General features: G+C 45.3%; 1 long non-coding RNA gene and 2 pseudogenes across 1 annotated transcript; 2 read left to right on the top strand and 1 right to left on the bottom strand.

Moving 5' to 3' along the window:
* The first annotated feature begins 2,199 nt into the window (after positions 1-2,199).
* LOC134913767 (5S ribosomal RNA) lies at positions 2,200-2,319 on the top strand (annotated as a pseudogene).
* Positions 2,320-2,484: 165 nt separating this feature from the next.
* Positions 2,485-2,604, top strand: LOC134912226 (5S ribosomal RNA; annotated as a pseudogene).
* Positions 2,605-38,960: 36,356 nt separating this feature from the next.
* On the bottom strand, positions 38,961-40,494 carry LOC134911848 (uncharacterized). The gene is made up of 3 exons (XR_010176896.1): positions 39,750-40,494; positions 39,293-39,665; positions 38,961-38,983 (listed from the first exon to the last, which is right to left on the bottom strand). It is a non-coding gene; the product is annotated as an uncharacterized LOC134911848 (long non-coding RNA).
* Positions 40,495-72,089: the final 31,595 nt, after the last annotated feature.

The raw sequence follows: 72,089 nt of genomic DNA, 5'->3' as shown, positions 1-72,089 counted from the left end.
TATTCCAACATAACCAAGGGAGAAAGAGCTGCCATCAAATCTTTACAGAATGACAATCACCTGGTCATCAGGTCTGCAGATAAAGGTGGAGGCATAGTCCTGCTTGATTATGACTATTATGTACAAGAGGCTTATGGACAATTGTCTAATCCAACCTGTTATCAAAAACCCACTTATGACCCCACATGGACATATAAAAAGGAAATTGATTCGATAATCAATTTGGGAGTAAATAACAGGTACATCAATCAGACTACTGCTGACTTTCTGACTACGTCTCACCCCAAAACCCCAATCCTTTACACGCTACCCAAAATACATAAATCACTAACACAGCCCCCGGGGCGGCCGATCATTTCGGCACGTGGATCTCTATGTCAACCGCTTTCACAGCTTGTAGATTTTTATCTACAACCACTTGCAAAAAGTGCAGCCAGTTACATTGAGGACACAACTGACTTCTTAAGGAAATTGGAATGTACCAAGCATGTCCCTGATGATGCATTGTTGGTTACACTCGATGTTTCGAGTCTATACACAAACATTCCTCATGCACTTGGCATCGAATCATGCAGATGACTAATAACAGAAAGTGATGTGTATTTTGGACCTCCATCAGAATATATGGTGTTATTGATTGACCTAATTTTGAACAAAAATTATTTTTTGTTTGAGAACTGTTTCTTCTTACAAAAACAGGGCACCGCTATGGGGTCTAACATGGCCCCAGCTTATGCCAACATTTTCATGTCAACATACGAACAAGAACACATCACAGGTCACCCCCTTTTTGGCCGATTTTTGTCAACATATGTCCGATATATTGATGATCTATTTTTTATTTGGCACGGGGGAGAGAAGACACTTCTGACTTTCATTGACCATCTAAACTCACTTCCAGGCACCATTAGATTCAGCCTCACGTTTAGCAAAACAGAAATAAATTTTTTGGACGTGTCCGTTCTTCTGTCCAACAATACATTGACTACTCGGATCCACTGTAAACCTTCTGATAGGAACACACTTCTGCTCTCAACGAGTTTTCACCCGGCACCGCTCAAAAGAGGATTACCGTTCTCGCAGCTTCTAAGGGTGATACGTATCACCTCTGACCCTTTAGCAATACCATCTGCTCTACAGTCAATGAGTCAACGCTTCCTTGATCGTGGATATTCTAAGGAGGAGATTGATTTGGCACTCACAAAAATTGGCCAAATAAAGAGAAAGGAACTCCTATCTAATAAAGACGCCTCTTCCAATAAAGACAATGACAGGTTCAACTTTGTCAGCATGTATACTACTGCTTCTCGATTCATCCGCAACAAGATTCAGGAACATTGGCACCTTATTGGCACGGATCCAGGTTTATCAAAAGCCATCCCGCAACCACCTCGATTCGCATACAAACGAGGACCCAATCTGAAAGATTTGCTTGTTGTAACAGATTTCTCCAAGAGAAAAAAGAGTACACCCTCACACTGGTTGACCACTAAAACAGGGGTTCACAAATGTACGGGTTGTCCAAACTGTTCATTCCTGCTACTTGGCAATCGGTTTATTAACCCTCAGGATAAGAAGACTTATACCATCAAACAGAGACTTGACTGCAACAGTAAATTTGTAGTATATGTGCTGAAATGTACATGCAATTTGCTATATGTTGGAAAGACCAGCAGGATGCTAAAGGAGCGTCTAAGCCAGCATCGTTCAACAATTAAAAAGAGCATTACCCAGGGTGGAACTTCAAGTGACTTTTCAAACTTACCTGTGGCAAGACATTTTATGGAGGCAAAACACACTATCAATCAACTCAAGTGTTGTATCTTGGACCAAATCCCACCACTTCAAAGGGGTGGTGATCGCAATAAAATCCTACTACAAAGAGAACACCAATGGATTGATAGATTACAAACATTGGCCCCTAATGGGCTTAATGAGGAATTTCGTTTGGGATGCTTCCTTTGACACTGTATAACAACATACAGAGTCTAACTTTTTGGTTTATTTTTCTTAGACACCGCCGTGTGTCATGTTTATGTCTTGCCATAATTGATATGTTTCATATATGTCACCTGCCAATGCTCTACTGTTTTGTCTTTTTGAGCAACATATGTCTCTCACCTACAGGGCCTATTGGGCTCCTGTTAATTGCATATTGGGCATGCTTTACATCTCACCATTTCGGCACACCGTGGTGATTGATACTACCATACCACACTGGATCCCATCCGATCCCATCTGATCTTGGCAATTAAGCAGTGATGGGCCTAGCTAGTACCACGTTTGGAGACAAGGTGGGAATACTAGGTGTTGTATCAAAGGAGTCGGTGTATGTTTCTCCAGTTCTCCCTATGGCTTGGTTGTTGGCATCACTAATGGTGGTTGGTCTTGTACACCATTACACAGGATTATGATGTGATTTGGCTGAGATACGGGTGAAGATACTGGCACTATGGGAAGTACTTATATATGGACACATCTGTCTGATACAATCATACTACACTGGAAACCATCCAATCCCGTCTGATCTTGGCAATTAAGCAGTGTTGGGCCCGGTCAGTACCATGCTTGGAGACGGCATGGGAATACTGGGTATTGTACTAAGGGACATAAGTGTCCTATAGGTGATGAATCAGTATCCCCGTTCTATCCCTGATATTATATGGCATTCGCATTAGCCTTTTACGTTGCACCTGTTGGATACCTTAGATCCATGATGCCTTTAGCCATGACTATATTACACCAATGTGGTGGTGTGCTGTATTTAGATATTAATAATCCTTGAGTGGTATGATACCATTGCTGTGCATGATGTCACTGTTTGGTTCACTTGTTTTATATGTCACTTTTGTTTCATGATTTATATGTATTCGAGCTGTCAGTGTTTCCATGCTGCCGGCGCACTGTGGGGTTAAGCACTCTGCATATGTGCCTGTGACTGGGATCATAGACAGCAGCAACTTTACCTGTCTGCCGCTGCACTTAAAATACAGATCAGCCTGCACTACATGATTGTCGCGCTGCCGGAGCGGGTTGCTAAGGAGAGAGCCGGGTTTGTGTACCACAGCAACACAACCCACGTGCGGGAAAGAGCGAATCGGAAAGCAGCTATGACGCGCTGTTTCCGGTCGTCCCGTTCAGACATTCTGGTGCCCTCTCTGCTATTTAAGGCAACTCCGGACAGGGTGACAGCTGCCCCTGATGAAGACCATTGAGCGTTGAAACGGCTGTCGGGCGAATTGTAGCAGTGGGTTGCATCCAGATGGTTTATCAGGAATAAAACCCCTTTTTTTTCACCAACTAAACGTGAGTGCTGGTCTAATTCTTTTTTCAACTGTGGAAAAAGTGAGTGTTTATATTAATTACCAGGACCCTGCACCACCAATTTTTGATATAGGACATAGAGTGCTGTCATTTTGTTATATTATATATATATATATATATATATATATATACACACACACCATCCAGTGGGAGGCTCTGCCCTTTGGCTGCTGTGTTCCCAGAGCAGGATTAACAGTGGGGCTGATGGAGCTGCAGCTCCAGGTCCACACCCCAAAATAGGCCCACTGCATCTGCAGCAACATACCCTCCAACAATTTACACGTAAAAATCGCTATAAATTCGAAAAGGGCTTTTCCTAAACTTTCAATGGAAGTTTGAAGAGCCAAAAATCGGTACAGACCATTAAAGGTGCAGCTGGAGGGTATGCCACTGCATGTGCAGCAAGTCTCTGCACTGTAGATAGGGGGGGGGGGAATCCTTTTATTGCAGCGTCCTATGTCCTGCTGCCAGTCCACCTGCCCCCTCCAGCATCAACAATCCCCACTCCCTAGCCGCGGCGCAGGTGGAACAAAAACTGCTGCGGCCACCGGCATAGATGTGTATGATAGCGGCGCAGCGGAAGGCTTTCATAGCCCTCCCTACTCCGCATACTGTCTGAGCCCCGGAGCCTCGTCTGCGCTTGATGTCACAGAAGTGCCTCCCCGCCACAGCCGCGCCCAGATCCCCAGAGGCCCTGACTCCGCAACACAGCACCTGGGCTGCCGTCCTAAGAGCCCTGGGATGCCTAATGTAACGGATAGAGTGGTATCGCGGAGGGTAATGTCTGGACGCTGAATCAATGTAAAAGGTGACAGTGCTGTGCAGTGCAGTGGTGCACAGCACTCTCACGTTTTACATTGATCCAGTCAGTCAGTTCTGCTAGCCAGTCACTATTGTTAGCGCTGGTGCCCCAACGCGTCACCTTACAGGGAAGTAGACACACTAAATAAACTACAGCTCCCAGCAGCCCTTAGTGCAGAAGCATTCACGTGCTAAGGGCTGCTAGGAGCTGTAGTTTATTGAGTGCATCTTCTTCCCTGTAATGCAGCGCGTTAGGACACCGGCGCTAACAATAGTGACTGGCTGCTGTGCGAGTCTCCGGGAGAGCCACTGCCAAAGGGAGGACAGCAGCTTAGCTGCTTCCAGGAGGAGAAGCAAGAGAAACATTACCCGCCCCTCCCCCACTCGCAGCACCTCCGGCCCCATCTGCGGAACCCCCACACACCCCCTCCACCACCCACGGTGGGTCCGGCAAAGTCCACAGGTTATCCACAGGATAACAATGGGATATGATGAAGCAACAGCGGATTTGCACCAATCGTCAAAGCTTTCCGGCCTCCCAGCATGCAACGTGCCCTTCCATATATCCCCACCTACTAGCTCAGGCAAATCAGTTTTTTGTTTGGTGCGGCAGGAGCCGGACCATGGTCAGAGGGCTGCTGGTTTTTAGCAGCCATAAGCTTTCTTATTTTATTTTTATAGTCTTACTATTTTTTCTTGAGTGATCTTTCAAAAATGCATCTTATACATACCTTAGAAAGAGTCACTCCAACAACTCCCCGCCGGGCCGCGACAACGCTTACCCACGAGTACAGTGCTGTTTCGGCGGGAGTCTGTGGCGGATATACTAGCAGGTCCAGCAGACGTTACCAGGCTGTGGCCGGAGCACAGGGAGAAGGTAAGGCATCGGTTCCGCTTAGAAGGGTAATACGGACACAGCCGCACTGTTTTGGGAGACTACCAGTTTCTGACGCGGCTGCCACCTTGGGAGCACCAGCGCTAAGCCTTAGGGATCAGAGGCTCCAGGAATAGTATGAGATCGCGATCCCTAGGGATGATGTCAGCAGTGGGGAGTCAGACGCTCTCCTGGTCACCCCTCCCCCCGGTTCATGACCAGTTTCCTCCGAGTCTCCCACCATAAACTGTCTCCCGCTTCTATCTTAGATGCTGTACACAAAGGAGACCCAGTCGCAGCATAGGCGGCTGTGTGACTGGTGTGTCTGTGTTCACTGAGCGTCTGTGTTCACTATAGGTTCATGGAGCGGCAGTGTACACTAGTATCATCTGGATCCACTCAGCGTTCGCAAACGTATTGATCAGTCCTGGAAGCGCGGTGAGTCTCCCTGTATCCCACTCTACTGAGTACGGGTAATACAGCACTAAGTCTCTATCTACCTTTTTAAATATGAATAGTTAGATAAGTGCCTATTGCATATGAGTCTGCATACATTTACTGTTGTTTCTTTCGCAATGCGTCTGAATACGGTAGATCTGTTTAAACATGATTCAGTAATATGTTCTCCTACATACTTGAAATGTAGTTGTAGTTGATGATGTGCTCATATTGCTTATTATACTAATGTATAACATGTGACTGACTTCTAGTGTGATTGCTGACTTTATTCTGTCAGTTTTGTTCTATTCCAATCCTCAATGCTGGTGCATGGGTAGGGTCAAATTTGTATGTCACTTTAAAAAGCTTTAAGTGATTACAGTCACAAATTGTGTAGTACACTGTGGAAGTGTTGATTATTTATCATGTCGAAGAGCGGCAAAGGTGAGGAAGATACACTCACAGCAACACCAACACTCATATCATGTTTGTCTTGCAAAGGCAGATTCAGGTGCAGGTTGATCCACCTTGGGCTATGTTTACACAGGCTTTATCCAGTATAGCTGAAAAGATAATTCCTCCAACTCCTGTACCGGGGATAGGTTACACGATTAATCCTTACATGCAGCTTCCCACCTGTGGTGTATCACTTTCAGCAGTTGCCTCTCAAAAGAAACAGGCTGATAGGCTGGTGGTAAGTAAATCTTCATCCTCACAGGCTACCCATGCTTCAGATGAGGATTCATCGGAGGATAAAAGCTCAATTAATTTTACTTCGGCATTGCGAAGAGGAGGAGGAAGGTCTCAGCTCAGTGGATAGCTGAGTTCATTAAAGCAATGAAAGCCATTCTATCCTTAGAGGATTCAGCAGAACCTGTGTTATAAACCAAGGCACCTGTGTTTAAATGTCCCAAAACAGTTAAGACTGAGTTTCCAGGGTCAGATCAGCTGACGGAAATCATGGAAGAGGCTTGGGATACGCCTAATAAGAAGTTTAGAATTCCTAAGAAATGGGATTCCAATTATCCTATTCCAGCTGGGGATTGTTTAAAAAGGGAGGTGGCTCCTAAAGTGGATACGCATGTAATTCGGTTAGTGCGAAAATCTACATTACCTTTGTCTTCAACATCATTAAATTATGTCACGGATAGGAGAGTGGATGGTTTTCTAAAAAACATTTTTTTCCTGTCTGGGGCAGTCATAAGGCCAGCCATGGCATCAGCTTGGATGGCAAAGGCAGTGGCTGCCTGGGCTGATGCATTGGAGGGGCATTTTTCAATAGCATCTAGAGAGCAAAAATCCCATATAGCTCATATAAAACAGGCTGCAATGTTCTTGGAAGAAGCAGCATTGGATATGGGTACTATAGCCTCCAGGGCATCAGCTTCAACAATAGCTGCTCATAGAGCAGTTTGGCAACGTACATGGAAAGCTGATTCAGAATCTAAGAAGGTTTTGGAATCTTTGCCCTTTTCTGGAGATATTCTTTTTGGTAAAGAATTGACAAATATTGTCAGAAGCAGACTCCAAGAAAGTAAAGTTTCCTTTCACATACAATTTCAAACCTAAAGTTCTGGCTTTTCGGCCCTTTCGGTCTCAAGGAAAAGCTAAAGGTAAAAGTGATAGCAGGCAGTCCCAATATAACAAGTCTGATAAGACTAAAAAGCAGAGGACCGGTTGGTAAAACAGATAAGCCATCAGCCTGATGGTGCGGGCCTCCACCTGGGGACTCCAGGGTGGGGGGCCAACTTCTTCAGTTAGAACAGATCTGGCAGCAGTCTACAACAGATGCCTGGGTGCAGGAAGCGGTATCTCTAGGTTATGCTTTTGCCTTCAAGAAGCACACTCCTCAAAGTTTTTTTTGTACCAGCCCGTCTCAGGTAGAGACGAAGGCCAGGGCTTTGCAAGAGGCAGTTCAGAAATTGCTTTAGTCAGAAGTAGTCATTCCAGTTCCTCATACACAACGAGGACAGGGGTTTTACTCCAGCCTGTTTTTAGTTCAGAAGCCAAATGGGTCATTTCGGCCCATTCTCAATCTCAAAGTGCTGAACAAATACATTTGGGTACCTCGGTTTCACATGGAGACTTTACGTTCCATCATTTTGGCCATGGAGCCAGGGAATTATATGATATCCCTGGATATATACAGGATGCTTACCTACATGTTCCTATAGCACTGTCCCATCAGTGCTATCTCAGGTTCGCTATCCTCCAACAGCATTTTCAGTTCCAGGCCCTACCTTTTGGGTTAACCACAGCCCCCAGAGTATTTACCAAGAGTATGGTGGAAATGGCAGCTTATCTCCGCCAGCAGGGGATAAGAGTGTTTCCATACCTTGACGATCTTTTAATCCTGGCACAGTCGCAGGAATTGCTTCTATGTCATCTGCAACAGACAATAACGTGTCTGCAGAAGCACGGGTAGCTCATAAATTGGGCAAAGTCATCTCTGGTTCCGTCACAATGGATGACTCACTTGGGGGCTGTACTGGATTCAAGTCTTCAGAGAGTAATGTTACCTCTGAACAAGATATTCAAGGTTCAGTCAAGGATTCAGGACTTGCTACACAGTCAAAAGGTATCCAATCATGCATCAATGCGTGGGATGGGTTTGATGGTGTCAACATTCGACATGGTGGAGTATGCTCAGTTCCACTCGAGGCCTCTGCAGCGCCTGATTCTTGCCAAATGGAATGGGTTGCATCAGACGATAAAAACACAGACTATGGTTCTTACGATAGAAGTAAGAAGGTCATTAGCCTGGTGGCTACAGACATCCCATCTAGACAAGGGGAGACCCTTTTGGATTTCAGATTGGGAAATTCTGACAACAGATGCCAGTCTCCAGGGCTGTGGAGCAGTGACAGGAAGGTTGTGTTTCCAGGGGCAATGGACCAAGGAAGAAGGTTGCCTGGCAATAAATATATTGGAACTTCGGGCCATATATATGGCCCTGACTCAGGCAAAGGACATTCTTCGGGGAAAACCAGTCCAGATCTGCTCGGACAATGCGATGGCAGTAGCGTACCTCAACCATCAGGGAGGAACTCGCAGCCAACAAGCGATGAAGGAGGTAAGTCACATACTAAAGTGGGCAGAACTTCATCATCCAGCCTTGCCCATAGTGTTCGTTCCGGGAATCCTAAACTGGGAAGCGGACTTTCTCAATCGACACGCAGTTCAGGCAAGTGAATGGGCTCTACACCTGGAGGTCTTCCAGACTCTAGTAGACAAGTGGGGGTTGCCAGAGATAGATCTCATGGCATCCCGTCTGAACAACAAAGTTCTCGCATACAGGTCAAGAACAAGGATCCCAGAGCGATCTTTGTGGATGCCCTATCGGTGAGATGGAACTTTCATCTGGCTTATGTGTTTCCTCCAATCACCCTATTACCCAGGGTGGTAAGAAAGATAAAACAAGGGAAAGGTACTGTGATACTAATAGCTCCGGCTTGGCCCAGAAGGCATTGGTACACAGATCTGCAGAGAATGTCGATGGATGCCCCACTCCTGCTCCCTCAACGTCCAGATCTACTAATGCAGGGTCCTTGTTATCACAGACATCTGGATCGACTGTCTTTGACGCCGTGGCTCTTGAAACCTCTATCCTGAAATCAAGAGTATTCTCACAACAGGTAATTCAAACTATGCTCAGAGCAAGGAAACCTTCCTGAGCTCGCATTTATCATGGAATATGGCAAACCTATATTCATTGGTGCAGTGAATGGAAAATGGACCCTAAGTCTTTCAGAGTTTCCAAGGTCTTAGCATTCCTTCAGGCAGTAATGGATAAAGGTTTGAAGGTGGCTTCCTTGAGAGTGCAAGTGTCAGCACTGACTGTATGGTTCCAAAAGAAAATTGGCAACTTACAGGATGTGCATACTTTTTTCCAGGGAATGCTGCGCATTCAGGGCCGGTCTGAGCCTAATTCTTTTGATATGCAAATATATATTTTGTTGCCCCTTAGTGGGGCGTGGCTTCATGGGGAAGGGGTGTGACTACAGAATAGTATCAATTCACTTTTCAATAGCAGTCAATGTGATATGGTATATAACAGTAGTCAGCACCATTTGGATGATATGCCCCCAATGTACATTATAGCAGTCAGTGTCATATGTATAATATCCCCCCCAATGTCACCAGCACTCACCCCTGGCAGCACATAGTCACCGCTCCCCTCCCCTCCCCCGTACATGCACAGTGGTCCTTTCCCCTTCTCTCCCCTCCCGGGCAGCACATACAGTGACCTGCTCACCTCCTCTCTCCTCACCAGTGCTCACCCCTCACAGCACAGTCACAGCTCCCCTCCCCCGCACATACACAGTGACCCGCTCCCCTCCCGCACAGCACATACACAGTGCCACGTACCTGCCACCTGCTGACTGGATCCCCTCTGAGTGTAGCCGGGGCAAAAACAGCAGCAGTCTTATCCTAGGCTAGAGGTGACTACCGCTGCTGCTCATCGCGGGTGCACCACGGCGAAAGTGACAGGAGTGGAGTGGTCATGGGTGGCGACGGCTTTTAAAATGTGCGTACCAGCTATAGGGGGTTCCATGTCTCCCTTGTACATCGAGGAGACTGTTGGTGGGCGGCTCGCTGCAGCGTCAGTGACAGTGACTCACTGTCACTGAATGCAGCAGCGCCCTCAGCGGTCTGGCGCTCTACGCCGCTGCGTAGCTGGAGTATGCGTCGGGCCGGGCCTGTGTGCATTCAACCTCCTTTTGTTCCTCCTACAGTGCCTTTGGTCATAGGTCTAGTCCTGAAAGCCCTTCAAGTTATCCCATTTGAACCGCTTAATAAAAGGGATCTTAAATGGTTGACAGCTAAAGTTCTCTTTCTACTGGCTATGGCGTCAGCTAGAAAAGTTTCAGATTTAGGGGCATTATCATGTCGTTCCCCATTTCTGATTTTTTATCCAGATAAAGCAGTTCTCAGAACTAGATCTGGGTATCTTCCGAAGGTGGTGTCTAAATTCCACCTTAATGAAGAAATTGTAGTCCCGGCTTTCCAGGTACCGGGCCCTTCTGTGGGAGATGCATCGCTGGACGTGGTCTGTGCATTAAGGATCTACGTGGATCGTACCAGTGCCATCAGAAAGACGGCATTCATTCATTCTCTACGGATTTCACAAGAGAGGATGGCCTGCTGATAAGCAGACACTGGCAAGATGGCTTTGGATGACGATTTCAGAAGCATATTCTCAGGCTGATCCCCCTGTTCCGGCTAATGTCTCTGCTCACTTCACTCGTAAGGTAGGTCCATCATGGGCAGCACAACGTGGTGCTTCAGCAGAACAGGTATGTAAGGCAGCCACATGGTCTTCCATTAACACATTCATTAGACATTATGCCATGGATACCTTTGCCTCTCATGACGCTGAATTCGGGCGAAGGATTCTCCTGCCCAATCAGGAGCGTCCCCACCACTAAATTGCTTTGGGAAATACCATTGTTATCCTGTGGATAACCTGTGGATCCTGACGGAGAAATATACGTTATGGTAAGAACTTACTGTTGATAACGGTATTGGTATTTCTACTAAGTCCACAGGATCCACAGGGATCCCAATCTGACGCACCTGATTTGAGGATCCTTTTACTCACTAACTTCTTCCTTCTTGTACAGAACAGTGTGCATGTGTGTTCTTATCGCCTGATTAGGGCTATCTATGATGCTCCTGCCTTGAGCTTAGAATACAACTGATTTGCCTGAACCAGGAGGCGGGGATATATGGACGGGCCCGTTGCATGCTCGGAGGCTGGAAAGCTTTGACCGATTGGTGCAAATCCGCTGTCGCTTCATCATATCCCTTTGTTATCCTGTGGACTTAGGAGAAATACCATTATCAACGGTAAGTTCTTACCATAACGTATATATATATATATAGATATAGATATATATATATATAAAAAAAGAAAACATTGTTAGAAAACCATCGATGGTTAATCTCATCAGCTGAGTTCTGTGCAGATCGTTGCCATTGTGCCAGTGCTGCCGATGTTTTTTTAACATTGGGGGAGTGGGGAGACTTGTAATTAAATTAGGTTAGGTGGAATTAGCCATAGTAATACCAATAATTATATTTTATCCCCCTCCTTTCCACAAACAAAAGATTTCTCTAAAGGTATCATGGAGAAATTGGTAAGTGGCAATAATCAGGACGAATGCTGGAGGTCGTGGTCAGTGAGCACAATGACTCCCCCAATGCCACTCAGACCTTTCCTCAGAGCCGGCCCTAACCAATATGATGCCCTAGGGAAGATTTTGGCTGGTGCCCCCTAGCACCACCACTGGTTCCGCCTCTGACCTTGCACCTCTTTCCCAGCACCATCACCCCTCACCAATAGCAGTCCTTATTTTGGTGTTTGTACCCCCTATATTTTAAATAGGAACAGTTCGCACATTTGGCACTCAGCCCAAAAAGGGGTGTGTTTTTGCTGCAAAGGGGCATGGCCACACAATAGTAACCCCAATTCCAATTACGCAACACAGTACTGCAACTTTATTCACATTTGATCATGCGAAAGTGTCCATAATTCATATTACATCCCACAGTAGTATCACTTTACCTTATAAACGTTACTCCTCACAGTAGAGCCCCTTATTCACATTACATAACACTGTATTGCTCCTTATTCACATTACACCATACCCTATTGCTATTTATTCACATTAGATGACACAGTAGTGCCCTTTCTATATGCAACGCCACATAGTAGAGCACCTTAGACACATAATGCCACAGAGTAATGCCCTTTACACATATGAGACACATTATTAATGTCCTTATAAACATAATGCGCCTTACACATTATGACAACCTTTATTAATGCACTTTTACACATAATGACCCTTACACATATGCCGCACATTATTAATGCCCTTATACACATAATGACACACATAATGACCCTTACACATATGTCGCACATTATTAATGCCCTTATACACATAATGACACACATAGTGCCCCTTACACATATGTTGCACATTATTAATGCATTTTTACATGACACACATAATGCTCCTTACACATATTCCAAACACTACTGCACAACCAACCCACTCACATGCACACAGCACTCACACTGCCACTAACACTGTGACCTCTGCCTCTGCTTGGATACAGATGTGTCCTCATAAATCTTGCTTCAATGCTAACGTCTGGCACCTTTTTTATGAAAATGCATCTTATTTGCATTGCTATGTGGCTAGGATGCACAAGCAGCTTCTGCTGATTAAAGTGATATGCAGCATGCCTATATACTGTGTAAGACTGTGACTGTATCTGCACATGAAATGCTACACACAGAATATAGGCATGCCACATATCGTTTTAATCAGCAGAAGCTACTGATGCCCCTAGGCATATCAGATGCCCTAGGCAATTGCCTAGTTTGCCTATGCCTATGGCCGGCTCTGCCTTTCCTCATGCTACTCAGACCTCCTCATATGCTTCATATGCCATTAAGACCTTCAGATCTGCCACTCGGATCTCCCCAAATGCCACTCAGACCATCACGTCACTCCGACCTCCCACACATGCTTCATATGCCACTCAGATCTCCCTCCATGCCACTCGGACCATCACACATGCTCCATATGACACTCTGAACCATCTCTCATGCCATATATCCCCCTCAGCTTTCCATGGATTTCACTCATACCTTTCCACATGCTCCACACATATCCCTAAGTGCCATTTTGAATGCCACATAGAACTACACACTTGCTCACAGACCTTTACACATGCTCCATATTCAACTCAGAACCTCCTCAGATCCCCATGTTCCTCTAAGACATTCATGAAATTCACTCGCACAATTCCACTTGCCCGCACATTTCCCCAAGTGCCATTTTGACCCCTTCCAAATGCCACCTAAACATCTCCACACACTGATCACATACCTCCCGAAATTTCTAAAGGCAAACATCTGGAGAAAATAACACCCACCGCTTCGAGGTCAGAACACAGGGACAACACCCACTCCCCTTCGAGGTCAGAACTCTGAGCCTTTCTCACAGCGGAGGATTCAGCAGACCTCCTCACATGCTTAGGGCAGTTGGTTCTGCTGGTGGTCTTTTGGAGACATGGGGGGACAAGGACACTGGATCTCTCAGGAAAGGATCTGTACTTTGGCCAGTGCTATTTAATATCTTCCTTGCCTTTTTGCAGATGACACAAAAGTATGCAATAGGGTAGACACACCAGGAGGGGTGAAACAAATAATTGACGATCTAGGTAGACTAGAGGAATGGTCAAGAATGTGGCAACTACATTTTAATACCAAAATGCAAAATCATGCACTTGGGTCTCAAAATAGTATTAATGGCACTATGGGGCTAATTCAGACCTGGTCGCTGCTGTGCGTTTTCACACAGCGGGCGATCAGGTCTGAACTGCATATGCACCGCAATGCACAGGCGCGACGAACCACAGCAACGGGGATTGCCGGGCAGCGACGGGATGGTGCGAAAATTCCTAACGCATCGGCGATTGCAAGGAGATTGACAGGAAGAGGGAGTTTGTGGGTGGCAACGGACCGTTTTCTGGGAGTGTTTGGAAAAATGCAGGCGTGTCTAAGCGTTTGCAGGGCAGGTTCCTGACGTCAATTCCAATCCCGGACATGCTGAAGTGATCGCAGCGGCTGAGGAAGTCCTGGGCTACTCAGAGACTGCACAAGATCTGTTTGTACAGCTCTGCTACAGCGAAAATACACTCCCCCTGTAGGCGGCGACTATCTGATTGCAGGACTGCCAAAATCGCTGCCCCGCGATCAGGTCTGAATTACCCCCTTTACTGGAAACTACTGAGTAGGAAAAGGAATATAGGTGTCACTATTTCAGGGGACTTAAAAAAATGTAAAAAAAAGCAATGAGGAAGGAAAGCATACCTCCCAACTGTCCCGATTTTCGTGGGACAGTCCCGTTTTTTGGGGACCGTCCCGCTGTCCCACCCGCGGGCCGCAGTGTCCCGCGGTGGGGGGGGGGCAGTTGGGAGGCTCTGTCTGTCGCTGCCCTGCCTAGCAGAGCAGCGGTGAATAGACGCTGTGCGCATGCGCACAGCGTCTATTCACTGAAGTCAGAGGGAGAGGGGGCATGCCAGCGGCTCACAGAGCGCTGGGCATGCCCCCTCAGTGACAAAAACGGGGCGTGGCTCGCACCCCCCCCCCCCCCGCGAAGCCACGCCCCTTTTTCTTAGGCCACGTCCCTTTTTCGGGAGCGCGCGCTCGCCGCGCGTGTGTCCCGCTTTAGAAAGAAGAAATGTTGGGAGGTATGGGAAAGTCAGTTGCTTGATTGCACATGGGCCCTCATTCCGAGTTGTTCGCTCGCTAGCTGCTTTTAGCAGCATTGCTCACGCTAAGCCGCCGCCCTCTAGGAGTGTATCTTAGCATAGATTGCAAATAGAAATTTCTTTGCAGTTTCTGAGTAGCTCGGGACTTACTCTGCCACTGCGATCAGTTCAGTCAGTTTCGTTCCTGGTTTGACGTCACAAACACTCCCAGCGTTCGCCCAGACAGTCCAGACACTCCCCCGTTTCTCCAGCCACTCCCGCGTTTTCCCCAGAAACGGCAGCGTTTTTCCGCACACACCCATAAAACGGCCAGTTTCCGCCCAGAAACACCCACTTCCTGTCAATCACACTCCGATCACCAGAATGATGAAAAATCCTCGTTATGCCGTGAGTAAAATACCTAACTTTTGAGTAAAATAACTACCCGCATGCGCTCTGTGAACCTTGCGCATGCGCAGTAAGTGACTAATCGCAATAAAGCGAAACTCGGCAACAAGCGAACAACTCGGAATGAGGGCCATGGAGAGGAATCAGTAGCATAAATACTAATGTCACGGTATAAGTCATTGGTACGGCCTCATCTAGACTACTGTGCTCAGTTCTGGAGACCATGGGGGTCAATCTGACCCGATCCCACGCTGCAGTTTTTCGCAGTATAGCGATCGGGTCAGAACTGCGCATGTGCTATGATCGCCTCTACCTAATTGACAGGCAGAGGCAGTCGATGGGCGGGAGGGGGAGAAACGGCGGTGTTTGCACGCCGTTTCGTTGGCGCACTCCGACCAAAGAAGGCGTGGCCGGTCCATGAGGGGAGTGGCCCGCAGCGGCTGCGTGACATCACACGTAGCCACTGCGGGCCGGGGAGCGAAGAGTAGCTCCAGGCCAGCACGCTAAAGCTGCGCTGGCGGGAGCTACTCTTGAAGTGCAAAGACATCGCCGCTGTGCAATGCCTTTGCACTTCTGCGGGGGGAAGGGCGGTAGGGGGGCGGCACAGACATGCGGGGCGGAATAGCTCTGTGCTGGGCGTCCCCCCGCATGTCTAAGTTCATGATCGTAGCTGTGCTAAATTTAGCACAGCTACGATCAACTCAGAATTACCCCCCATATCTCCAGAAGGATATAAATACACTGGAGACTGTACAAAGAAGGGCAACTAAAATGGTGCATGGTCTAGAGTACAAAACATACCAGGAAATACTAAAAGATCTTAACATGTACAGCTTGGAGAAGGGAAAGGGGGACATAATAAAAACTTTCAAATATATCAAAAGATTTATTAAGGTACAGCAGGGAAACATTATTCAAAGGAAGAGAAGTATTAGAACACAAGGAAGGACGTACACTGAAACTGGAAGGTGGTAGGTTCAGCAAAAATGTGGAAAAATGACTTTACAGAAAGGATAGTGGATAGGTGGAATAGCCTCCCATCAGAGGTGGTAGAAGCTAAAACAACAAAGCAATTAAAATATGCTTGGAATAGATATCCTACAGATTGTAAGCTTGAGAGCAGGGCCTTCCTACCTCTATGACTGTTTGTTATTACCCAGTTTTTATTTATCATTGTGTCCAATTGTAAAGCGCAACGGAAGTTGCTGCGCTATATAAGAAACTGTTAATAAATAAATAAATAATCTAAGAATAGTTTTATAAAGGATAAAAAAGGGTTGAGGTTACCAAAAGGTAAAAATAGGATTTTAATTACCTACCGGTAAATCCTTTTCTCGTAGTCCATAGAGGATGCTGGGGTTCCATTTAGTACCATGGGGTATAGATGGGTCCCTTGGGAGCCATCGGCACTAAGAGTTTAATAGTGTGGGCTGGCTTCTCCCTCTATGCCCCTCCTACCAGACTCAGTCTAGAAACTGTGCCAGAGGAGACGGACATACTTCGAGAGAAGGAAATACACAGATAGTGGTGAGATTCACACCACCTCACACATAACAAAAGGAAAGCCAAGCTAACCAACTTGAAACGATTCAGCAATGGCTGAACAACAGTACTTAACCAAGTAACAATGCAGTACTTAACTAAGTAATAATGCAGGAATACGAAGCGTTGGGCGGGCGCCCAGCATCCTCTACAGACTACGAGAAAAGGATTTACCGGTAGGTAATTAAAATCATATTTTCTCTTATGTCCTAGAGGATGCTGGGGTTCCATTTAGTACCAAAGCTCCCAGTACGGGAGGGAGAGTGCGGAGGCTCCTGCAGAACAGATTGACCAAACTGAAGGTCCTCAGAGGCCAAGGTATCGAACTTGTAGAACTTAGCAAATGTGTTTGACCCTGACCAGTAGCTGCCCGGCAAAGCTGAGACACCCCGGGCAGCCGCCCAGGAAGAACCCACTTTACGAGTAGAGTGGGCCTTAACAGAATTTGTACATGGCAAGCCTGCCGTAGAATAAGCATGCTGGATAGTGAACCTAATCCAGCAAGAAATCATCTGCTTAGAAGCAGGACACCCAACCCTGTTGGGAGCATAAAGGACAAACAGAGTGTCCGACTTCCTGTGATGAGAAGTCCTCTTCACATAAATCTTCAAAGCCCTCACAACATCCAAGGACTTTGATGTGATTGAGGAGTCAGTAGCCACTGGCACCACAATAGGTTGGTTGATATGAAAAGCTGACACAACCTTTGGAAGAAATTGCTGACGCGTTCTGAGCTCAGCCCTATCTTCATGAAAAATCAAGTACGGGCTCTTGTAGGACAAAGCCCCCAATTTTGACACACGCCTAGCAGATGCCAATGCCAACAGTGTGACCGCCTTCCAAGTGAGAAACTTGACTTCAACCTCCTGTAGAGGTTCGAACCAATCCGATTGCAGGAACTGCAGCACCACATTAAGATCCCACGGTGCCATAGGAGGCACAAAAAGTGGTTGGATGTGCAGAGCCCCTCTCAAGAAAGTCTGAACCTCAGGGAGAGCAGCCAATTGTTTCTGGAAGACAATGGACAGCGCCAAAATCTGGACTTTTATGGAGACCAAGCGTAGGTCCACATCCACACCTGCTTGAAGAAAGAGGAGAAACCGTCCCAGTTGAAACTCCACCGTAGGAAACTTCTTGGATTCACACCAAGACACATACTTTTTCCAAATCCGATGGTAATGTTTAAACGTTACTCCCTTCCTAGCCTTATAAGGGTAGGAATGACCTTTCTCAGAATGCCCTTCTGAGTTAAAATCAAACGTTCAACCTCCATGCCATCAAGCATAGCTGCGGTAAGTCTTGATAAGCAAACGGCCCCTGTTGCAGAAGGTCCTCGCGAAGAGGAAGAGGCCTCGGATCCTCCAGCAGTAATTCCAGAAGATCCGCGTACCAAGCCCTTCTTGGCCAGTCCGGAGCAATGAGGATCGTCTGAATGCTTGTTCTTTTTATTACTCTGAGAATCCTTGGGATGAGCGGAAGAGGAGGGAACACATACACTGACACCCACGGAGTTACCAGGGCGTCCACCTTCACTGCCTGTGGGTCTCTCGACCTGGAACAATACCTCAGAAGCTTCTTGTTGAGGCGGGAGGCCATCATGTCTATTTGAGGTACACCCCAATGACTTGTTACCTCCTCAAACACCTCCGGGTGGAGGCCCCATTCTCCTGGATGGAGATCGTGTCTGCTGAGGAAGTCCGCTTCCCAGTTGTCCACTTCCGGAATGAAGATTGCTGACAGCGCCACCACATGCTTTTCTGCCCAGAGGAGGATTCTTGTTACCTCTTACATTGCGGCTCTGCTCTTCGTTCCGCCCTGTCAGTTTATGTAGGACACCGTCGTTACATTGTCCGACTGAACCTGAATGACCCGATCTTGTAGAAGATGTGCCGCTTGTAAAAGGCCATTATACACAGCCCTTAGTTCCAGAATGTTTATCGGATGGATTCCAGACTTGACCAATTCCTTGGAAGTTTTCCCCTTGGGTGCCTGCTCCCCAACCACTGAGACTTGCATCCGTGGTTAGAAGGATCCCATTCTGAATCCCGAACCTTCAGCCCTCGAGAAGGTGAGAAGTTTGTAGCCACCAGAGGAGTGAAATTCTGGATTTCGGCGACAGGCGTATCCGCTGGTGCATGTGAAGATGAGATCCCGACCATGACCAATATTTACTAAAAAATCGAGTTTGTCCGATTTGTGTTTTTTTTTTCTAAGTCCCAACACGGGAATTCACTAAGCACAAATCTCGGCAGTGTTTGGGCTATTCGTAATGGTTTTAATGGCAAAGTTCAAAAATACGAATGAATAGACCATCGATCAAACGCGGCTGTTATTTCATACAACACGGGTATTCACTATTCATTCGTATTCGGGTGTTAGTCCCTGAGTGCTCAATCGTGGTCGTATTTGTTTTAGCGATTCGTTAAAAAAAGTGGCAAAAAAATAGACCTGCTTTTTTCAGGCGTGTTTACATGTGTTGCAACTTACAAATCACTCACAACTGAATAAGGATGCCTATAAAAGAATCTTAGGCCCATTTCAATCCACCTACACTCAGAAATGGCAGCAGGACTGTGGGCCAGTGATATTTTGTGTGCTGTGGGATTCATCAGACTCAGACATCAGCCTGTAAGTAACCAGGGCCAGGAAACTGAACATGGTCAGCAGGTTGTACAGGTTCCGCGGAGGCCTCGTTTTTTTAGGGGCGTTTAAACTTGAACGCATTGTCCGATGATACGGTCATACAGATGTTCCGTCTAAATCGTAACAACATTTTCCGTCTGTATGACCTTGTCAAACTGGGCCTAGACCCTGAGACAGCACGCTCTCGCTCTGTCTCAGGCCTGCACAAACTCCTGGCTGTGTTGCACTTTATGGCTACTGGGAGCTTTCAGGCTGTGTCTGGGGATGTCATAGGAATCTCACAGCCTTCATTTTCAAGAATATTAACACAGGTGATGTATACCTAACTACCTCCTCTGTTTTTTGTTTTTTTTAAATTTCTCGGTGGCCAGTTCTGTCCTAAAATCTCATGTTTATTTTTCTTTCAAATATACACACAGGTGTTGGCTGTTTTGCAGCCCCACATCGATGCCTCAATCTGCTTCCCTACCCAGGAGTCTCAGTGGCATGCCATCAGGGTAGATTTGTATGAGCTGGCTGGCATGCCCAATGTGCTGGGAGCCATAGATTGCACACACATTCAGCTGAGACCACCTAGGGGCAGGCAGAACATCTATACTAATCGTCATCTAGAGCACTCCACAAATGTGCAGGTGGTTTGTGATGCAAATCTCAAAATAATGTGTTGTTGCTGGTTACCCTAGGGGCTGCCATGACTCCTTCATCCTCAGTCAGTCATCCCTCTTTGATAAGTTTGAGGACGGACAAATGCCAGATGGGTGACTGCTGGGTATGTAATTTGATATGTGTAGGCCTGCGTCTACTTTGTCCAAATACAGGGGCAGATGTATTAACCTAGAGAAGGCATAAGGAAGTGATAAACCAGTGATATGTGCAAGGTGATAAAGGCACCAGCCAATCAGCACCAATATGTAAATTATCATTTAGGGACAGATTGCCCGCTGCCTTTATTACCTTGCACTTATCACTGGTTTATCACTTCCTTATGCCTTCTCCAGGTTAATACATCTGCCCCACAGTGTGTTACTTATGTGTTGCTGTATCTTAACATGAATCACGTTACTATATCTGTCTTTTAGGTGATGGAGGATATGGCTGTTTCTCTTGGCTTCTAACTCCATTGTCCCGACCTGATACCCCTGTTGAACACAATTACAATCATGCACATAAGTCCACGCGGAATGTGATAGAAAGATGTTTTGGTGTGCTGAAATCTAGGTTTCGGTGTCTGGATAAGTCTGGTGGCCTTTTGTTGTATAGTCCCTTGAAGGTGACTCAAATTGTGTTCTGCTGCTGCTTTCTTCATAACATGTGTTTGCAACAACATCTGCCACATGTTGAGGAGGAGGAGGAGGAGGAGGAGGAGGAAGACGAAGAAAGCGGCCAGCAAGCAGAGGAATTAGAGACATCTGGTGATACTTGGAGTTCAGATGTAGGGAGGTAGGTTAGGCAAGACCTCATAAATCGTTATTTTTAAGGTAAGTTTTGTTTGCTTCTTTCATTTGTTGTGTAAGCCTAAATATATGTTTCCCCATTTTTCAATTAAAAACCATTACTCAGAATATGTCTGTCTCCTTGAGACATACAAACATACCCTCGCTTTATGCTATACAAATGTAGCATGTGTATTGTGTTTATTTAAAAACTCAAAACAACAGATTATGAGTGGTATGCATGAAGTCTGGATAAGTGTTAATAAACTTGGATTGAAAATTTATTACAAGCACACATAATCCACAGAGTAATTTATTTGGTATTTTACTTTATGATTGTGTGTAACGTCCTAATGCACAGGTTCTCAAACTCGTCCCTCAGGACCCCACACAGTGCATGTTTTGCAGGTAACCCAGTAGAAGCACAGGTGTATGAATTACTTACAGACACATTTTAAAAGGTTCACAGGTGGAGCTAATTATGTCACTTGTGATTCTGTGAGGAGACCTGCAAAACATGCACTGTGTGTGGTCCTGAGGCCCGAGTTTGAGAACCTTTGTCCTAATTAAACAGTCCTCCACATATAATATGTTAGCCTTGAGGAATACATGTGTCCCTATGTGTGATGCTCCATCGTATTTAAGGGACACAAACTTAGTCTCATCCAAAATAATTTATTTCGGAATGTTTGCTGCAGTAAACTTGCTGATTTGTAAGTAAATACACAGTTTGCCACATATATACATTATTATACACATTTTTTGTGTTTTTTTTTTAATTCACATTTCTTTGTTACTGCATCATGTGTAAGAAACTGATTACTCATTTTTAACACACACAAACATGGCCCAAAAATAATGACATTCATTTTGGCACTGAATTATCTATATTCAAGCACAACATATTAAAACCTTTTTAACCAACTCAATTGTGTTATTCTTGTAATGTTGTATAGAGAAGAAAGGTAAAATAGTTAACAATCACATTGTAATTTGTATTGGCTGCAGGATATGAGAATGATTGGAATCTAGAAAGAGTAATGATTAGAAAAAAATCAAGTGGTCTGGTTACTTCCTGCTAAAGACATTCTGCCTGGCTGCCAATCATTGTGTCTGCAGGATATGAGAATGATTGGAATCTAGAATGAGTAATGATTAGAAAAAAATCAAGTGGTCTGGTTACTTCCTGCTAAAGACATTCTGCCTGGCTGCCAATTATTGTGTCTGCAGGATATGAGAATGATTGGAATTTAGAAAGAGTAATGATTAGAAAAAAATCAAGTGGTCTGGTTACTTCCTGCTAACATCTATGAGCAGCTCAAACAACATTTCCCTCCTCCAAAAACCCCCAAAGATGGTAAAGAATAAATGTGCGTACAAATTTCCTGTTGTTGTTTGTACCACGTATAATTAATGATGTTGTACAAATTGTCAAGGAGCTAAGTGTTATATCTATTTTGACAAACATACACTTACTAAGTATTTTGATTTACTTCTCTGAAATTAAAAATGTGTGGTTTATTTGTTAATTTTTTTTGGGTGGCTGCTTGTCCTGCCCTTTGCCTTACCACTGTCATGTTGGCGTGCTCTGGTGGAGCGTCTTGCTGGTGATGACACTGGCGTGATATTTGGAGTAGTCGTACCAGAACTGCTGCTTGTTTGCTGTTGGTGCATGGATCTGAGTGTTTCATTGAGGTTAGTAAGGGTGGCATTGAGTTCACGTGTAGCAGCATTTTGATTGTCTACAATTCGGAATAAAGTTTCATTTATCTTTTGATTGTTTTGAAAAATGTTCATATAGCTTTGCTGTTGTCTGTGCTGTTCTTCCATTAGTCTGTGTTGTTCTTCCATTAGTCTGTGCTGTTCTTCCATTATGCGCTGTAAGTTGGCCATGACCTGTGTAGTGTCTGCACGCATGAGTTTCATGGTATTGCCAATTCTCGTGGTTTGTTCATTTTGTCTACTCATATTTCTGGTTATTCTTCTGAGGTGACATGGTAGGCTTGCAAACATTTGTGTCTGCCTACGCAGGCAATCTTCATTAGTGGCCTGCTGTCTAGCCCAAATGTTCCAAAACACGTGATCAGGGCTTTGTGTTACTGGTGTTGTTGGGCTGTGTTGTGGTGGTGGTGTGCTTTGCTGTGGTGGTGTACTCACAGGTGCTGGGGGGCTGATTCCTTGGCTTAATGGCTGCATTTCTAACATGATTGTCTCATCCATGTCACTGTGTTGCTGTTGTTGTGGAGGGATACTGTTACCAGGACTAGAAGCTGAAATTTAGAAAAAAAATATCCGTTAGCTATCCATATGTTTGATAAATTATAACAAATCACTACACATGGAACACATGTCATTGACTGTTGCTTTCAGATATCCTGCCTAACAACATCATCACTCATAACTTAAATACATACATATGCCTGTTTGTGGCAAATGTGTCTGGTTATTTCATTGTGAAAGCAAACACATTAGTTTTATTGTAGATCAGACATACTCCACCATAAAAACACATTGTAATCCATAATGTGTTACCTTATAGCTTTTCAAAAACAAACATAGTAATGTTTTTATATGTATTTGGCAATGTTAGGTCAAACACACATGTGAAAATTTGTTAAACAACCTTACTATTTCCCAAAATTAAACATGAGTTTCTGTTGCAGCATCTTACACAGAATGTGCTACTGTATGGCTGAAGTGGACATACATATATTTACAGGATGTGGACAAGGTCATTTCTGTAGGATTACATTTCATGTTTTACTGACTTCGGTAAGTATATCAGATTTTGATGTGTTTTGACTTAATGCGTTTAAGTAAAAGTTTAATTACGATTTGAAATTTCTTACATTTATTTCAGTTTGATACTCACAATCAAGATGAGGGGAGTGTGGTTCACATCTTGGAGGTGTGTCCAAAATTTGGATTGGGGGGACCGAACATACTGTCGATAATCTTCGTGGCTGGGTAGCCTGCTGTGGTTGGCCCTGGACATCAGACCTTGCTTTCTTTGCTGCCACATGTTTATTTTGGTGGTGTGTTCCAGAAGTCCGACTTCTGCTGCTCCAGACTTCTTTTGATGGACCTAGTATTGAAAGTTAAATGTTGTTATGGCCATTCCTTTACAAACATACCCTATACTACAATGGACACTTTACCTGCTTCCGCAGCGTCATCATAATCATCAGATGTCATGGGAGTTACTGTAGGACGAGCAGTACTGCTTTTTTCCAACACTGTAAAACCAAAATAAAAACTCATGTATTCATGCTATTGTTGATACATCCACCCATTATGCTTATAAACATTAATTCTGTAAAAAAAGCTTGTTTTTTTTGTTGTAAAAAAAACATAAGGACCGTAAACCAAAAAACCACTACATAAAACAAAAAACATTGTCCAATAGCCATATGCACTATGGAAAGTGCAACACAGGAAAACATGTACAGGACATAGACATAGGACATAAGTAAAAATACATACACTAACAACCAAAAACACACACATCTTCATTTTGTAATGAAAGGAAAAATTTTACAGATGCAATATAGAAATTGCTCTGTGATGTGGCACTCCAAACACACATTACCACTATATGAGCCAAACAAAAACAAAAGCCCCCCAAAAAAATTAGACTGCAGTGTTGTGTCAGGGTACAAATACAGACTCAAACTGAACATACAAATAGTGGGTTTATCTAAAAAAATATTACATTCAGTACTAATGACATTACACATGTAAGTGGTTTCCAAACCACTTTCCACTACTCCAGCCTCTAACATGACAACCACTGTTTTTGCAACATTGCACATGGATAACCTAAATATAAAACATAGTCCAAATTAAAAACTTAAAAATGTGCAAAAGGAAAACATTATTGCTGGACAATTCAATGACACACCCAGTCCAAACTACACATGGAAAATATACAGAAAAAAAACACATGACATACAATAAAGTAAGATGTTACATTGGCTTTTGGAGAAAACATTACAAAAAAAAAATGTATTTGCTGACACACACTTGAAGATGGGAGTAATATGCAACGTCACATGACACACATTTGAAAAAAAAAGTAAGGTCATAGAATGTTAATGCAAATACACATGCTCACCATTCTTCCTGGGCCTATCTGAATCCCGGACATGGGTTGCAGAGACTACTTCAGGAGGTATTACACTCCGCATGGGCTCCTCATACTCCAGATATCTTGCAATATAGGGCTGCCCACCACCGGTTTTTCGAGCCGACTTCGCCTCCTTGGCCATTTTGGACTTGACACGTCGCTTTATGTCATAGTACCGTTTGCGGCACGTGTCCTCCGTCCGCTTGACAACCCCCTCACTATTGACAGCAGCAACAACTTTCGCCCACAACACCATCTTCTTCCGTGTTGGCACCTTGGCGGACTCAGGCCCAAATAGCTGCTGCTGATACTTCATCAGCTCCCGCACCAATGCCACATTTTCTGCATAACTAAACTTGACATTCCGCCAAGTCTTAGTAGTGGTGCGTGGCTGCGGAGCTCTCTGACTGTCACTATCACTGTCACTTGAGGCTGCTGCAGCAACCTCACCCACCTCCTCCACCTCACTAACCTCACTCACACTCACCTCCTCCACCTGACCTACCTCCTCCCCCTCACTCACACCCTCCACCTCACCCACCTATGAGTCACACATAATTGTGTGTCTAAACACTTAACACAGAAAAAACAAACAAACAAACAAACAAACAAACAAACAAACAACACTCTCCTCCACTACCACTATAAATAAAAAATACTTGGACAAAAAATTAGACAAAACCTCAAAAAACAAGACTACAAGAATGACAAGACTACTTTCAAACACAATACTACACTCAGAAATCGCAAACAACACTCCTCACCAAACCAAAAACTCAACTACCTCCACAGCACAACCTCCCTCCTCACCACTAACTAAACCCACGAGGTGCGGACGGTTTGGGGCGTATTTATATGGTTGCGCACAGACACTCCTACATCTGAAACACTACCAATCATGAACGGGGATGAAAAACGAAACTAAAAGTGAAAATGCGACCGAGGTTTAAAAAAACCCTGCCGCGTTTAACTTAGAAAATAAACCAGCAAAAACAACAAAAACACGTACGCAAACGACAATGACGGCCGTAAATGTGCCAAAAAAAACGACTGGCATCGACATCGGAAAACACGAAAACCATAATGTCGACTGCTTCGTAACTTTGCGTATATAGTTTCAAAAAGTTGCATGAAAATGCACCCGATTTATGAACCGATACCCGGGCAGGCTTCAGGACATCCCGGACCATTGACTGTATCACCAATGCTTTCTCCACCGGGAGAAACACCCTCTGTACTTCAGTGTCGAGGATCATCCTCAGGAAGGACAGTCTCCTTGTTGGTTCTAAATGTGACTTTGGAAGGTTCAGGATCCACATGTGATCCTGGAGTAGTCGTGAGAGAGCAATGCTCTTTAACAGCTTCTCCCTGGAAGATGCCTTTATCAGCAGATCATCCAGATATGGAATAATGTTCACTCCCTGCTTGCGGAGGAGTAGCATCATCTCTGCCATGACCTTGGTGAACACCCTCGGTGCTGTGGATAGGCCAAATGGCACCGCCTGGAACTGATAGTGACAGTCTAGAAGTGAATATCTCAAATAAGCCTGGTGAGGCGGCCAGATCGGAACGTGAAGGTACGCATCCTTGATATCCAGGGTGTCAAAGTCGAAAATATTATGGTCACACGCATCACACACAAACTCCACACAAGTGGCCTCCATGCGCGTGCCTGTTCCGCCGTGCGTGCGCATACTCGCACGTTGCGTATATTGGCTCATGAGGTCCTGCGTATCAGTGCTTGGTATGAGTAATTACAGTAGCATATGCATTCGCATGGAAAAGCCACAAAGACATATTTCATATTTAATCCACATAGCACGTAATTTACACATAGTCTACATGCACCACACCAGCGAGTTACATTTACTTCCAAGGTATAACAACAGAGGGATTCGACTTTACAGGATACGAGGGGACAGAATTAGGTTAGGAGGTGGTGTTTGGTATCCAGCTGTACAGTATTTTAAGAGCAATATTCCAGTAGCAGTTTGCAGAAGATAACATGCTCCTGCGCATAGATATGCGCAGGAACAGAATATTAATATTACACTGTATTTACTGTACTCTTGATATTCGGCGGGAACCCAATGGAGAACATCTGCCAGTGCACCTGGACCAGGCATCGCCCACCTATTCAAACCGACCTATGACCCCTCCTGTACTGTAAATGACCAGCCCTTCGACCTATAGGTGAAGAGAATACAGTTTCTATTGTTTCATGATTTGGACTAATGTATAAAAGCCAAGCCTCCTGGCTGGTCAGACACATTCTCTGAAGGTCATCTATCCAGACTGACTGAGGACAGGGACTGGGTGGCGCTGGTGAACAAACGTATGTATCCATTGATTGTAGCCTATTCTCTTATGTGATTGTATTACTGTTGTAACCCCCTTTTTTTTTTAATTCTTTATTTTTGCGTTGTTAAACAGAGTGGGCAAACAATACAATGATATAAGGGACAAGCGGTCAAGAGAACCAACGTCCAACAAAAACCAAATTTTTAGAATAGACAACAAATATAATCAAAAATAAAACATTGGTAACCAAGTATCAAATTTGGGGGGGGGAGGTGAAGAAGGAAGAGGGGGATAGGGGAGAGGGGAAACCACGATATAATCCAAGCACAGTACATATCCTGGAGATAGTGAGATCAGAAAAAAAGAAAGAGAAGGAGGGCAAGGGAGAGACAAGAGAGGATAAGAAGGAGAAAAAGAAGAAGAGGAGAAAAAAAAAGAGAAGAAAAGAAGAGAGGAGATGGAGGAGGAGCAGTAGTCAATGCCCATGGGTCTGCGGAAGGAGCTAGGAACAAGAAGGGGGAGACGGCGATTTACGTTCAGCAGCGAGCCCGGGGGACCAAACCTGCTCAAAAACATGACCCCGATCGTGAAGATAATATGTAATCTTCTCCATTGATGCAATATGCCAAATTTTGGTTTTAAGGGACGGGAGAGAGGGGTTCTTCCAATTAAGAGCTATCAGCGATTTTGCCGCAGTTAGAATATGTGTAGTCAGTTTTTGGGAGAATTTATCAAGCATCGGGGGAGGTTAACACAGCAAAAAGATCCAGGGATCTTTCAGCACGGGGGATTCCAGAAGGGAGTTAAGGAGGGAGTGGACTAGATTCCAGAAGGAAACGATGGATGGGCAGGTCCACCATATATGTAGCATAGTGCCTCTAGATCCGCAGTTCCTCCAGCAATTAGGGGAGGAAGACGGAAAGAGTTTATTAAGTCTATCAGGGGTGTAGTACCAACGGTAGTAAACTTTGTAAGCCGTCTCTTTGAAAGCAGTAGCAATAGAGCATTTAGCAATCCCCAGTCTCATGTCCTCCCAGTCTTCGCTCTCCGGGGGAGGCCCAAGATCACGATCCCATGCGAGTTCGTGGGACCAGGAGGTGGGAAGGAAAGAATCTAGTAAAAGGGAGTAAAGTTGGGAGATTAAGCCTTTGGAGAGGTGGGAGTTTATGTATAGACTTTCAAAGGGAGTGAGGTCTCAGAGCAAAGCGGAAGAGGGCAGGGAACCTAAAAAGTGCCGGATTTGTAGGAATTGAAAGGGATTAAGTGAGTACGAGGGGGTCTTCTGTTGGAGATCAGGTAGGGACAAGCATTGACTCCAATCAGCAAAATCAGTCGGGAATTTGAAGCCCAGCGTTATCCATGTATGGAACCTCGTAATCGAGAATCCAGGAGGAAACATAGGGTTCTGCCAGATAGGGGTCAAGGGTGAGGGGGTAGTGGTAAGACCCATCTTCAGAGAGTGGGAATCCCAGATTTTAAGGTTAAATTTAATAGTGGGGAGGAGTTTGGAGGTTGGGGGTCGGGAGGGTGAGGGCAAACCCCATAAGGGGGTCAGGTCTGAAAGGTTGATGTGGGCTGCTTCGATATCCAACCAGGATACGGACCCCGGAGGAGCATAAGAGGTGACAATATGGGAGAGATGGGAGGCTAGGTAATAGAGTTTGATATCAGGAAGACCTCTACCGCCAGCGGAGGTTGGCCGTTTCAGGGTGTTGGCAGCGATGCGGGGGGGGGGGGGGGGGGTCTGTGGTTCCAGATAAAACACACAAGGGCTCGCTGGGTAGTACGAAGAAAGGAGGCCGGGACTGCCACAGGGAGGGTCTGAAAAAGGTAGAGCCATTTGGGGACTATGCTCATTTTAACCGCTATGATCCTACCCAGCCATGAAATAAAGAGACTGTTCCAGGACGTCGGGTCAGCGAGTGTTTTGGTGAGGAGGGGTGGAAAGTTTTCACGGAAGAGAGAATCGTAGCGGGAGGTCAAGTAAATCCCCAAATATTTGATCTTTGTAGGCTGCCATTTAAAATTGAAGTTGGCGCGAAGGGATTCAGCTTCTCGGTGGGGGACATGGAGCAGCATAGCTTCGGACTTGGAATAATTGATCTTGTAGCCTGATACAAGGCTATAAGAATGGAGGACTGAAAATAGATTTGGGAGCGAGATAAGGGGCTGGGTCAAGGAAAGTAGAACGTCATCAGCGAAGAGGGAGATTTTAGGATCGGTACGGCCTACTTGTATACCATGTATACCTTGATGAGCCCTAATTTGAGAGGCAAGCGGCTCAATAACAAGGGCGAATATCAACGGCGATAGAGGGCATCCCTGACGTGTACCATTCGATATGCGTACCGGGGCAGACGGGACACCATTGATTAAGACTGTGGCGGAAGGGGTGGAGCATAGTGCCAGAACACCAGTGAGAAAGACACCAGACAAGCCATAGGCCTCCAGGGCGGCTCTCAAAAAACTCCAGGAGATCCGGTCGAAAGCTTTTTCAGCATCCAAGGAGAGCATGATAGCAGGGGATCCCCTGGAGTTCGAGATGTGTATAAGATCAATAGCACGTCTGGTGTTATCCCTCACCTGGCGGCCCGGAATAAACCCCACTTGGTCGTAGTGGACAAGGGAAGGGAGATACGGGTTAAGGCGATTGGCTAGGATTTTAGCAAAAAAATTTAAGTCCAGGTTCAGGAGGGATATAGGTCAGTAGCTAGCGCAGTTAAGGGCATCCTTGCCTTCCTTAGGGATCACCACAATTCTGGCCTCTAACATCTCAGGAGGAAAAGAGTCGCCATGGATAATCCTATTAAACAGGGATTGGAGGTGGGGGGAGAGAAGATCGGAAATTTTTTTGTAGTAAAGAGCTGTGAACCCATCTAGGCCAGGGGATTTACCGATCTTTTGCATGAGTATAGTCTGGGCAATTTCTTCCACCGAGATCTCGCTGTTAAGATGGTCCATGGCGTCTTGAGGCAATCTAGGCAGGTTAGAGGCTGAGAGAAAGTGAGAGACCAGGTCAGAGTGAAACAGGGAGGAAGAACCAGACGGGGAGGGTGGCAGATTGTACAAATCAGCGTAGTAGGATTGGAAGGCAGCCCTAATGGCGGTAGGGTCATGAACTAACTGATTGAGAGGGTCTCTTATAAAAATGATATTAGTTTTGGCTCTTGTGGAGCGGAGTCGTGCCGCCAGGATCTTGTCCGCCTTATCTCCCTTCTCATAAAAAGACTGGCGAAGCCATTTGAGACGTTTAGCCACCCGTCTGGAGAGAAGGAGATCAAGTTCTGCTTTAACAGTACGGAGTTCAGATAAGATAGCCTGGTTGGAGGACGCCTTGTGCTGGGTCTCAAGGGTGTGGAGTTTAATAGAGAGTCTGTTAAACTGGGTGAGAGATTGTTTCTTGGCTTTCGAGGCTAGGCTGATGATGTGCCCACGAAGGACTGCCTTGTGTGCCAGCCAGAGAGTGGACCTGGAAATGTCAGGGGAGTCGTTAAGGGTAAAATAGTCAGAAAGCTTATCCCGAAGATGGGAGCGTATCTCCGGATTGTGAAGGAGGGAGTCGTTAAGGTGCCAAGTCATGGGGCGGGGGCGAGAGAGCAAGCCCGAGAGGTCGCAAGGGATAGGGGCATGGTCAGACCAGATCAATGGGTGTATATGGGCAGCGTGGAGATTTAGGGCAAGTTCATGGCTAAGCAGGACCATATCGATGCGGGAGTAAGAATTATGAGGAGCAGAATAGAAGGTATAGTCACGAGCAGAGGGATCTTTTATCCTCCAGGAGTCGTAGAGAAGCTGGGATCGCATGAGATGGAGGAGGGATCTAGAGCGGAGAGAGTCCGACGGGGAAGCAGAGGGCAGAGAGTTGAGAGCGGTCTATATTTGGGTTTAAAACAGAGTTAAAATCCCCAGCCAGTATGAGGTCGCCTTGCCGGACTTGAGTAAGGAGCGTATCTAGTTTTGCAAAGAATAAATCTTGTCGTTGGTTAGGGGCATAGATGTTAGCTAAAGTGCATAGTTTGTTGTTAAGTTTCCCTACCAACACAAGAAACCGGCCATCCTTATCAGCGTGGGAATCTAGAAATTCAAAGGTGAGGTGACGGGCAAATAAGATCGCGACCCCCCGTTTTTTGGCCGAATGGTCACAGGCATGGAAAGAATCAGGGTACGGTTTACATTGTAGCGTAGGGTGGGAGTTATGTAGGAAATGAGTCTCCTGGAGAAAGACCAGGTCGTCCTTATGGAGTTTAAGGGAGGTAAAAAGCTTACCTCTCTTTTGAGGGCTATTCAGGCCCTTCACATTAAAAGAGAGTACCCGGAGACCCATGGGCAAGCAGCAAAGAGGTAGGCAGAATAGAAAGAGTGTAGAGTTCTGAAAGTAGGGTAAGGAGGAAGAGAAATAGATGAAAGGGATACAAAGCGTAAGATAGCGTGGTCAGAAAGGAGGGAGGAAGGAAAGGAAACCGGAAGGGAGGGGAGGGTAGTTGGTCATCCGGCGGTAGAGGCCAGGACCGGTGGTGCTGACAGGGGGAAGGGGTACTAGGTGTCGGGAGGGCACCTAGGTCAGCAAGAGGGCTAAGGCCCTAAGGGGGCACAGCATGGCATCCAGACGATGCATCACAAACCACGTAACAATGGCTAAGAAGCAGACCCCCTGGAGGGACCTGAAGGGAAAAGCTAGAGAGAAAACAGGAATGAGGAACAGGTGGAGCGCCATCTCCAGAGAGAAATCGAAGAAGAGAGAAGAAAAAAAAAGGAGAGCATGGAAAAAACAAATTATCACACTGTAACAAAGGGTAACATCATAACAGTTGAGAACCGACTAAGGGATCGGGAAGTCAGAACATGGAAGATCTAAAGGTTAACAGCTCCCCGGCTAGGGAGTACGACCAGGAAAGGTCGACACAAATATAGGTATGGTACGTCAACTCAGAAAGCTGGAAGTCCATCAGGGAACTGGAGGTAGAGCCAGAGAGGCCGAAGAAGCAGGAACCATGAACCACTCCGAATGGGGGGGGGGGCGGAGGTGGGTTCCGCTGTGTCCGCGGAGGCAGATGTGGAGCAGAAAGGTCCTGTTCGTCGGTGTGGATACCCAGCTTGGAGAGCAGCGATTGAGCCTCGGGTGGGTTTCTGGCTGTAAGTAGCTTCCCTTGATGCCAAACCAGGATACAGAATGGGAAACCCCAGCGGTACTTAACATTGTGCTGGGAGAGCAGGGAAGTGATGGGCTTAAAGTCCCTAAGTTTGGCTTGAGTGAGCGGGGATAAGTCCTGGAAGATCTGCAGGGAGACATTCTGAAAGGTCACAGACCCCAGTCGCCGGGCTTCTCTCATAAAGGACTCTTTCGCAGTGAAGTAGTGCATTCGGAGTATGACGTCCCTGGGCTGGGAAGAGTCTTGGGAGCAGGGTCGGAGGGCTCGGTGTGCTCAGTCCAGGAGGAGATGGTCTTCGGGGGGTGTCAGGTGACAGGTGGGTAAAGAGGCGTTTAAGGTAAAGCTCAAGATGGGCGCTTCAACCTCTTCAGGAATACTCTGAATCCTGAGATTATTTCTCCTCGCCCTATTGTCCTGGTCCTCATGCTCCTCCCGCAATTGGGCAACATCTTGGCGGAGTTGATGGAAGTCGGTCTCGACCGATTGTTGGAACATCACCACCTTTTCTACTCGCCGTTCGAGTCGATCCGTTCTAGAGACAATTTCGGACTTCAGGGAGTGGAGAGCCTGGACAGAGGTCTTGACATCCCGCACCTCCTTAAGGAGGGAGAGAAAGTCCCTGCGGGTAAGGGGTGTGAGATCGTCATCATCAGGATCGGAGTCGGAGGGACCATGGAGGTGTTCAGGAGCATCGGACCTGTTCTTGGCTGGAGTGCTCTTTTTAGTAAGGAATGGTGTGAGGTCAGATCCCTGCAATTTTTTATCACCTCTGGGCATCTTGAACAAATGAGAAGGGGGGTAGACGGCAGAATGGGAGGTAGAGAAGGCACTCCAGCAGTATGGCTCAGGACCAGGGGGGGTAAGGCGGGGGTACTAGAGAGATGTCATGATACGGCCAGCAGGGCAGCGTGAGTGGGACAGGGCCGGGGAGCTTCGGCAGATAGAAAGGCCCACGTGGTCCCGGAAGGGAGTCAGACTATCAGAGGTCACAGGAGATGAGATGGTGTATTCTGTATATCCGCCCCTATCCAGGATCTGCGGGGGTGAGGCCCGGACACAGACCAGCCAGTGACCGGGACAGGTGGCAGGATAGGGGTGTCAGGTCCCAGCAGTAGTAAGGGCTGTCACAGGGGCCGGGAGAGGCAGGAGCCAGCAGGGGGGCAGGAGTGTGCAGGGCCAGAAATAGTGCAGGGGCCCTGAGGCTGGTTGAAATACGGGCTCCGGAGGGCCACAGCAGGGGGGCCCCTAGCACGGGGTCCCGGGCCGCAGGGGCGCTGAAGAGACACAGGCTATCGGGGGGATGGGAATGGCAGCACTGGGCTGAGGTAGTTGAGGGCCCACGTGGAGAGGTTAGGGAAGGAGAGTAGAGGTGCGCAGGCTGCTAGCAAGCAGGTAGGAGAGGGCTGGTAATACCTGCACAAAGCCTCAGCAGTCCTCCGCGGCTATATATGCCGCCCGTCTGTGTCCCCCATCACAGCCGCACGGCGCCCCCGGCTCTCACCTCAGAGCGTGCGGCATCGGGCTCCGGCTTCCGGAAGCAGAGGAGGCCGGAGATCTGGAGTGCGGCGGACGTCTTTCTCCGGGCAGGTGAGGAGGCCAAGGAGGACCAGGGGAGCCTGGAGGACCCGGACGGCAGACAGGAATCCAGCGGCCGAGGTGAGCACCGCCGTGCCGGGACCGGAAGCAGCAGCCACGTCCCGGTGCCCGCAAGCAGGAGAGGCTCCGGCTTCACCCCGACCCGCAGGTCGCAACCCGCACAGACACAGGAGGTGTCTGCCGGCTCGGTGGACCTCACAGGCCAGAGCAGGGGGACCCCAACAGAGAGGGTGGCGGGTCGTGGGACACCCTAGGGGCGCAGAAGGGGTAGATATATGAGGCCCGGGGAGGAGCTCCAGCTCCACACGTCCTGTCGCCTCAGCAGCCAGGCCACGCCCCCTGTAACCCCCTTTTGAGTAAATATTTGTTGCTGGGTTGGACCTCAACATTGCATATACAATTGGTGTCGCATTCCTTTCCTGTTAGGGGTTTTAAATTTTATTCCGCCGCACGTGTAGCTACTTTGTGCTTACAGCATGCCGGTGTGCTTACACAGCGTGTACATATTTGATAGGGGTTTTACACACACACGCTTAGCGATTGCAGCGGCCTGAACAGTTGTACATTTAAAGTATTGCTTTTCTTCCTGAAAGTTAATCAGACTTAACAATTGGGGGCTCCTCCGGTTCATCACACACTCACAGACTTGCAGGCCATAAACAGACTTTGACCTACAACAAAGGGTGGAGATGCATGTTAAGTAATATTGCATTGTGTTTGAAACCAGGTGGTGTTGTTAGATCACAGTCTGTTCTTGTAGGGTCTTAGAGGTGCTGGTTGTAACCCAGGGGACAAACAGGAAAAAAGCCGTTTAAATCTGTGTGTAATTTTTGGCGTGAAAAGCGTACACAAAGCATACCAATACTTTGCATGCTTTCTCACATATTGTTGCCATAGGTTAACAGTCATTATAGATCTGTGTGAAATCGGATACATTTGTTTGCTATATATATATTTGATAGTGTGTTAAGGGAGTAATTGCAAAACACAATTGTGTGTTGTGTTAGTGAGCGATAGTAGTTTTATTGCTCACATTTATCGAGATAGTGTGGTTTATTGAATTGCGAACGCACGCTTGTAAGCGCGCACGTGGCGTAGACACGCACGGTCGCGTGTTTATGCAAGGTTGCGTAGAGTTGCGTGTGCAAGGTATAACCACACGATGGCCCTCATTCCGAGTTGATCGCTAAGTTTTTCGGTCGCACAACATATTCGCAAAGTTGCGTTAATGTAGTAAATGTGCGAACCTCCGCCCTCAACGTATTTTTGCAAATTCGCACGCAGTATTACACAAAGTGGGCGTACGCCAAATGACATCGCAGTAATGCGAAACCATCGCAGCATTGCGAAACCATCGCAATAACACATACTTAATCGTAAAAATACTAAGTTTGAGTAGATTTACACATTTTACCGTAAAAGTGCACACTTTTAAGGTAAAACGCTCAAAAATGTTTTTTTTGGCTATTAAGTGAAATTACACCTTTCCTTTTAAAGTCCACAAGCCCTTTTCAATTACGAACCCAATTAGTGTAATGATTGATAATGTTCCTAAACAATTAAGTCTGAAAAAAAAACCAGATTAACACTTTGTTGCCATAATTGCCCATCAACATGTAAAAGTGTAAAATAGTTTTTTTTTTTTTTTCACTTTTTTTTTTTTTAAAAGGTGTTGTTTGTGAATGAAGGTTTTTACATGTTTCTTAACACAATAATCTCCTGTTTTTTTTGGTAAAAATGTAACGTTAGATGTGTGTAATGTTTTTTGCAAACAAATTCTGCCTGCCAATCTGCTGATCCTTTTTTGCATTAATAAACACAACACCCGGTTAACTTTAATCAACTTTTTTATTTTTATTTTGGTTAATAATTTTTTTTTTTTTTTAAACAAATAATCAAAATCAAGCAAATTTTTGCAATTGGTCAACACAATTCATTATTCCTTGCAGGTGTAGGCGCATGGTGTAAAGAATCCCGGATAAACTTGTTGGATCTCCAACTGCAACATCTGAAATTAAGATGCAACACAAACATTAATAACTTAATTACATTACTTATTATCCAAGCAAGGCGCAAAGCACACTTAAATGCTGGCATGTCCAAACTGCTGGACTCCAGCTGTTGTGAAACTACATATACCAGCATGCCTTTACACAGTTTTGTGGTCAGGGAATGGCAAAGCTGTGTCAGGGCATGCTGGGATGTGTAGTTTCTCAACAGTTGGAGTGCCGCAGTTTGGACAGGCCTGCTTTAATGGCAAAGTTACTACATCCTGGCTGTTTTATGGTACAATCATTAGCAGAACACACAAGCCTGCTCAGCCTTTTTATCAGATTTTAAAGTGTTCCAGACCATGTGTTAAATTTACTACTATGTGAGTTATATTTAAGATGGAACGTTGCCCATAGCAATCAAGCAAAAATATGATTATTATATTGTAGAAGTGGATCCCAATTTTTAAAGTATAATCTTATTGGTTGCTATGTCCGACATCCCATGTTAAAGATAACTACCATCTTCGTCAATGTTACACCATGTTGGCATTCATTCCCATTTGTTGTTTTATTTGTATTTTATTTTTAGGGGGTTGGTCCTGCATCATCACACTGCATATCCACATCTTCAGAAGGCCAACATATCATAGCATTCCCACACTCCCTGAAAGCTGCCCTTACTAAATAAGTGCAAACAGGTTTGACTAGAACAATTAGTAATTTTGAGAATGTAACTTTCACACAAAAAAACAGTGTGTCATTAGGCTGCATAACAAAGTGAAGCATGTGATTTGTAAGTGTAAATATTCAGACTACACAGGCCCAAGTGTAAAAGGCAAACAACATACTAAACTCCACTCAGGTCTAACTGTTTACCAGAAAAACTAACACATATAAACCCTGTTCTCCTGGCAACCCTGGCTACCTAATGAGTGTCAACCTAGAGTGGACACACAAAACATTGCACACATACACACTGTACATATAATGACACTCACAAATATGTAAAGGCAACATGTACACCATGATGAAATTTTCAAATATTTGTCCAGGGTCCAAGAATTCAAACAGTACAACACTGCATGTTTTGACATTGTAAGTGTAAGTGGGTAATCATTTTTTTCATTATAAAACAAAACTTACTTTCCACGGCAACCTCAAGACTCCCGGACCGGTCTGCAGGGGCTTCCTCTGCCCATTCACTGGGTGGGGATGTTGGCTGGATGGGGGAAGGTGGCTGGATGGGGGAAGGAGGAGGGATTGGGGAAGGAGGAGGGATTGGGGAAGGAGGAGGGATTGGGGCAGGAGGCTGGATGGGGGAAGGAGGCTGGATTTGGTTGCCAATTTCAGAGGGGGGGTCTGATTGAGAGGGCGAGGGGGGCGGAGAGAAAGTTAAGGCAATAGAGGGTGTGGGGGGTTCAGATTGGGATGTAGAATTAGAAGGAGAAGGGGTATGGGAAGGAGGAGAAGGGGTCCCAGAAAGAGATGGAGAGGTGTGGTGAGAAGGGGAATGGAAAGTGGAGTGGGCCAGGGAAGCTGATGGGGCCTGGGAAGCTGAGGTGGACTGGGAAGATGAGGTGGACTGGGAAGCTGAGGGGGACTGGGAAGCTGAGGGGGACTGGGAAGCTGAGGGGGACTGTGAAGGGGAGGGGGAGTGAGAAGGGGAGGGGGAGTGAGAAGGGGAGGGGGAGTGTGAAGGTGAGGGGGAGTGGGAAGGGGAAGGGGGTGGTGAGTTTTGCCATTGTTGTTGTTGTCCTAGAATGATAATTGTGTACAAATTTTGTAAACATGAGAAATTACATAGTAATCAATTTCTTTTCTCAATGTTCTGTTCAATGTTAAATGCTTTTTTTTTTGTAATAGCAAAGCAAACATGTTAAGATCCTCTTCATGTTGGCCACAGCAAACAAAATGAGTCCAAATTTTTACTTTGAAGCTCATTCCTTCAGCTAGTCAATTGAGTCATAGTGATTGGTCTAGGCAACATCACCAGATTACTATTCCAGGAACCTTATTATATAGCCAGCACTGATCAAGTTTTTTGGTTCTTTTTCCTGCCTGCTTCTTATTTGTTTGAAACATGCACTTGTTTGGTGTTACTTTGCTACAGTCAGTACTGTTTTCCCTAACCACACACAGTGTCATAATTTCCAAAAAAGGACACAGCAGGTTGCAATTAGCCTACCATTTACTGTAAAATGATTGAAATTCCAAGGGGATTACAGCAGGAATTTCGTTTGCAATTGGCCAAAAGCATGTGCACTGCAGGGGTGGCAGATATAACATGTGCAGAGAGAGTTAGATTTTGTTGGTTTGTGTAATTATGGGCAGGGTAAATACATGCTGCTTTATTTTAACAATGCAAATTTATATGCAGATTTAACATACCCCACCCAAAAATTACTCTCTCTGCACATGTTACATATGCTTCCCCTGCAGTGCACATTGTATTGAACAATTGAACCATAAATTCCGGAAGCCCTAAACTTGGAAAATCACCCATTAGCACAATTTTGACCCAAAACATTATGTAAGGTAACTTACTTCGTGTATGCAGAGCCCGAATTTGCTGGCGGATCTCCGCCAACAAATCTGGAGTCCTCCTACGGAGATCACTCCACCTCCTTTCTAGCTGGATGATTGTCCGCCTGCTGCGGACGCGAGTCCGCAGCAGGCGGCGGACCTCCGCGTAGGCCTCGCGCTTCACCCGATTGGGGATGAAGCGCCCAACGCGGCCTACGCGGCGGTCCATCACCGCAACCAGCACGCGGAGCTCCCGCCTGGTGAACGGTGCTGCACGCATCATGGCAATGGCGTTTTCCTTATTTGGGCATATATTTATAGTGTCTGTTAGCATGTGATTGGTCAAAAATCTATGTTGTCATTTCTAATAACTTTATTGATCTTTGCAATGCTGTGAAGAGCAGAGTGTTATTTGGCACGAGCGGAAATTCGCATTAGCAGAAGCGAAAATGTTTTGAACACAAATTTAAGAAAACAAAACACACACAGAGACACAGACTTTAGAGAAAATTACTATACATATCTGTGTACTCACCACAGTTCGTGTGATCATTCAGCTGGACAGTCACAAAGTGTGAAACATTGAGTATCATTTGTTTGTGTGTTTGGTTACATAATCAGGATTTGAGGATATAAAATAAATAAGGACACTATTTATTAACATTACAGTATTTAAATTTCTAAATAAACATTGTAAGCTTAACGTGTTTTTGGTTTTTGTTAAAAAAATCAATTACCCATTCCAACACAACAAAAGCCTTACCCAATCACTTTACAAGATCATACAAAATGCAATCATGGTTTAAAAAACATAAGCATACTGTGTTGTATTATTTCTGCAAATATAAAATATAAAAACACTATACCTGAAATATTCTGCAACAATTCTTGCCCTCACTTGGCTCCCCCTCCGTGTCACACTCCCCCCACCGAAGCGTGGACCAACCCCTGGCTCCTCATCAGGCAATTCCTCTGCCTGAGGAAGCTCTACACTACTCCTTACCGCGATATTATGTAGTATTGCGCACAGGACCACTATTTTACTTGCCATCTCCGGCGAATACATGATGTCGCCACCAGTGCGGTGGAGCACACGAAACCGCCCTTTAAGGACACCAATTGTGCGCTCCACCAGCTGCCTAGTGGCAGTAAGCGCGGAGTTAAATGCCATCTGTGGTCCTGGCCTGGGATTACGGTAAGGAGTCATGAGCCAGGGGGTGCAAGGATATCCACGGTCTCCTGTTGGTAGATAATCCAATATTTCAAAATAGTATATTTGTCAAGTTATTTTTGTTTGTTTCAAAAATTAAAGCAAAAACTCACCCAATAACCACATGTCTGCTCGTTGACTTGATCTTAATCTCTGCCATATCCCTGATTGTCTAATGACATATGCATCATGGGAACTTCCAGTAAACTTTGCATTCAGGGAAAGGATCTGGAGGGATGGCCCACAAACAACCATTACATTCAGAGAATGAAACAGTTTCCTGTTTCTAAAAATTTCTTAATTATGTCTTGGTGGCTGAATAGCAACATGTGTGCCATCCACAACCCCAATAACATGTGGGAAGCGACTACCACCTTCCGCAAATTGCCGCTTCACCACATCTAGGGCACCAACATCCAAAGGCATATCAATGAACTGCTTCACCCGCTTTAGGAAAGCCTGGCAGACACGCCGCAGGACCTTACTGAACTGGCCCTGCGACATGCCAACCAGGTCTCCCACAACATGCTGATATGAGGCTGTAGCCAAAAAATGTAACACTGCAAGGAATTGTGTCAATGGTGGTATTGCTGTAGGATACCGAATTTCAGACTCCAGATCACTCTCTATTATGGAGAGAGTGTCTAGGATTAGATGTGGTGGCAGCCGGTATCTACGCACCACCACATCATCTGGCATCCCAAAAAGTAGGACACGGGTTCGGAAAATTGGTGGCCTAGCACGCCTCCGTTGCCTTGGTTGATGAGGAGCCGGCTGTGGTTGTGGGGCTTGCGGTTGGGGTGGGAGTGCTGGCGTGGGTTGGGGAGGTAGGGCTTCTGCTGCAATATATATTGACATCACACACTTTTTAAAAAAAACAAAAAACAAAGATGAAGAATACAAAACTAAAGTTTGTCAAATATACTACAATAAAATGCTTTGACAAATGTGGTGTCAACTTACTGCAGGAGCGTACATTTTTTCTGTGTTGAATTCATGTCCAAAATGTAAAACAATTTTGCAAAGAAAAAATAAAGAACAAATTTAATTAAAAATACATATGTTATTTTTACAATTCCCAAAAAAAAATTTTGGGTACATTTCTCTGCATAAAAAACTTCACAAACACCAATAAAAAACCACAAACCAAAAAAAATAGGCATTTAGTAGCTAGACCAGGAAAGACAAACACTACTTTGCAGATCAATCCTGGTAAAAAAAAATTTGGTTTAGCCAAAAGGAAAAAAAACATAAGCTCAACAATTTTAAACAACACAAACAGGCACCAACACAGGCCAAGGACACTTACCTGCTCAAAAAGAAATGAAAACTTGGTGTTCCCTAGCACACCAATCCAAAGAAATATCAAAGGGTTATATGACCCAAAAACAAGCACCTACAAGAGAACACAAATGATAGTCACAAATAACATACAGACCATTAAAACAAACAGCCACCAATACAGGCCAAGGACACTTACCTGCTCCAAAAGAAATGAAAACTTGGTGTTCCCTAGCACACCAATCCAAAGAAATATCAAAGGGTTATATGACCCAAAAACAAGCACCTACAAGAGAACACAAATGATAGTCACAAATAACATACAGACCATTAAAACAAACAGCCACCAATACAGGCCAAGGACACTTACCTGCTCCAAAAGAAATGAAAACTTGGTGTTCCCTAGCACACCAATCCAAAGAAATATCAAAGGGTTATATGACCCAAAAACAAGCACCTACAAGAGAACACAAATGATAGTCACAAATAACATACAGACCATTAAAACAAACAGCCACCAATACAGGCCAAGGACACTTACCTGCTCCAAAAGAAATGAAAACTTGGTGTTCCCTAGCACACCAATCCAAAGAAATATCAAAGGGTTATATGACCCAAAAACAAGCACCTACAAGAGAACACAAATGATAGTCACAAATAACATACAGACCATTAAAACAAACAGCCACCAATACAGGCCAAGGACACTTACCTGCTCCAAAAGAAATGAAAACTTGGTGTTCCCTAGCACACCAATCCAAAGAAATATCAAAGGGTTATATGACCCAAAAACAAGCACCTACAAGAGAACACAAATGATAGTCACAAATAACATACAGACCATTAAAACAAACAGCCACCAATACAGGCCAAGGACACTTACCTGCTCCAAAAGAAATGAAAACTTGGTGTTCCCTAGCACACCAATCCAAAGAAATATCAAAGGGTTATATGACCCAAAAACAAGCACCTACAAGAGAACACAAATGATAGTCACAAATAACATACAGACCATTAAAACAAACAGCCACCAATACAGGCCAAGGACACTTACCTGCTCCAAAAGAAATGAAAACTTGGTGTTCCCTAGCACACCAATCCAAAGAAATATCAAAGGGTTATATGACCCAAAAACAAGCACCTACAAGAGAACACAAATGATAGTCACAAATAACATACAGACCATTAAAACAAACAGCCACCAATACAGGCCAAGGACACTTACCTGCTCAAAAAGAAATGAAAACTTGGTGTTCTCTAGCACACCAATCCAAAGAAATATCAAAGGGTTATATGACCCAAAAACAAGCACCTACAAGAGAACACAAATGATAGTCACAAATAATAAGCACAGGTTTATTTTCACAAATGGACTTGCCAAATATATATGGGATTAAATAATTTAACAAAAAAACATTAATAAAACACTTTGACTTCCAAAAATTAACAATAACATTTCCACAATACTCACAAACGAAAAATTGCATAAAAAATGCAACACTGTCTATATTCCAAACGCAAACGAAAGGACAAAGGTATGCTTGACAATTACTCACTCTGCAAATTCCACTAGCACCTTCACGCACAAGCCAACAAACAAATGAAACTCCAAACTACCTACACTCACAGCGTGCAAACTCGGCCCTTAAATAAGCAGTGCAATCATTCACCAGATTAATAGTGTACACCTGTGTGAATTAACGATTCGCACGTAGGTATATAAGCGCACACACCTCGGCATACACACATCACAAACATGGCTTCTCGTGAGCAAATCGCAGCAGAGCTAGACCGCATTGCAGAGCAGCAGATGGCATTGCAGAAACAACGCTTAGAGTGGCAAAGGCGCTTGTTAGAATCCGCCTCTGCGGATGTTGAGGCAGGACCTAGTACTCTGCAAATTTCTGCTTCTGAACCTCAACAATTGAGTGGGGATACCCTGCCACACACACATAGTGAGCAAACTGAGGGAGAATTGACTTTAGCCACACAAACACAGCAGACAGAAGCTGCTAGTGAGGAGGAAGATGGAGATGACCAACCAGAAGAAACCTCACAGGCTACCTCCAGACGGAAAAAAAGACAGCCTGCATTCACTAAGAGGGAGTTGCGTGTCTTGGTCACGCAGGCCATGGCCAAAATACATAGAGGGCCAAAAAACATGGGTGCTGCTTCAAAAGAACGCATCTGGAGAGACATCACAAAATCTGTGAATGAAGTTGGCTCTGTCGTCAGAACATCACAGGAAGTGAGACGACGGTAAGTGCATCTTGACAATCCATTTTCTGTGCTAAGTTGATCAAAAAATATAGTTACATATCATGTTCTGTCTAGCAAACACAAGCAGAACATGTGTGCTATATATTTTCTACAACCAATAATAATACTCAACTTTGTCCCTCTTTCACAATACATATGTAGGTGGGCCGACTTCAAATCCCGCCTGAAGGCAAAGAGGGCTGCGGAGTGGAATGCCTCAAGGGCTACAGGGGGTGGACCACCTGTCGCTGTGGAGTATACTGACTTGGAGGAGATGGCGATGGACTGTGTCAGTTATGAGGAGGGCCAAGGGGTGTCTCATATGGACACGGACCTGCCTGAGATTCTGACGGGACATGACTTGGAAGGTAAGTTTACACATTTATTTGTCTGTAATTTGAACTGTATTTAGAATCTTTTACTAATTTATACTCCAACTTTTTCCCCACACATTCTTCTATTTGCTTGGCACAAAACACAGCACAGGGTGGTGAACAGTTTGAGTCACAGGCCGGTTATGTGGTTGAGGCTGAGGTGGAGGGACCTAGTGGGTCTGGCAGTGTGGGCCAACAAAACCCACCTATGCAGGTTCCTACTGGCCCCCCCACCCAACCCTCTGCTATCCCGGAGATCCTGCTTGAAATTGCTAGGTATGGTGAGAGCCTAAACACATTTCAAGACGGGGTCATCCGGGAGGTAAGCCAGATAGCTGTCCGGCTCACTGAGATCCGAACCTGTGTTGAGCAAGGTGTTGCTCAACTCTGCCAAGGTCTGGCAGAGATCAGGCAGGCCCAAGAACAACTGGCCTCCTCAAACCAAAGCCTTGCAAATAACATCTTGCAAGGGCTCCAGGCCATCGCTGTCTCCCTTGCCCACAGTGGCAGAGAGCCAACCACATCGGCTCCCTCCCCTGCCCCTGCCCAGGAAGAACAGGCCACTGGGCAGGCCCAACGAAGGTCACTCCGCAGACCAAGCAAAGAAGATCAGCCTCAGGCGGGGAGAAAAAGAAGAAAGTGATGTCTCTCCAGATGGGCAGCACCCATGTTTTTGTAGTTGCCTCTATGTTATTTTGGAGTTGGCTTGTGTGGCCAGAATGGATCACTCCCTCTTAGTGAAATGTCTTTTTTCTGTTTGGAGGAATTGTAGCCTGTGAGTTTCTTTGAACAAACAACAGAGCCATCTTCCTCTCACTAGTGTGCTGTGTATTGTTGTGTTTGTGTGGTGGATACTAATTCTTTTTCATTTGGTATCAAATTTGTGTGTGGCAGGGTGTGTAATATGTTTAATTTATGCATTTAAAAGATACTTTTGTCAGAAGCAGAAATTTGCAGAGTACTGAGTTCTGCTATATAATTATTGTCAGTGCCATCTGCTTGGTGCTTGGTCTATCTCTGCCTGTGAGACTCATGTGGAGCCATGTTTAAATGTTGTGTAATATTATTACCGTAATAAAAAAAAATTAATACAAATGTGTGCAATTTCTTGAAGGTAATGCATTAGCAAAATCTTAGTTACCAAAAGATTAGGTCAACATATAGACACTTGATGACCAATCTGCTAATTCTCCTTAAAATTATAAATATTTTTAAAAAAAAGGTATGCTTTGCACCACACTTTAATGTCCATATTAATAAAACAGACACGACAACTTGATTAAATATCTTTGGTCAACATGACATCATTGAAAACATTGACAGATATTATAAACATATATTATTGTGACTTGTCAAACTAAATCATAGTGTATGCTGCATTATGTGGGTGTTGGTTAATTGATAAGAATGTAGCAGAATTCTCTAACTTTATCTAAAAATGTAACTTGTTTGTATTTAGTAGTCTAACACACATTAAAACATTTCTACAAAATGCTTACACACCAAGGTAAACACAAATAACAACCTTATTTGACAGTGTGTGAGATTAATATGTGAGTAGAATAAACATGTAATGTGTGTTCAGTCAATTGGTGGTTGGTAACTTTCATGTGCTCAGTAATTAACAAGTAATTGGACATCAGATGAATGTGCTCTCCAATTAACTGCTAATTACTGCATACACACTTGTACCAGTACTTCGCAAATGTAGAGTAACTGCAGACCTACTCTGCTGCTGCGTGAATGTTGCTACGGTTTCCTATGTTAGTTTTAACAGCGACAATGTTTATTTGCGAAAACCACGCCCAGTGCTAGTTGCATACTCCCACACAGTACGCCCACTTTCACGCCCATGTCGGAGCATTGCGAAGTCTCGCCTCCGCCACGCCCACGCCACTCCTCGTTTTCGTTTGGCAGTTACGGCTTTTTTTTTCCTAAGTAATTTTGCACAGTTGTCGTACGTATGTCGTCGCGCATGCGTAATCACGCATTTGCGCATGCGCAGATACTTACATTTCGGACATTTGCGATGCGATGACTCTTAGCGATCAACTCGGAATGAGGGCCGATAGCTGTTCAATTTAAGGTGGGATAGTATACATTTAATACTATAGCACATAACTATCCGATTTCAAAAGCATATTATTGTAATATTTTGTTTAAACTGTACTACCTCTGGGGTAAAACCATCAATCAAAGGGAGTGATATGTTTCTGTACAGAAAAACACTGTGTATTTGAGTGAGTGAAAGTAGGAGTGGATGTATTGAACCCCGGGGAAACACTGAGTAAGCAGAGTCTTGGTGGCGTAAGGTGAGCTACCTTACGTTAATACATAAATAGAGAAATACGAAAGTCGTGAGGAGACTTGCACAGGAGCGTGATATAGAATTGTGAATTGTGAGTATAGAATTGTGAATTGAAGTTTAGGTTTTGTGTTACGCTCCGGCTGAGGAGTGCAGCTTGTGAATTCGACTCCCGCGATCGTAGGGCATATAGATAACAAGTATCTGTAGGCCGTGCGATTGAACCACATGTCCGTGTGTTCTACACAGCACAACGTGATACTAGGTGTGTCATATGAGCTGTGGAAAGCATACGCAGACGTGATTGTGTAACAAGGGTTTTTTCGCTGATTACGTCAGGAAATCTCCCTGGTGGAAGTCCATTGGAAAGGGTGATCAATAGTTATTGAAGTTTTCTGTTTTTCACCCTACAAAAAATTCCAGTGGAAAGATACCAAAAAGGAATTTTTTGCTGCCTCTCTCAGGAAAATATTCCAACAGAACCTCCACCGAAAGAAATTACGGTGCTGAAGGGTCTGATAGGAGTCCGAAGTTGGGTACATCGCGATCCACTATTGACAGTGTATTGTAGTACTGGCCAGCGTGGGCAGGAGTGGGTGAAGGCGCTCGGAGAACTTTCACCGTCTGCTTGCATTGTGTATTTGGTGTTTGTGGTAAAAGGCCCGCAATGGGAGCCAAGTGCTCAAGTGAGAGACGTTCTGCAGCCAGGGTTCAGGCTGGAGGAGATATAGGGCCAAAAGGGTCCGCAAGGTTTATTATGTGTGGGAAATATGGTCCAGACTTGGAGGCTTTTTGCGATGAATGGGTACGCATGACTGCTGAAGATAGGGCATCATTCCCTAGGGTGGGTAGTTTTGAACCAGAGGTACTGCAGAATGTAGGTAATAGAATATGTCTGATCGAGTCTAAGGAATAAAGGATCAGACATAACGACTGTTTAAATATGTGGCAACAAGAGGGAGATGTGCAAAGGGAGCTTGCTCGCACAGCAAGTTCCAAACCTGACAGGAGGGTGAATGCGAGTGCACCACCACCACCACATGTCGATGGGGAGAAATTGGCTGCAATCAATGGTACATCGGAAAATGATAGGAACATTCATGTAAATGGTATTAACCCTAACCCATGTATATTGTACCCTGTCTTAAGTTCTCTCCAAGGTCATAGGTCGGAGGAAAATGATGGATCCATCCTACTCTCAGCCCTTATCCAGGCAGTCACCTTACAGGAAACTCAGGTGGGCCCGGCTCAACTAACAAGAGCAGTGACGGTGTCTCCCACTAAAAGGACTGCTGAGATCACAGCCATCGGTAAGTGTGAGACTGTTCATTACACAGAGACAATAACACCTCACAGTGAGCAAATTAGGAATGGAATGGTAGGGTTACATCCTGTCTTGGAAATAGTAACTCCCAATGGGAGAACCGATAGTCAGGGAGTAACCCTCACCAGGAATAATGCAATGTATTGCCCGTGGACCAGATCAGAACTGCGGTCAATCATTTCAGAATTCCCCGATCCCCGGAGACGTTTAGCCAGGTGTCAGAAGTATATCAAGGATCTGGGTAATGCCCATGAACCTGCAAACAAAGATTGACGGACACTTTTGAAAGCATGCTTACCCCCTAATATTTACACCCAAAAATTTATCACGGATTGTAAAATAGAGTCAGACGATCCTCTGACTGACGAATACAATCAGGAGAATGTGGAACGAATTAACATACAACTAGGATTGTATTTCCCTACTGTTGTTAAGTGGATAAAAATTTTCTCCATAAAGCAGAGAGAAAATTAAATGACATCTGAATATTTCCATAGGGCCTTACAAATACTGGCTAGATACACTGGGGTATCGGATATAAGAAACGATGTGAATTACAGGGAGGTGGCTGTATCTGTGCTAATGGATGGGCTCAATAAGGCATTGAGGGTCAGGGTGCAGACTTCTTTGCCTAATTGGAGAGGGGTCACAGTAGATAATCTCAGAGAGTGTGCTATTGAACATCACAAGAATATCTCCAGATGCAGAGAACAACAGGAGGAGAGGTTGAGGACTGTAACTATACAGGCTCTTATAGGGAAGTCCCATCAGCCTAAACCACAGACCCCTAATGGTAATAAACGGTCAGTAATATGTTTCTATTGCAGGAAGGAAGGGCATTTGCCAGAGATTGTTGGAGTAGTAGGACACATAGTCAATATAGACCCCCTAGACCAGAACACGAGCCACATTATTAAACACATAGACGGGACCAAGGGACATATAGTAAGGATTCAAAAGCCATATAGAAAACACAAATTTGGCTAATGGGAAGAACGAAATAAATGCAACATTACCCTTTGACAAAACTTGCTGAGGTTAAGATGGGGCCTCTATGATGCTAAACCTTTACTTCTTTTCCTATCAGCAGTGGCCCCTGATCAACTTAACAGGAACTTTGTTAGATATGATATACATATAGTGTGCTCCCGCTCAGGAAGTACAAAGTATGTTAGACACCCACGAAGACTAATACCCCTTTTACACCTACGAGCACGGGTCGCAGCCGGGAGCCTGACACGGGAGCTGCCCCCTGCTGCGACCCGTGCTCGGTCCCTTTCCCATTAGCAGTCACAACCCGGCATATGCCGGGTTGGTGAAGCTTCTAGCTACACGGCAGGGGCGGCGCAGGGAGATCACATGATCTCCCAGCGCCGCCCATCCATACAGTGTAAACGGGAGCCGTGTCGCATCGACACGGCTCCCGTTTACACTACACCCTACCCGGATCATTCCCGTGTCCTACCCAGGTAAATAGCCGGGTAGGATTCACGGGTCACTTGATCCGGGTTTACCCTTTTCCACTTGCCAAAAACACGGGTAAATGCGCGCCCCCGTGCATTTACCCGTGTTTTTTGAGCTAGTGGAAAAGGGGTACAATGTTGCATTTCACTGTTCTAGATTCATGTCCATCACAGGTAGAGGAAATTGTCTTGCAAAAATACAGGGTTCCCTATGAACTTAGGATGGACAGGACACTGGATTGATGGCTGGGATAGTCCCAGTAGCGATACAACAAACACAGATTTTAAAGGGGAATAGACCAAGTAGGGAATCAATTCTCCATAGTGCCCAATCCAGTGGTAATTTTTATAAAATCCCTTTTACCTCTGTAAACTTATCTGTTACCAACCTCTATGTGGTTTTTCTTCACGTTTCCTCTTCACCTCTTTCGTTTACCTACAGGAGGGTACAATACATGGACCCGATTACAGTTCATACACCACATGCCTTATCGGAGATTCAGAGTGCTGCCTGAATCCAATATATCTCACCAGCACAAAGGCACCAGTATTACTGCAGTGTGCCTTGTCATGCACAAAGGGTGGAGAATAGGAATACTGGTAAAGGGAGATTGTGTACGGACACTGATATGCATGATGGTGTGACAGCCTGATGGTGAACGCAAACAAACCTGAAATTTTTCTTGTAGACAGTTGGGAAGGACCGTATCAAGTTTTGTTGACCAGCATGACAGCACTAAAGGTTGCAGAGAGAGAGACTTGGGTCCACTTGTCCCACTGCAAGAAGGTTGCTGACCCGGAGAAAACTTGTGACAAAGAGAAAGGTGAAGAGAACCTCGTATCACTAGAGAATTTGTTTCGGGAAAGCTGAGAGGCAGGACTGTTGAAAGGCACCTGAGCACGGAGAACAAGAAAATCAAGAACGGTTGTCGTACCATTTTTCTTTTTTTCACCCCCCCCCCCCCCCACACTGCATTTTTCTTTTTGTTTCCCTTCTTATTTTTGCTCCTTAATGAAATGGATCTAAATCAAGAGGCTGTGTTTCGGCTTTTTCTGGTGACTCTGTTTTTGATCAGGACCATCTGTTTTTGTGAGGGCCCCCGAGACATCGAGCGAGGATCTAGAATGGGTTCTGATGGAAAGTACGGATTCATAAGATCACAGGAGCAGCATATCACTCTTGTAAAGGCTGGTATCAGTAAGAGATCTGGTAGTCACGGAGCTCGGAGTCAATGTGAAGGGTTATTGTCTGATGAATATTGTATATATAGGCATTGTGAAAACATAGGCGAAGATGGGTGTATCCAGAGATGTCAGTCAAACAGTAATATCGACATTGGCCGACATCCTTTGAGTGATTACCACTCAGTGGGTACGGTCTTAAACCAAACAGAATGCTGTGTGTGCTCACAGGTACCTCAAGGACAGAGTAAATCAGGATTAGTGCCATACCCGTTAACGATAGATGAGGTACTCAAATTATGGGGTGGGAGACCGGTGGACAAGAAATTCAGTATATCTAGGCCCCCTAGCTTGAAGCTCCACCAGTACCACGTAGATAGGTCACTGTTGTGCTTTAATGTGTCCAATTTCTGAAAACTAGGAAATTGGGAAGTGACATGGAATAACCAGACAATGACCTTTTCACACAGAGCTCATAAAATACCTATCGACTCCGAACTTGTACGCAAGATAGCCACCGGTGGGAAGTACTTTCGGTATAGATATACACGTGGGATTAAAACCATGTGGGCTGGAAAAGTGTTGCAGGGGTATTGTCCCCACATCATCCAGCCCGATGCTTGTACTGAGCAAATGAGAGAACTAGGGACCGGTTTCTTTATCAGGAAGACATGTGATATGGTTTTGTTGCATTTTGTCCCTTATGTTCTTCCAGATGATGCCTATTTCATATGTAGGAGGAAAGCGTACAAGTGGCTTACTCCGAGCTCTGAAGGGTTGTGTTATATTGGCAGAGTACTACTAGAGGTCATGACCATAGCACACGACAAAATGAAAGACATTCACCGCAATGCTCAGACTCCTTATACTCATACCCATTATGAACACATCATCAAGAGGCACCTCATAGATAGGGCAGAGCACGCAGCCTCTGATTTGATCCATGAATCCACCGGGATTAAGTTCCTTCTCGCGTTAGATATCACCCGTACTGCCAGAGGAACTATAAATTATAGGTACATCCATGCGCTAGCAAACTTGATAGACAATATCACCGAGATGTATGATGACACCTTCAGGTATACGGGCAGGAAGTTGCAAGCCTACAAGAAGGAGCTGGTCCAGCACAGGATGGTCCTGAATTATGTCACGGCTGTGACAGGTGGGTACTGTGTTACTTTGGCAACTCAATATGGTGTGAAGTGCTATACGTATATTACGAATAGCACTGACGACCCCACGGAGATCATCGATCAAAAGATGGACGAGATCTTGCAGTTAAAGTGGGAGTTCAGAAGGAAACACAACCTAACCTTGACGGCTGTGGGTAATGAACTAACCGGCTGGGCCTCATGGTTGAACCCACTCAAATGGTTCTCTGGGTTAGGAGAGTGGGCGCAAAATGTAATTGCAAGTGTAGGATAGTTTCTTCTTTGTATCCTGGGTGTCATCATAATTATTGGCCTGATACTCAGGTGTGTTCGAATTTTGATGCGGCGCAAGCACAGCACAAATTTAATGAGTCTAAGGAGCGAGGGCATTGTTACAGCAGCAGATTTAATTTATGACCCATCTGTAGAAACAGTGTTATGATAAGGATTGGCCTGTTTCTTTCACCATTTTTCTCTGTTTCCCCTCTACCCAGAAACATCCAACCGGAAACAACGTCAACCATACCCCAAATTTATGTGAATGTATTATTTTTTTTTATGTGTCTTACCCTCATCTCTGCAACCTTCAGAAAATGGCACACATAGTCGATAAATGTTATCTACATATAGTAACACACACATACTTTTCCTCTCCATGTATCATCAGATAAATGTGCTCCCCATTTGTTGGTATAAGAAGCTGAAAAGGTGAGGGTTAAAAGCCCTTTGCTCGAAAAGAGTTCGGTAGTGTTTGTTTGCCCATGTACAGACCCTTAATACGGGATGAGAAGGATCTAATGTATACTTCTCAATACCTCGAAGCTTACTTAGAACATATACGGCATGATGATACATGCCCCTCAGATATAAATTCATACATACATGCTTTTTCCTATCCCACTAGGCTATACATTTCCCACCTACAAATCTTCCCCGGATATTTGAACTTTGCATATAATGTACATGTAATATTTTCAGTTTTATTAGTAATATGTGGCAGTTATTGTTGACTGCCAAAGGGTGGACTGTCGAAGTCGAAAATATTATGGTCACACGCATCACACACAAACTCCACACAAGTGGCCTCCGTGCGCGTGCCTGTTCCGCCGTGCGTGCGCATACTCGCACGTTGCGTATATTGGCTCACGAGGTCCTGCAAATCAGCGCGTGGTATGAGTAATTACGGTAGCATATGCATTCACATGGAAAAGCCACAAAGACATATTTCATATTTAATCCACATAGCACGTAATTTACACATAGTCTACATGCACCACACCAGCGAGTTACATTTATTTCCAAGGTATAACAACAGAGGGATTCGACTTTACAGGATATGAGGGGACAGAATTAGGTTAGGACAGGGGTGGGCAGTTAATTTCTATAGGGGGCCACATGAAAAATGTGAACTGTGTCGGAGGGCCGAACCAATTATGCTGATGTTACTTGCGGTGGTTTATACCGCCACTGTTAGTACGTGATTCTATACTTAATTGTATGTGGTTGTCCTAATAAATTTGTGGTTTTATGCACTGTGGTGCACACCCCTTCTTTTTAATTGAGTTGCACACATTACCTGACGGTGGATATGGGAATAAGGGGAAGACGCCAACCTAATTAAGAAGGTCTTAAGTGCACCAGATCCAGCGCTGGGTATTTATAGGAGAAAATTAAGAGACAATCGAACCTGGGACTTGTAGTTCTACAAGCAGTACTACTACACAATTTAGGGTACACACACATAATTATTATTATTATTTTTTATGTACAGGGGATATAATGTGTACCTGCCCAGGATCTCTATATTGGCGGTAGGAGAACGGTCCTCTAGTCAGCAACATTACATACAGTACGTGCCGGCCCCGGACAGTGATCTTGCTGTGTGCAGTTGTCCCACAGCATGGTGCTGACTGAGCGGCGCGCCGTCAGGCAAGGAAGGACGACGGACGTATCAGGAGGCGCCTTGGGAACATGCGGTGACTGACAGGGAAGGCGGGCAATGGGGAACGATTATGTCCTGCAGGATGTGCTGTGAGTCACTCGTCCTGTGTGCGCCTCAGCCAATAGCATTTCAGTATTGGATGAGGCACACACAGGACTGTGATTCACAGCGCGTCCTGCAGGACCCGAGCATCCATGGTGCAGGGAGCCTGTGGGCCGGACAGGGATTGACAAAGGGCCGTATGTGGCCCGCGGGCCGTACTTTGCCCAGGTCTGGGTTAGGAGGTGGTGTTTGGTATCCAGCTGTACAGTATTTTAAGAGCAATATTTCGGTAGCAGTTTGCAGTAGATAGCACGCTCCTGCGCATAGATATGCGCAGGAAAAGAATATTAATATTACACTGTATTTACTGTACTCTTGATATTCAGCGGGAACTCAGTGGAGAACATCTGCCAGTGCACCTGGACCAGGCATTGCCCACATATTCAAACCGACCTATGACCCCTCCTGTACTGTAAATGACCAGCCCTTCAACCTATAGGTGAAGAGAATACAGTTTCTATTGTTTCATGATTTGGACTAATGTATAAAAGCCAAGCCTCCTGGCCGGTCAGACACATTCTCTGAAGGTCATCTATCCAGATTGACTGAGGACCGGGACCGGGTGGCGCTGGCGAACACACGTATGTATACATTGATTGTAGCCTATTCTCTTATGTGATTGTATTACAATTGGTGTTGCATTCCTTTCATGATAGGGGTTTTAAATTGTATTCCACCACACGTGTAGCTACTTTGTGCTTACAGCGTGCCGGTGTGCTTACGCAGGGTGTACGTATTTGATAGGGGTTTTACACACACACACACTCTTAGCGGTCGCAGCGGCCTGAACAGTTGTACATTTAAAGTATTGCTTTTCTTCCTGAAAGTTCATCAGACTTAACAAGGGATACCAGGAATTCCCCCTCCTCCAGACATGAGATCACCACTCTCAGAGACTCCATCTTGAATTTGAATTCCCTCAAGTAGGGGTTCAATGACTTTAGGTTTAATATCGGCCTTACCGAACCGGTTTGAGTAATAACCCTTGTTTATTAGGTGAGGTGGAACTGGAACAATTACATTTGTCTGTACCAATTTTCGAATGGCTTCCTGTATGTTAGCACAGTCTATCACAGTCTATCAGCGAAGCTGGTAAGCCTTACTTGAAGAATCTGTGAGGTGGGAGTTCTTGAAACTCCAGTCTGTACCCCTGGGCAACAAAGTCTTGTACCCAGGGGTCTAGGCATGATGATGCCCAGACGTGACTGAAATCCCTTAGTCTTGCTCCCACCTGCCCGATCCCCTGGCTGGGACATCCACCGTCATGCTGAAGATTTGGAGGAAGCAGAACCTGGCTTCTGCTCCTGGGAACCTGTTGGTGCAGATTTTCTAGATTTCCCCCGACCACCTCTAAAGAAAGTGGAAGGTGGTTTGGACTTTTTAACTTTTGCGGTCCGAAAGGACTGCATCGTAGACGTAGTATAAGATTTTGTAGCCGGTGGCGCTGCTGAGGGAAGGAAAGTTGACTTACCCGCAGTTGCCGTGGAGATCCACACGTCCAATGCATCCCCAAACAGAGCCTGACCTCTGAAGGGTAGGTTCTACACACTCCTCTTGGATTCTGAATCCGCAGACCATTGGCGCAGCCAGAGTCCTCTGCGTGCCGAGACAGCCATGGAAAAAGCCCTTGCATTAAGGTGGCCAAGGTCCTTCATGACCTCCACCATGAAACCTGCTGAATCCTGTATGTGACGTAAACACAAGTCAATGTCACTCCTATCCATAGTATTGAAGGAGGTAAATGTATTTAGGTTAAGCAGTGTCAGCCATTTTGTTAAGTAGAAGCCATGATGTAGTGAAGTATAGAAGTAAGATTTGCTGGTTAAATCATAATAATGCTGACATTTCACAGTTAGTACGTTCTGTGCGAAGCAAGGTCGTAGCTATAAGTATTGAAAACATGTTATTAGACAGTCTCTTGTGTTTAGACTTTGTGTGAAGGACACGTAAGAGGATATCAGCCTGAGAGGAGTTATGAGAAGAGATGCATTATTGTTTTGAAAATGTGACGTGTATCAAGTGTTCATGCAAGTACCTTTTTTCTCTATATAATGTCATGCTAAATAAAGTAGAGCAGTCTCATTTTGGTGGACATAACTGCGTGTGTTGTCTGCTTCCTGGGATTCCCAATCGATTGGTAAACAAAGGGTAACGAACAGACAATTGAAGGAGATTGATAGTAGGAGGTTTATCTCCGACAGTATCTAAACCCTCTAGTAATGTGCCTGACCACTTTACTATGGCTTTAGAAATCCATGCACAAGCAATCGTGGGCCTTAAAGCCACGCCTGTAGCTGTGTATAGTGATTTGAGCATAGTCTCAATCTTACGGACAGCCGGCTCTTTCAAAGCGGTTGAGCCAGGTACAGGTAAAACCACCTTTTCAGACAACCTGGATACAGAAGTGTCTACTATAGGTGGGGTTTCCCACTTTTTCCTGTCCTCTTCAGGGAAGGGAAAAGCATTGTGAACCCTTTTTGGGATCTGGAATTTTTTCTCTGGGTTTTCCCAGGATTTTTCAAAAGAGGCGTTTAACTCCTTAGAAGCAGGGAAGATAAGGGAGGATTTCTTATTGTCTGTAAAGTAAGCCTCCTCTACCTGCTCAGGTACTTTTTCATTGATGTGTAAAATGTCCCTAATGGCCTCAATCATGAGTTGCACCCCCTTAGCAAGGGATGCATCTCCCCCCTGCATATCCCCATAACTGTCCCCTGTATCAGAGTCGGTATCCGTGTCGGCTTGCATTATTTGGGCAAGAGCACGCTTTTTAGGGTATGTAATAAGGGCCTTAGATGAGGTAGTGGGAGCTGAGTACTGCGAAACCATTACAGATTGTTGTAAAGCCTGCGTTACATTCTCATTATGTGATATCCGAGATGAAATCTGGGATATCATTCCCCTTATAGAATCCACCCATGGGAGTTCAGACTCAGAAGGTTGAGAAGGTACACGGCAGTCCTGAGTACATGGAATAAACTCATCAGGAGAAGATTCTCACTCTGCAGCACAAGATACAGAGTCCCTAAACATGTTAATGTGAGATATACAGACACACACACACACACACACACACACACACACACACACACACACACACAGGAAAATGTCAGACGCAGTTTTCCCCTACCTTCAGAGAGTCACAGAGTATAAGGAGGCAGCACACACAGCACCCCATTAGGCAGTTAATATACTAAACTGCCGGCGCTGACTGAGTAACCTTAATAGGATAAACAGTTCCAATAATACACTCCCCCCCCTGTCTATAACACCCTGGTACGGCAGAGGATAGCTGGAGTTATGTGGAGGGCAGCGCTCCCTGTCAGCGTTCTGATGCTGTGATCTGCAGGGAGAAAATGGCGCTGGTGAGTGTGGGATCCGCTCTGAGGAGAAGCCCCGCCCTTGTAATGGCACGTCTTCCTGCACTTATTGTATTATACTGGCCTGAGGTAATTTGCAGCTAACAGTTGGATAAGTCCCTGGTAGCCTTCTGTGACCAGTGTAGGGTGATTGCGCTGGCTCAGGACGCCCCTCGCAGCGCCGTACACAGTGTGTCTCTGAGCCCTCTGGAGTGCAGCCTGACAGAGCTATGCTCCCATCTCTGTGCCGCCATTCCCGCCGGTGACCCGCTTTCTGGGCCGCCGGTGTTATACTCACCACTTTTCTTTCTTCTGGCTCTGTTAGGGGGTGGCGGCCGTGCTGCAGAAGTGAGTGGTCGCCTCTTGGGCTTGCGGTCAGCACCCTCAGGAGCTCAGTGTCCTGTCAGCGGAGATAGAGAACCATTAATTTCTAGAGTTGGTTCCTACTCCCCCACTAAGTCCCACAAAGCAGGGAGACTGTAGCCAGCAGCCTTCCTGTACCTAACACTTTTAGAAAAACAATAAAACTAGAAAAACTCCTAGGAGCTCCCCTAGTTGTGACCGGCTCCTCCGGGCACATTTTCTAAACTGAGTCTGGTAGGAGGGGCATAGAGGGAGGAACCAGCCCACACTATTAAACTCTTAAAGTGCCCCTGGCTCCCAAGGGACCCGTCTATACCCCATGGTACTAAATGGAACTCCAGCATCCTCTAGGACGTAAGAGAAAAAACAGGATTTTAATACCTACCGGTAAATCCTTTTCTCCTAGTCGTAGAGGATGTTGGGGTCCACTTCAGTACCATGGGGTATAGACGGTTCCGCAGGAGCCATGGGCACTTTAAGACTTTTCAAGGGTGTGAAACTGGCTCCTCCCTCTATGCCCCTCCTCCAGACCTCAGTATAGGAACTGTGCCCAGGGAGACGGACATTTCGAGGAAAGGATTTACTTTTAAGTTAACGGTGAGATTCATACCAGCTCACACCTCAACCATGCCGCACAACATTGCATTCAACATAACACATGCCAACGGGCATGAACAATTGCAGCAGCATGCTGAACACAATCGCAACACAACACTTGTGTAACTACAAACAAATAACTGCAGGTAAATTACGCACTGGGTCAGGCGCCCAGCATCCTCTACGGACTAGGAGAAAAGGATTTACCGGTAGGTATTAAAATCCTGTTTTCTCATACGTCCTAGAGGATGCTGGGGTCCACTTCAGTACCATGGGGTTATACCAAAGCTCCAGTACGGGCGGGAGAGTGCGGATGACCCTGCAGCACCGATTGACCAAACTTAAGGTCCTCATCGGCCAAGGTGTCAAACTTGTAGAACTTTGCAAACGTGTTTGACCCTGACCAAGTAGCTGCTCGGCAAAGTTGTAATGCCGAGACCCCCCGGGCAGCCGCCCAGGATGAGCCCACCTTTCTAGTAGAATGGGCATTTACCGACTTCGGTATCGGCAATCCTGCTGTGGAATGAGCGTGCTGAATCGTCCTTCTGATCCAGCGCGCAATAGTCTGCTTAGACGCAGGACACCCAATCTTGTTGGGAGCATACAGGACAAAAAGAGCTTCTGTTTTCCTTATCCGAGCTGTTCTTGCAACATAAATTTTCAAAGCTCTAACCACATTAAGAGACTTTGACTCAGTGAAGGTGTCAGTAGCCACTGGCACCCCAATAGGTTAGTTTATATGGAAAGACGAAACCACCTTTGGAAGAAATTGTTGGCGAGTTCTCAACTCTGCCATATCTTCATGGAAGATCAGGTAAGGGCTCTTGTGAGACAAGGAACCCAATTCAGACACCCGCCTTGCAGATGCCAAGTCTAAAAGCATCACCACTTTCCAAGTGAGAATCTTCATTTCTATCTCCTGTAGAGGTTCAAAGCAATTCGATTGAAGGAACTGCAACACCACATTAAGGTCCCATGGTGCCACCGGGGGCACAAATGGAGGTTGGGCGTGCGGCACCCCTTTCACGAACGTCTGAACCTCTGGAAGGGAGGCCAATTGTTTTGAAAGAAAACTGATAAGGCCGAAATCTGGACCTTGATTGAACCCAATCTTAGGCCCGCATCCACACCTGTCTGTCGAAAATGGAGAAAACATCCCAACTGAAACTCTTCCGTAGGAGCCTTCTTGGATTCACACCAAGACACATATTTTCTCCAAATACGGTGGTAATGTTTAGACGTTACTCCTTTCCTGGCTTGAATAATAGTGGGGATGATTTGTTTGGGAATACCCTTCCGTGCTAGGATCCGGCGCTCAACAGCCATGCCGTCAAACGTAGCCGCGGTAAGTCTTGATACACGCACGGCCCCTGCTGCAGCAGGTCCTCGTGAAGAGGAAGAGGCCGAGGATCTTCTATTAGCAACTCCTGAAGATCTGGATACCAAGCCCTCCTTGGCCAGTCTGGGACAATGAGGATCGCTCAAACCATTGTTCTTCTGATGATCTTGAGAACTTTTGGTATTAGTGGAAGTGGAGGGAAGACATACACCGACTGAAACACCCACTGGGTCACTAGTGCATCCACTGCTATTGCTTGAGGGCTGTCGACCTGGAACAATATCTCTGAAGCTTCCTGTTGAGATGAGATGCCATCATGTCTACTTGAGGAACTCCCCAAAGACTTGTCACCTCTGCGAAGACTTCTTGGTGGGGGCCCCACTCTCCTGGATGGAGATCATGTCTGCTGAGGAAGTCCGCTTCCCAGTTGTCCACTCCCGGAATGAAAATTGCGACAGAGCTTTTGCATGTCTTTCTGCCCAGAGGAGGATCTTTGTCACCTCTGCCATTGCCGCTCTGCTTTTTGTTCCGCCCTGACGGTTTATGTACGCGACTGCTGTTACATTGTCCGACTGGATCAGCACGGGTTGATCTTGAAGAAGATGTCCCGCTTGTAGAAGGCCGTTGTGAATGGCTCTCATTTCTAGAACGTTTATGTGTAGACAGGTTTCCTGACTTGACCATTTTCCTTGGAAGCTTTTTCCCTGCGTGACTGCTCCCCAGCCTCGGAGACTTGCATCCGTGGTTACTAGGACCCAGTCCTGAATCCTGAACCTGCGTCTCTCTAGGAGGTGAGAACTGTGTCACCACCACAGGAGCGAAATTCTGGCTTTGGAGGACAGGATTTATCATCTGGTGCATGTGTCGGTGGGATCCGGACCATTTGTCTAACAGGTCCCACTGGAATACTCTGGCATGGAATCGGCCAAACTGTATGGCCTCGTAGGCCGCTACCATCTTTCCCAACAACCGAATGTATTGATGTATCGACACTCTTGGTTTCAAAATTTGTTTGACCATTCTCTGGATTTCCAGAGCCTTTTTCACTGGAGGAAATACCCTCTGTACTTCTGTATCCTGTATCATCCCCAGAAAGGACAATCTTGTCGTCGGTTCCAACTGCGACTTTGGAAAATTTATGATCCAACCGTGTTGTTGGAGTACTGACAGGGAGAGTGCAATGTTCTGCACCAAACGTTCCCTGGATCTTGCTTTTATCAGGAGATCGTCCAGGTAAGGAATTATATTGACTCCTTGTTGTCGAAGGAGGACCATCATCTCTGCCATCACCTTGGTGAATACCCTCGGTTCCGTGGAGAGTCAGAACGGCAACGTCTGGAACTGGTAATGGCAATCCTGTACTGCGAATCTCAGATAAGCTTGGTGAGGAGGATAAATGGGAACATGCAAGTAAGCATCTTTTATGTCTACCGACACCATGACGTCCCCTTCCTCCAGACTGGAAATCACAGCCCTCAGAGATTCCATCTTGAACTTGAACCTTTTCAGGTAGAGATTCAGATTTTTCAGGTTTAAAAATGGTCTGACCGAGACATCCGGCTTCGGAACTACGAAGAGGCTTGAATAAAAACCTTCTCCTTGCTGTGACAAGGGTACCAGGACAATGACTTGATCCTGACATAGTTTTTGAATTTCAGCTGTTACTAGTTCTCTGTCTGGAAGAGAAGCTGGCAAGGGCGATTTGAAAAATCGGCATGGGGGAACGTCTTGAAACTCCAGTTTGTACCCATGGGACACTATTTGTAAGACCCATGGGTCCAGGCCAGATTGAAGCCAGTTCTGACTGAAAAGTTTCAGACCTGCTCCCACCCGAGGGGACTCCTGCAAGGGAGCCCCAGCATCATGCTGCAGATTTGGCAGAAGCAGAGGTTGATTTCTGCTCCTGCGATCCTGGAGACGCTGCGGATTTCTTTCCTCTTCCCCTTCCTCTCCCTGCAAAGAAAGGGGAACCTTTGGCCTTTTTGTATTTGTTGGGCTGAACGGACTGCATGTGAGAGTGATGTGTCTTTTCGCCGGTGCAGGAGCATAAGGCAAGAATGTCGACTTACCTGCGGTAGCCGCAGAGACTAACGCATCCAGCCCATCTCCAAACAAGGCCTCACCTTTATACGGGAGAGCCTCCATATTTCTTTTGGAATCTGCGTCAGCATTCCACTGGCGAATCCACAACGCCCTCCGAGCTGAGACTGTCATGGTAGCGGCTTTTGAACCCAAGAGTCCAATATCTTTTTATGGCTTTTAGCATGTATGCGGCAGCGTCTTTGATATGACATAATGTTAGGAGTATCTCGTGTCAAAGTCAGAAAAATATCTCTATGCACACTACCATATTTGCACCTCACACAGGTCCGTGCTGCGCATGCGTACGCTCCCCCGTACGTGCGCATACTCACAGTCGCGGGCACCCGCAGGCGCACGGTATGCGTATTTACGGTAGAGTTTATGTGATTGTAGCGTGCGACTTAATCGTAACATATTTTCAGTAATAATGTATTTTGTAGATCATGGTCCCTTTGATAGATTCTGAAAGTTTGGTTAATATAGAATGTTCATGAACAGAGAAATCCCTCTTTGTTTGATACGAAGGGTCAGACAGGAGTAATACAGTGGTGTTTAGTATCCATCGGAAGAATATTTAATTAGAAATATTCCGGTGTTGGTTTGAAGCAGATCAATCGCTCGTGCGAATAGTTATGGACATAAGAAGTTTATGAACATTTACTTTATTTGCACTTTATTACCCATGCGGCGGGAAACCCAGTTTCCCTCCCACCTGAGCTGTTGGAAATAGTCACAGCCCACCTGTATGAATCAACCTATGACCTTTTGTTATAATGCGAAGCCGAATTCCTGTGTCCAATGAACAATGAGATTGTAGGGACCATTGAATTGCATTGTGTGTGGGGCATAAATAGGAAGGCCGATCACATCCAGCTCTCACTCTTCAACGGTTATCATTGCTGAAAATCGGGAGCTGGATGTCCAGAGGCGCATGCGATCGTTTCCTTTGTGCGTAAGTTTTTCTCCGTAATCATACTGTTTCTCTCTTGTTATTATGGGCCATATCTTTCTCTCTCTTCTCTTTCTCTCATTTTTCTCTTAAAACTTAATTGTATTGTATTTACTGTGTAGTTACCTGGTTAGTTAGTCTATGTTATATTGTAGTGTATGATTTGTATTTGTATTAATTCTTCTGCAAGTATATCATTCAAAATATATACATATTAGGCGTTGGACCCTAAGCCCAGGTATCTGTGTATTTCTTATAGTGTCTAGTATTCTCAGAGCGTCGGTGACGCTCAAACAGCTTTTAAGTTAATCAGGTTACACAAGGTTGCATCTACACACTATCACTACACTAAGGATTTGCTGCATAATATACTGTTTATGGTTTAGATTTAAAGGTTTTAATATAGTGAGCGTCAGCGCCGCTGGTGATCTCCTCGTGGTCCCGAGCGTCCGCTACGCTATAGCGAATCATTACGTTAGTCAACAGCCAATAACGTGCCTGCCTGTGATCTCTTGGCCGTGAGTGAACGTGACGCTTGAGCGTCTCGATCACGGCAAAGCGATTGTTACGCAACTAGCGTACCCTTACGGTACTTCATACGTAAATAGCGTACAGTGTTCTTAGACCTCATAAAGGGTATTATATAAGATAAATATTTAGCTTTATCAATTGCGGGCTCGTCCTGTCCTTCACATATCTACACTAGGTAATTTCAGCAGACATTATCCAGCAGCAAAGGGCGGGAGATCATATTCCTCGTAGTGCTGTTGGGATAAGCGTCTGCTTCTCTTAGTAAAGGGTGCTGAAGGAATCCGGGAACCGGAGGTAAGAACAAAGCAATAGTGTCTTTTTTTTAAACTGTTTATTTTTCTGTCTTGCGTACACACGCACGCACACATATATATCTGCATTTCCTTTTCATTTGTGTATTTTCGTATATCACTCTCCTGTTTGCCAGTTCTATAGTTGATAAACGTGCTTAGAGAGATTTGTCACTATTTCATAGTTTAAGAGTAAAGGTAATATAGTTAAAGTATAGACAAACACACAGTTTTGCCTGGGAGATAAGGCGAAGTCAGTGTGGTGCGTGGTAGATGATAAAGGATCATCTACATTGATAAACGTATAAATTGTGTTACGGTGGATCTTTGCTTTGCGTACACGTGTCTCTAACAAAAGACTGAGACTTGCGTACGCAATCCAAGGGCCGACGCACGCAGCGTATATTACGCAACGGAGCGTACGGGTACGCCCACGTAACTCAAATCACAAGTTTTTTTTTCTCTCCTCTCAACGCGATAAGTAGCGCCACGCGGTAAATAACGCCAGGCGATAAATCGCGCAAATTTTTTTCATTCGAAATTTAAATTAATAGATCCTTCTCCTAATTTGTAACACATCTGGTCTAAAGAGAAATTTCTGCGCAGAAATAGAAATAGAAACAAAAGTGTACATGTGGTGAGTGAGTGTGTTGTATACAATTTTACAGGTTGAACCACAAGAAAAGTCGAGTTCTCGTGAGGTACATGCGTGTAAGTGACGTACATGGTGGCTAGGGAGGCATCCCTGGTTAAAACATACAATTTGAGCATTAGAGTGTAGCAGACCAGGAGGTCATACTGTAACAGACCAGGAGGTCATAGCAGACCAACAGGTTCAGGTACAGCAGACAAGGAAGTCCGCTATACAGTCCACAGGCACAACACCAAGAAAGGGTTGGTGCAACACCCATATAGGCCATATAAGCTCTGGCTGAAGGAATTCGCAGCCGAAATTTTCGATTCCACTGGTCGCTCAGTACATAAGATTAGTTGCTTGTGTACTAAACGATTGTACCGCACGTAATTGTGTGCATTAGTAAACCTGACCGGTACTATTTGTGTACGAAGGTCATAAACGCTATTTGTACATTCTAACGTGATTTGTGTAACTTTTTTTATTTTAAGGGAAGTTCGCTGCTCACTCAGGAACTATCCAGCAACCAATAGTTACTGGAAAGAGTAAGTGTTCTTCGGATCACCCTCACAGGTTCCAGTAAATAGAGGTTCAGGTCGCAGGGGCCCTAGGTCGAGTACGCCAGCACCATATCGGTGTGATCAGGTCGTATTGGTCGGCGTGGGCGAGTGAGTGGGGTACTCGGTAAACCGCCACCATCAGCCTATTTTGGACATTTGGTTTGCGTAAGGGTTGGTTAAATAAAGCAACACCTTCGAACTATGGGGGCCACTTGTTCAGGTAGGGGGCGATCAACCTCGGTTCGGGTTGATTCAGTGAACCGACCAATTGGGTCGGCAAGGTATGTAATGTGTGAGAAATACGGAAGTCACACAGAAGCTTTATGTGATGAATGGGAGAGAATGACAGTACATGACGGGGAGAAATTCCCAAGAGTAGGTAGCTTCAGCACAGAAGTGTTAACGAATTTAAGGAGAAGGATATGTCTCATTAAATCAGCAAAGAGACGAATCAAGCATTATGATTATTTGCAGTTGTGGCAACAGGAGGGTGACATACAGAGAGGATTGGCTCAGGCGGCGGGATCTGGCTCGATCAGAAAACTGATAGCCACGGCCCCACCGCCACCATACATATCAGGAGAGAAATTGGTTGCGGAGAATGACGCACTAAGGTGTAACACACAAACACTTAGCAACTGTGTAAATGTTAAAGATAATGTTAACCAATTAACCAATACAAGTATTAACCCGTGCAAGTTGTACCCTGTTTTGAACTTTCCTCAGGAGTGTGATCAAGAAGACGAATCGGCAACAATTTCAGCGCTCTCTCTAGCAGCCACCATAGCAGAGACCACAGTAGGCACAGCTCCACCCACGAGATTAGTAACAAAGGCCCCTAGCGGAGGGATAGGTGAGGTCGTATCTACAGGTAAGTACGGCACCATACACTATGTTGAAGCCATTTCACCACAGGCTGTAGAACCCACACAGAGTGATGTTGTTAGAGTTACTCCTGTTAGGGTAATAGCTGTTCCAAATGGGAAAACTGACACATCAGGAGTCACCCCTGTGAGGAACATTGCCATGTATAGCCCATTTTCCAGAATGGAATTAAGGACCATAGTGTCTGAATTCCCTGACCCTAGAAAAGACTTAGTTGCCAGTCAAAAATACATCAGAGACTTAGGTAACACTGTAGAGCCCAACAATAAAGACTGGCAGATATTGCTGAGAGCATGTTTACCCTCCAATGTTGACGCAACTCAATTTTTAGCTGATTGCGGATTAGATCAGGATGTACCTCTTACAGATGTGTACAACAAAGATAATGTAAAAAGAATAAACTTACAGTTAAAAGAGTATTTCCCAGCGGTAGTCAGATGGAACAAGATATTCTCCATTAAACAGAAGGAGTCAGAGACAGCTGCAGAGTATTTTCACAGAGCATTATCAGAAATGGCAAAATACACAGGCATAGAGGACATTAAAACAAACATAAACCATCGAGAAGTAGCAGTATCGGTACTGATGGATGGTTTAAAAGAATCATTAAAGACTAGGGTACAGACCACACAACCATGTTGGCGAGGTCTGTCTGTGGCTACTTTGAGAGAGGCTGCTATTGATCACGATAGGAACATCACCAGACACAGGGAACAACAAAGTGATAAGTTAATGGCCGTAAGTATACAGGCCCTGACCACAAGGCAGCCTTTGTTTGTATCACCAAACCCTGTGGGTAAGTCAAGTGTGGTTACTTGTTATTCTTGTCATAAACAGGGACACATGGCACGAGATTGTAGAGTAAAGAATGTACGAAACTCATACCAACCCCCTAGACAACGACACGACACACGACATTGGGAGCAAGGTCCGCAGAAACGGAGTTATGAGCCACATGCAGGGGAAACAAAAAGATACCCCCCAAACAGAGATTGGCAAACCTCTGGTAGTTCCCAGCTAACTCCCTCACAAGTAGTTGCTGCCAGCGGGATTCAGGGAGGTCACCATACCCAATAGGGGTGTGGCCATACCTGTAATCTGCAGCCAGTAAAATTGATTGCAAGCCTTGGAAGTGAACCAGAAATTGCAATCAATGTAGCTGGTAAATCATTAAACTTTCTTGTAGACACAGGGGCGGCCAAATCAGTGATAAATTCGACAGTGGGCATGAGGACCACTGGTAGGACAATTCCAGCCGTGGGAGTAACAGGAGTAGTCCAGCATTACCCTGTTAGCAAACCAGCAGAGATTACAATAGGGCCTTTACATACCAAGCATTCCTTTTTGCTGGCTGCATCGGCACCGACCAATCTCCTGGGAAGAGACTTACTGTGTAAAATGGGGTGCGTCATTTATTGTACTCCTGAAGGTGTATTCTTGGACATACCTGAGAATCACGCTCAGGAAGTACGAGACATGTTAGACTCCCCGTCAAAAATTAATGTCACATACCACTATGACAAATAGGACTCCCTCCCAAGTAGAAGAAATGACATCTCAGATACCAGAGTCACTTTGGACTAAAGATGGACAGGACACTGGATTAATGGCAAACGTAGCTCCGGTAGTTGTACAAGTAAAAGATGGTAGGATAGCTCCAAAAATCCCACAGTACCCTCTGAAGCCAGAGGTGGAGTTAGGAGTTTACCCAGTAATAGAGCGCTTGCTACAACAGGGCATTCTGGTAAGAACGTCCAGCACTGCCAATAGTCCCATCTTCCCTGTTAAAAAGAGTGGGGGGAGGGGTTACAGGCTAGTGCAGGATCTAAGGGGGATTAACAAAATAGTTGAGAGTCAGTTCCCCGTAGTGCCAAATCCAGCTGTCATCCTAATGCAAATCCCTCCCACTGCGAAATTTTTCACTGTTATTGACCTCTGCTCCGCTTTCTTTTCGGTACCTCTGCACCCTGACAGTCAATATTTGTTTGCATTTACATACAGAGGAGTCCAATACACATGGACTCGATTACCACAAGGATTCATAGATAGCCCAAGTATATTTTCTCAGGCTTTGCATGATTGTTTACAGTCTTTCCAACCAGTGAGTGGATCAGTATTAATACAGTACGTGGATGATCTACTACTGTGTTCTGATTCATTGGAGGCATCCCTGAAGGATACGAAACAGCTCCTGTTTCATCTTTCAGACACAGGACACAAGGTTTCCAAAGACAAGTTGCAATTATGCCAAACTAAGGTAAAATATTTGGGACACTGTTTAACACAAGGACTGAGACACCTGACCGCTGATAGAATTCAAGCAATTAGAGACATGACTCTGCCACAAACCCAGCAACAGATCAGAACATTTTTAGGAATGTGTGGGTATTGCCGTAATTGGATCCCAGGGTTTTCCATCCTAGCGTTACCCTTGCAGGAAATGGTCTCCTCAAACAAACCTGATCGGATTTCGCATACAGACGAGTCTGAGGCAGCATTTGAGAGACTTAAACAGTGCCTAACGCAGGCACCAGCATTAGGTATGCCGGACTATGGGAAACCCTTTGAACTATACGGAACAGAAAGTGCTGGTTGCGCGGCAGGCGTACTAACCCAAAAGCACGGTGATGCCAGCAGGCCAGTAGCATATTACAGCGCTCAGCTAGACACGGTAGCGCGATCCCTCCCCACATGCTTGCGAAGCGTTGCTGCGATAGCATTGCTAGTAACGAAAAGCGAAGACGTCGTGCTAGGTCACAACCTCACAATTCATACACCACATGCAGTGTCAGCCTTGTTAAATTCTGCCCAAACCAGGCACGTCTCATCAGCGCGGTTTACAAGATGGGAATTGGCACTAATGGCCCCCGTAAACATCACCATAAGGAGATGCAGTGCATTAAATCCTGCAACATATCTCCCAGGTGTGCCTGGACAGGCACAAAGGGTGGAGGATGAGAGTGGTGGGAAAGGAGGATTTAATACAAAGGAAGACACTCATGATTGTATGGAATATTTGACCCAAAATTTTACCGCAAGGCTTGACATCAGTGACAACCCACTGGAAGATGCAGAACTTACGTTCTACACGGACGGTAGTTGTCATAGACAGTCAGACTCGGGAGACTTGTGTACTGGATACGCAGTCGTAGATGACCAAGGCACCATAGAAGCGGAACCGCTAGGCCCACCTCACTCAGCCCAGGTTGCTGAACTGGTCGCCCTAACCAGAGCATGTGAATTGGCTAAGGGCAAATCAGCCAATATCTACACCGACTCTAGATACGCATTCGGGGTAGTCCATGATTTCGGAGCCCTATGGCGCCTCAGAAATTTCATGACGGCAGCTGGTACACCGGTAGCGCATGCAGCTCACATAAAAAGGCTTCTAACAGCGATACAGGAACCCGACAGAGTGGCTGTTATCAAATGTAAAGCACACACATATAGCCAAGACCCAGTATCACTTGGTAACAGCCGAGCAGACGAAGCAGCTAAGTTAGCAGCTGCTACCCCCAGACAGACAGACACCACACAACTGATGGTATTTAATACCATCAACACACAGAAGTTGTGTGAGATGCAAAATTTGTGTTCCACACAGGAAAAGGCAGTCTGGAAGGCAAAGGGATATGGCCAGGAGTCCTCAGGACTCTGGACGGATGGACATGGTAAACCAGTGGCCCCCAGAGCATACCTTCCATGTTTGGCTGAAGCAGCTCACGGGCTGACTCATCTAGGCAAGGAAGGGATGTGCAAGTTGGTAAGAGCATATTGGTGCGCCCCAGGATTCTCCTCTCATGCGAGTAAAAGAGCCATGTCATGCCTTACCTGTTTGAGAAAGAATATTGGAAAGGCAATACCTACAGAACCATCCCATATCCCACCTGCCGGCGGCCCTTTCCAGGTAATACAGATTGACTTCATTCAATTACCCCCTTGTCGAAATTTGAAATATGTACTTGTTTGTATAGATGTTTTTTCAAATTGGGTCGAAGCATTTCCGGCGGCCACAAATACCGCTATGTTTACTGCTAAGAAAATTGTGCAGGAATTTGTATGTAGATATGGTATCCCTAGAATTATCGAAAGTGATAGGGGTACCCATTTTACAGGTGATGTCTTTCAAGGAATGTGTAAATTGATGGGAATTGATAGCAAGCTGCACACTCCATACCGTCCACAGGCGAGTGCGAAAGTGGAAAGAGTGAACAGCACTATTAAAAATAAACTGAGTAAAGTGATGGCAGAGACAGGATTGACATGGCCAGAAGCTTTACCCATTGTACTGTACAGCATCAGAACCACTCCCAGGTCCCCTCTTAATCTGTCTCCCTTTGAAATCTTGTTTGGTCGACAACCGCATGTTATGATTAACCCTCAGGATGATTTGAAGTGTAACAATGAAGTGACTGTAAAATACTTGATTAACATGAGTAAACAGTTAAGGAATCAAAATGATAATCTGAAGTTAGTGATTCCTGATTTACCAGATAGTAATTGTCATGACATTGAACCTGGGGATTATGTAATGATACGGAATTTTCTACGCTCAGGTTGCCTTATTGACAGATGGGAAGGACCATACCAGGTCTTATTGACTAGCACTACAGCATTGAAGGTTGCTGAGAGAGAGACTTGGGTTCATTCGTCCCACTGTAAGAAGGTCGTTGATCCAGAGAAGTCCTGTGATAAGGAACAGACGGTAGAGGTTGTATCACTAGAGTGTCTGTTCCAGGAGGACTAAGGCGGCACCTGAGCATCGAGAACCACAAGATCAAAAGCAGTTGTCGATCCCCTGTTCCCTTTTATTGTTTTTCTCCAACTTCCCATCCCATCTCCCTCAATTATTTTTTTTCCCCTTCTCATTCTTCTTCGTCTCCTCCTAAGATGGACTTGCCTCAAGAGACTGTGATCCGTATTTTCCTGTTGACCATGATGTTGACCAGAGCAGTCTGTTCCGGCGAGAGTACCATGGAGTTCGAGAGAGGTTCTGGAATGGGTTCTGATGACAGAAATGGAGGCGTAGTTTTCCAAGAACAACTTAACCAGCAAGTAAAGGCGAGTATCAGAAAACGATCCGATAGCATTGACCATAGAAGGAATTGTGAAGGATTGTTAGCTGAAGAAAACTGTATCTGTCGGCTCTGTAACAATGTCATTGAGGATGGGTGCATAAAGAAATGCCAATCCAGTTTTAATATCCATATGGACCGGCATCCATTGAGTGACTATCACTCCTTAGTGGGTAATGTGTTAAACAAAACAGATTGTTGGGTATGCTCTCAAGTACCTCAGGGTCATAGCAAATCAGGGCTAGTACCATTTCCTTTAACGATAGAGGAGGTACTTGAGTTAAATGGTGGGAGACCGGTGGACCGGAGGTTTAATATCTCCAGCCCTCCTAGTTTGAAGCTCCACCAATACCATGTGGATAGGTCCCTATTATGTTTCAACATCTCCAATCCCCGAAAGCCGGGAAATTGGGAAGTGTCATGGAGTAACCAAACCATGACCTTTTCGCATAGAGCAGATAGAATGCCTACAGATACAGAGCTTGTACGCCACATAGCCAGTAGAGGAAAATCTTTCCGGTATAGGTATACCTTAGGAAATAGGATTACTAGAGTTGGAGAGGTATCACCAGGATACTGTGCACATATCGTACAACCTGATACGTGTACTAAGCAGATGGAAGAATTAGGGTTAGGAGATTTCACATGGAAGGTGTGTAATATGGTTATGTCCTACTCCGTCCCATATGTTCTCCCCGATGATGCATATTTCATATGCGGGAGAAAGGCGTACAAGTGGCTTGCCCCAAACTCTGAAGGATTGTGTTATATTGGAAAAGTACTGCCTGAAGTAATGACTGTATCACATGACAAAATGAAAGACATACACCGTGGTGCCCAAGCTCCTTATACTCACACCCATTACGAGCACGTTGTTAAAAGGCACCTGATAGAGAAGACAGAGCATCCGGCCTCTGATCTGATAAGTGAATCCACCGGAATTCAATTCTTAATCGCGTTAGATTTCACCCGCACCGCTAGAGGAGTGCTGAATTATAAATACATTTCTGCGCTCGCCAATTTGTTAGATAATATCACTGAAATGTATGATGACACGTTTAGGTATACTGGAAGAGAACTTCAGGCTTACAAAACAGAACTGGTACAGCATAGAATGGTTCTCAATTACCTCACAGCAGTGACAGGCGGATATTGTGTCACACTGGCAGCACAATACGGCGTGAAATGTTGCACATATATTACGAATAGCACCGAGGATCCGGTCGAGGTCATAGACCAAAAGATGGACGATATTCTCCAATTGAAGTGGGAATTTCGCAGGAGACACAATCTCACTCTTGCTGCTGTAGGTAATGAGCTGACTGGTTGGGTGTCATGGTTGAACCCGCGAAATTGGTTTTCTGGTTTAGGAGACTGGGCTCAAGGAGTCATAATGGATGTTGGGAAGTTTCTCCTATGTATCTTAGGTGTTGTCATATCGATTGGATTGATATTTAGATGCGGTCAGGCTTTAATGAAGTGCAAACATAGTACAAGAGTGATGAGTTTGAGGAGTGAGGAAACTGTAATTAACCTGGATTTGATTTATGACCCAAATGTAGAAACAATGATGTGATGAAAATGCGATTTCTACGGTCCGTTTCTTTCACTTGTTTTTTAGTTTCCTCCAAGGTAACAAGACCCACTTAGACGAGGAATTTGATGAGCCGATATACAGACAACAGAGGGATTAAAGAAGAAGTTTGACAACCTGATACACAGATTTTTGATGAACTATGCCATGGATCCCCAGTTTCCCTAGAAATTTTAAAATTACGCTAGCCCAACACTTTTGTAAATCTATGGACATTGACAGCTTTTGCTCGCACCTTATGGGCAAAAGCACAAAGAAGACTGCATTCAACAGACACCAAACAAGACCTCAATCGACGAATGTACATTTACCTGACATAGAATACCACCGCATTTACCGTAATTATGTCTTTTCTTCATTTCTACAACCCTCAGGTAATGACACACATAGTCGATAGGGAATACAGGCACAGATATCAGCAATCACATATCTCCCCCATTCATGTATCATCAACTAAAATGTGCTCCCCCATTTTGTTACAACCAAAGCCGAAAAGAGCTCGGTAAAGTTTGACAGCCCATCCACAGACCCGTACCACGGGATAAGAAGGAATTCAAATGTATACTTCGCAATACCTCGAAGCTTGATTTAAAACACGTACGGCACGATGATACATGACCCCCAAGCACGGATTCATACACACATGCTTCTGCTATCTCACTAGGTCATACCCTTTTCCTACCATCTCCTCTCCTCCCTTACCCAACCATGTAAATGTATTAACCCCTGACATATATTTTTCTCTTTTGAAATGTTTTAGAAGGTGGCAGTTATTGTTGACTGCCAAAGGGTGGACTGTCAAAGTCAGAAAAATA

Source organism: Pseudophryne corroboree, chromosome 4 (genome assembly GCF_028390025.1).
Source record: "Pseudophryne corroboree isolate aPseCor3 chromosome 4, aPseCor3.hap2, whole genome shotgun sequence".
NCBI classification, from domain to species: Eukaryota; Metazoa; Chordata; class Amphibia; order Anura; family Myobatrachidae; genus Pseudophryne; species Pseudophryne corroboree.
This window is presented reverse-complemented; position numbering and strand designations above follow the sequence as displayed.